The sequence below is a fragment of the Aegilops tauschii genome, chromosome 2 (genome assembly GCF_002575655.3).
Source record: "Aegilops tauschii subsp. strangulata cultivar AL8/78 chromosome 2, Aet v6.0, whole genome shotgun sequence".
NCBI lineage: Eukaryota > Viridiplantae > Streptophyta > Magnoliopsida > Poales > Poaceae > Aegilops > Aegilops tauschii.
Genome location: NC_053036.3, coordinates 536804599 through 536876475, shown reverse-complemented (window position 1 = coordinate 536876475; position 71877 = coordinate 536804599). Strand labels below are relative to the sequence as shown.

The 71877-nt window shown below is 46.1% G+C and overlaps 2 protein-coding genes across 4 annotated transcripts; one reads left to right on the top strand and one right to left on the bottom strand.

Moving 5' to 3' along the window:
• Nucleotides 1-14362: 14362 nt before the first annotated feature.
• On the bottom strand, nt 14363-22998 carry LOC109782917 (uncharacterized). Of its 3 annotated transcripts, none has more exons than XM_020341550.4 (5): nt 22976-22998; nt 20347-20407; nt 20161-20265; nt 18640-18789; nt 14363-15575 (listed from the first exon to the last, which is right to left on the bottom strand). In XM_020341550.4, exons 2-5 carry the CDS (start codon nt 20347-20349, stop codon nt 14772-14774), a joined length of 1062 nt encoding a protein of 353 aa, XP_020197139.1. In that variant the 5' UTR covers nt 20350-20407; nt 22976-22998; the 3' UTR covers nt 14363-14771. The 3 variants fall into 3 exon arrangements, with proteins under 3 accessions (XP_020197139.1, XP_020197138.1, XP_045089177.1); XM_020341549.4 differs by lacking the exon at nt 22976-22998 and adding an exon at nt 21495-21815; XM_045233242.2 differs by lacking the exon at nt 22976-22998 and adding an exon at nt 21617-21639.
• Nucleotides 22999-45223: 22225 nt separating this feature from the next.
• Nucleotides 45224-46489, top strand: LOC141041215 (uncharacterized). Its single transcript, XM_073507336.1, has 2 exons — nt 45224-45471; nt 46069-46489. The coding sequence occupies exons 1-2, from the start codon at nt 45224-45226 to the stop codon at nt 46487-46489; spliced, it is 669 nt and encodes a 222-aa protein (XP_073363437.1).
• Nucleotides 46490-71877: the final 25388 nt, after the last annotated feature.

Below are 71877 nucleotides of genomic sequence, written 5' to 3'. Positions count from 1 at the left end.
GTGTAGGAGAAGTGAGAGGGAGCCACTAGTGTTCTTGGGGCGATTTGGATGGAGTGATCAACCCTCTACCGGATGGGTAGAGGGGTATATATAGTGTGCCAAGAAAACTAGTCGTTTTAGTGTAAGTGGCAGCGCCGAGCCAGACATCCGGGCAATGGCCGGACATCCGGCGGCTGAGAATCACACACACGTATGTGGAAAACACATTACAGGGCCCGGACATCTGGCCGAAGCCCGGACATCTGGCCAAACTTGGGGCCCCGGACATCCGGCCAAGTGCCGGACATCCGGCGTATACAAACAACATTTCGGTAAGGTTTCTGGACATCTACGGCCGGACATCCGGGCCAGGGGCCGGACATCCGACAATTTCACATAAATCAGACGCCCTCTGGATAGCAGTGGCCGGACATCTGGGGAAAAGCCCAAACATCCGGCCAACACAAAAACTGCAGCCGCCCCAAAAGTAAAACATGCATAACTTTCACATCCGGACTCCGATTTTGAAGATCTTGGGCTCGTTTTGAAGCTATGGAAAAGCTCCAGGTCCTCACATAGAGAACCACTCAAGATAAACCAAAAAGGAGGGTGCAAATTATGGAAAGGTAAGATCATATACTTTGGGGAACGTATTTGGCTATGGATTTACTTTGGTAGATGTATAGGCATATTGTATTTGTATTGGATAGGAGTGAAATATGCCTATGTTGAAATATGATGTGAGGAAGTAGAAATAGAAGATGTTGACTTGAGCAAATCTATCACTAACCCCTTTGATCCCCTCTTAATAGTGCGGGATCCCTATAACTCAAGAAACATAAAAGAGCTATACTACATAGCTATCGAGAATCCATTCTTGAGTGTATATTTTTCTTTGGTGGTCATCTCTCCACAACACTAACGCCAAAGGAACTAATACCTTTGACTCAAGCCTTTCACTTGAGCTTGATGTTGATGTTTCTTCTTGGCTCAAGTTGAAGGCAAGACATTGGTGAAGTCTTCAAGTAGCTCCCCCATACACAATATGGGAGGCTTTGCTTTGTATTCATCTTCACTTGTCCATCATGTGATCATCCACAAGCTTCAAGCATGTATCCCTCGGGATGGTTATCTTGAACTTGCCCTTATCAACCATGATCACCAACACTTGATGTCATCCTCTCATAGACACTTGAAATCTCTCTCTCGATGCGAGCCCATGAGAATCACCTAACCCTCAAAAACATAGACAACACATAATATGGGTTAGTACACAGAGTGCAATTAATAATTTCTTATCATACCACAAGATCTTATGTGGTGCATCATTTGCGCTCGTGTGTTGACCATTTAGAGTTCAATCTCCGAGCTTCAACTTGGTCAACCGATATCTCTACTCCATGTTTAATCTTGACGTCATGAAGGGTATATTGAATTCTTCACTTGAATAGCTTGCTCAATCATGACTCAACACATGAGTCCATTATGATCATATCTTTGAGCCACTCCTAGAATTCATCATTCAAATCATCCTTTTAAGATCTTGATCCATTATGGCTCAAACCATAGCTCTAAGCATGGCAACCCTTAAGATACTCCAATGAACTCCATTTTGATCATCTCGATGTAATTGTTGCTTCAAAGGAGTTGTCTTCCATTATTCTTCAATCATTTCCAATGGGACTAATATTCAAATGTATATCTCAATGCAAACATTAGTCCATAAGGATTGTCATTAACTAATTACCAAAACCGCACATGGGGACTACATGTACTTTCAGGTTCCGATAACCCTCCGGCACTCCGACAATTATCCAGTACCTCTCGGAACTCATCCGGTGTCCGAATAACATCGTCCAATATATCAATCTTTATGTCTTGACCATTTTGAGACTCCTCGTCATGTCCGTGATCTCATCCAGGACTCCGAACAATCTTCAGTCATCAAATCACATAACTCATAATACAAATCGTCATCGAACGTTAAGCGTGCGGACCCTACGGGTTCGATAAATATGTAGACATGACCGAGACATTTCTCCGGTCAATAACCAATAGCAGAACCTGGATGCTCATATTGGCTCCTACATATTCTACGAAGATCTTTATCGGTCAACCGCATAACAACATGCGTTGTTCCCTTTGTCATCGGTATGTTACTTGCCCGAGATTCGATCGTCGGTATCCTCATACCTAGTTCAATCTCGTTACCGGCAAGTCTCTTTACTCGTTCCGTAATGCATCATCCCGTAACTAACTCATTAGTCACATTGCTTGCAAGGCTTATAGTGATATGCATTACCGAGAGGGCCCAGAGATACCTCTCCGATACACAGAGTGACAAATCCTAATCTCGATCTATGCCAACTCAACAAACACCATCAGAGACACCTGTAGAGCATCTTTATAATCACCCAGTTATGTTGTGACGTTTGATAGCACATTAAGTGTTCCTCCGGTATTCGGGAGTTGCATAATCTCATAGTAATAGGAACATGTATAAGTCATGAAGAAAGCAATAGTAATAAACTAAACGATCATAGTGCTAAGCTAACGGATGGGTCTTGTCCATCACATCATTCTCTAATGATGTGATCCCGTTCATCAAATGACAACACATGTCCATGGCTAGGAAACTTAACCATCTTTGATTAACGAGCTAGTCAAGTAGAGGCATACTAGGGACACTCTGTTTGTTTATGTATCCACACATGTACTAAGTTTCCGGTTAATACAATTCTAGCATGAATAATAAACATTTATCATGATATAAGGAAATATAAATAACAACTTTATTATTGCCTCTAGGGCATATTTCCTTCAGTCTCCCACTTGCACTAGAGTCAATAATCTAGATTATATAGTAATGATTATAACACCCATGGAGTCTTGGTGCTGATCATGTTTTGCTCGTGAGAGAGGCTTAGTCAACGAGTCTGCAATATTCAGATTCGTATGTATTTTGCAAATTTCTATGTCTCCCTCCTTGACTTGATCACGGATGGAATTGAAGCGTATCTTGATGTGTTTGGTTCTCTTGTGAAATTTGGATTCCTTCGCCAAGACTATTGCTCCAGTATTGTCACAAAAGATTTTCATTGGACCCGATGCACTAGGTATGACACCTAGATCGGATATGAACCCCTTCATCCAGACTCCTTCATTTGCTGCTTTCAAAGCAGCTATGTATTCCGCTTCACACGTAGATCCCGCCACGACGCTTTGCTTGGAACTACACCAATTGACAGCTCCACCATTCAATATAAATACGTATCCGGTTTGCGACTTAGAATCATCCGGATCAGTGTAAGCTTGCATCAACATAACCATTTACGACGAGCTCTTTGTCACCTCCATAAACGAGAAACATATCCTTAGTCCTTTTCAGGTATTTCAGGATGTTCTTGACCGCTGTCCAGTGATCCACTCCTGGATTACTTTGGTACCTCCCTGCTAAACTAATAGCAAGGCACACATCAGGTCTGGTACACAATATTGCATACATGATAGAACCTATGGCTGAAAAATAGGGAACGACTTTCATTTTCTCTCTATCTTCTACAGTGGTCGGGCATTGAGTCTGACTCAACTTCACACCTTGTAACACAGGCAAGAACCCTTTCTTTGCTTGATCCATTTTGAACTTCTTCAAAACTGTATCAAGGTATATGCTTTGTGAAAGTCCAATTAAGCGTCTTGATCTATCTCTATAGATCTTGATGCCCAATATATAAGTAGCTTCACCGAGGTCTTTCATTGAAAAATTCTTATGCAAGTATCCTTTTAAGCTATCCTGAAATTCCGTATCATTTCCGATCAACAATATGTCATCCACATATAATATCAGAAATGCTACAGAGCTCCCACTCACTTTCTTGTAAATACAGGCTTCTCCAAAAGTCTGTGTAAAGCCACATGCCTTGATCACACTATCAAAGCGTATATTCCAACTCCGAGAGGCTTGCACCAGTCCATAAATGGAACGCTGGAGCTTGCACACTTTGTTAGCACCTTTTGGATCGACAAAACCTTCTGGTTGCATCATATACAACTCTTCTTTAAGATATCCATTAAGGAATGCAGTTTTGACATCCATTTGCCAAATTTCATGATCATAAAATGCGGCAATTGCTAACATGATTCTGACAGACTTAAGCATCGCTATGGGTGAGAAGGTCTCATCGTAGTCAACTCATTGAACTTGTCAAAAACCTTTCGCAACAAGTCAAGCTTTGTAGACAGTAATATTACCGTCAGCGTCAGTCTTCTTCTTGAAGATCCATTTATTCTCTATGGCTTGCCGATCATCAGGCAAGTCAACCAAAGTCCACACTTTGTTCTCATACATGGATCCCATTTCAGATTTCATGGCCTCAAGCCATTTCGCGGAATCTGGGATCATCACCGCTTCCTCATAGTTCGTAGGTTCGTCATGGTCAAGTAACATGACCTCCAGAATAGGATTACCGTACCACTCTGGTGCGGATCTTACTCTGGTTGACCTACGAGGTTCAGTAGTAACTTGATCTAAAGTTTCATGATCATTATCATTAGCTTCCTCACAAATTGGTGTAGGAATCACTGGAACTGATTTCTGTGATGAACTACTTTCCAATTCGGGAGCAGGTACAATTACCTCATCAAGTTCTACTTTCCTCCCACTCACTTCTTTCGAGAGAAACTCCTTCTCTAGAAAGGATCCATTCTTAGCAACGAATATCTTGCCTTCGGATCTGTGATAGAAGGTGTACCCAACAGTCTCCTTTGGGTATCCTATGAAGACACATTTCTCCGATTTGGGTTCGAGCTTATCAGGTTGAAGTTTTTTCACATAAGCATCGCAGCCCCAAACTTTAAGAAACGATAACTTGGGTTTCTTGCCAAACCAAAGTTCATATGGTGTCGTCTCAACGGATTTAGATGGTGCCCTATTTAACGTGATTGCAGCCGTCTCTAAAGCATAACCCCAAAACGATAGCGATAAATCGGTAAGAGACATCATAGATCGCACCATATAATAAAGTGCGGTTACGACGTTCGGACACACCATTACGCTGTGGTGTTCCGGGTGGCGTGAGTTGCGAAACTATTCCGCATTGTTTCAAATGAAGACCAAACTCGTAACTCAAATATTCACCTCCACGATTAGATCGTAGAAACTTTATTTTCTTGTTACGATGATTTTCCACTTCACTCTGAAATTCTTTGAACTTTTTCAAATGTTTTCAGACTTATGTTTCATCAAGTAGATATACCCATATCTGCTCAAATCATCTGTGAAGGTCAGAAAATAACGATACCCGCCGTGAGCCTCAACACTCATCAGACCGCATACATCAGTATGTATTATTTCCAACAAGTCGGTTGCTCGCTCCATTGTTCCGGAGAACGAAGTCTTAGTCATCTTGCCCATGAGGCATGGTTCGCAAGCATCAAGTGATTCATAATCAAGTGATTCCAAAAGCCCATCAGCATGGAGTTTCTTCATGCGCTTTACACCAATATGACCTAAACGGCAGTGCCACAAATAAGTTGCACTATCATTATTAAAATTATATCTTTTGGCTTCAATACTATGAATATGTGTGTCACTACTATCGAGATTCAACAAAAATAGACCACTCATCAAGGGTGCATGACCATAAAAGATATTACTCATATAAAGAGAACAACCATTATTTTCTGATTTAAATGAGTGACCGTCTCGCATCAAACAAGATCCAGATATGATGTTCATGCTTAACGCTGGCACCAAATAACTATTATTCGGGTCTAAAACTAATCCCGGCGGTAGATGCTGAGGTAGCGTGCCGACGGCGATCACATCCACTTTGGAACCATTTCCCACGCGCATCGTCACCTTGCCCTTAGCCAATCTTCGCTTAATCCGTAGCCCATGTTTCGAGTTGCAAATATGAGTAACAGAAACAGTATCAAATACCCAGGCACTACTACGAGCATTAGTAAGGTACACATCAATAACATGTATATCGAATATACCTTTCACTTGGCCATCCTTCTTATCCGCCAAATACTTGGGGCAGTTCCGTTTCCAGTGATCAGTCCCTTTGCAGTAGAAGCACTCAGTCTCGGGCTTAGGTCCGGACTTGGGTTTCTTCACTTGAGCAGCAACTTGCTTGCCGTTCTTCTTGAAGTTCCCCTTCTTCCCTTTGCCCTTTTTCTTGAAACTAGTGGTCTTGTTAACCATCAACACTTGATGCTCCTTCTTGATTTCTACCTCCGCAGCCTTTAGCATCGCGAAGAGCTCGGGAATTGTCTTGTCCATCTCTTGCATATTATAGTTCATCACGGAGCTTTTGTAGCTTGGTGGCAGTGATTGAAGAACTATGTCAATGACGAACTGTAGCAACGGTGCATACTCAAGGAGAACACTTGTACCTTGAAATTTAGTGAGAGGTCATCTTATAATGCTACCGCCGTACTAAGCAAAATAAGATGCATAAAGGATAAACATCACATGCAATCAAAAAAGTGATATGATATGGCCATCATCATCTTGTGCCTTTGATCTCCATCTCCAAAGCACTGTCATGATCACCATCGTCACCGGCTTGACACCTTGATCTCTATCGAAGCATCGTTGTTGTCTCGCCAACTATTGCTTCTACGACTATCGCTACCGCTTAGTGATAAAGTAAAGCAATTACATGGTGATTGCATTTCATACAATAAAGCGACAACGATAAGGCTCCTGCCAGTTGTCGATAACTTTTACAAAACATTATCATCTCATACAACAATTTATATATCATCACGTCTTGACCATATCACATCACAGCAAACCCTGCAAAAACAAGTTAGTCATCCTCTACTTTGTTGTTGCAAGTTTTACGTGGCTGCTACGGGCTTCTAGCAAGAACCGCTCTTACCTACGCATCAAAACCACAATGATTTTTCGTCAAGTGTGCTGTTTTAACCTTCAACAAGGACCGGGCGTAGTCAAACTCGATTCAACTAAAGTTGGAGAAAGAGACACCCACTAGCCACCTGTGTGCGAAGCACGTCCATAGAACCAGTCTCATGAACACGGTCATGTAATGTCGGTCTGGGCTGCTTCATCCAACAATACCGCCGAATCAAAGTAAGACGTTGCTGGTAAGCGGTATGACTATTATCGCCCACAACTCTTTGTGTTCTACTCGTGCATATAACATCTACGCATAGACCTGGCTCGGATGCCACTGTTGGTGAACGCAGTATTTCAAAAAATTTACCTACGATCACGCAAGATCTATCTAGGAGATGCATAGCAACGAGCGGGGAGAGTGTGTCCACGTACCCTCGTAGACCGAAAGCGGAAGTGTTAAGTAACGCGGTTGATGTAGTCGGACGTCTTCGTGATCCAACTGATTCAAGTACCGAACGTACGGCACCTCCGCGTTCAGCACACGTTCATCTCGATGACGTCCCTCAAGCTCTTGATCCAGTTGAGGCCGAGGGAGAGTTCCGTCAGCATGACGGCGTGGTGACGGTGATGATGAAGTTACCGGCGCAGGGCTTCGCCTAAGCACTACGACGATATGACCGAGGTGTGTAACTGTGGAGGGGGGCACCGCACACGGCTAAGAGAAACTTGTGTGTTCTAGGGTGCCCCCTGCCCCCATATATAAAGGAGGGGAGGGGGAGGCCGGCCGGCCCCTGTAGGGCGCGCCAGGAGAAGGGAGTCCTACTAGGACTCCAAGTTCTAGTAGGATTCCACCTGGAGGAAGGGGGGAAGAAGGAAGGAAGAGGGGGAAGGGAAGGAAAGGGGGGCGCCGCCCCCTTCCCCTAGTCCAATTCGGACCCAGGGGCGCGGCCAGCCCCTTGTGGCCCTTCCTCTCTTCCCACTAAGTCCCATCAAGGCCCATTAGTTCCCCCGGGGGGTTCCGATAACCCTCCGGCACTCCGATAATTATCCGGTACCTCTCGGAACTCATCCGGTGTCCGAATAACATCGTCCAATATATCAATCTTTGTGTCTCGACCATTTCGAGACTCTTCGTCATGTCCGTGATCTCATCCAGGACTCCGAACAATCTTCGGTCATCAAATCACATAACTCATAATACAAATCGTCATTGAATGTTAAGCGTGCGGACCCTACGGGTTCGAGAACTATGTAGACATGACCGAGACATATCTCCGGTCAATAACCAATAGCGGAACCCGGATGCTCATATTGGCTCCTACATATTCTACGAAGACCTTAATCAGTCAAACCGCATAACAACATACATTGTTCCCTTTGTCATCGGTATGTTACTTGCCCGAGATTCGATCGTCGGTATCCTCATACCTAGTTCAATCTCGTTACCGGTAAGTCTCTTTACTCGTTCCATAATGCATCATCCCGTAACTAACTCATTAGTCACATTGCTTGCAAGGCTTATAGTGATGTGCATTACCGAGAGGGCCCAGAGATACCTCTCCGATACACAAAGTGACAAATCCTAATCTCGATCTATGCCAACTCAACAAACACCATCAGAGACACCTGTAGAGTATATTTATAATCACCCAGTTACGTTGTGACGTTTGATAGCACATTAAGTGTTCCTCCGGTATTCGGGAGTTGCATAATCTCATAGTCATAGGAACATGTATAAGTCATGAAGAAATCAATAGCGATAAACTAAACGATCATAGTGCTAAGCTAACGGATGGGTCTTGTCCATCACATCATTCTCTAATGATGTGATCCCGTTCATCAAATGACAACACATGTCCATGGCTAGGAAACTTAACCATCTTTGATTAACGAGCTAGTCAAGTAGAGGCATACTAGGAACACTCTGTTTGTTTATGTATCCACACATGAACTAAGTTTCCGGTTAATACAATTTTAGCATGAATAATAAACATTTATCATGATATAAGGAAATATAAATAACAAATTTATTATTGCCTCTAGGGCATATTTCCTTCAGAGGAAAGTTAATCCTCGCCCAACTGTCGTAGTACCACACTGTCGCCATGCCATACGTGTGGGCCGCCTGCTCCGTGGTGGTGAATGTGCCAAGCCACCACTTTTCTTGTGTGTCTGAATATCGGATCTTTGTCACCCAAGTGCCCCGCACCGATGCCGCACATCGTGATACTTTAGCGGTGGTCGCTGCGACATGGACCTCGAGGAGGCGTGGGTAGCCAACGCTCGGGATGGTCGTGTGGGCTCGTTTCGGACGAAATGAGGCTCCTCGGGGTCCCTTATCATCAACGATGCATCGATTTAAACGGCGACGACATGCGGCAATCGAATCGAAGTGGGGCATGGGACAGGCGGGGCTACAGGGTGCCCACGAAGGTGCGTGGTGACCGGCGGAGGCAAGAAGGAAGGCGACGATGTGGAGCAGTCCAAGCGGTAGAGTGGAATTTTGCTGAGAAGTTGTTATGTTGGAGAAGTTAACCCAAATGAGAATTCTGATAGGGGTGGAACTCAAGGAGAATCTTTTGAGAAGTTAGCCCTTTCTTAGCAAAAGTCTTATTCTGCTCACGAGCTCATTTGAGCTCGTGATGAATAGTAAAATCATAAAAAATCAGGTTGGGGGAGGTGAAGCTGCTGGCTAAAGCTCGCGCTTCAACTCTGCTCGGAGCTGCTGTCGACGGCGACGCCCATGGGCGGCGCTACCTTGCTGAAGGTGTCGCGAGGAGCAATTCCGCCTCCCCTTCCTAAGGTTTGGGGGAAACCCTTTATCTGGGTCTTACCGAATCGGACAATGGCGGCACTTCGTGTCATGTTCCCTCATGAGGTCATTGTCTTAGAGGCAAAATCCGGCTGTGGGGAGCAATGGATGTGATGGTGGTGCGGGGTGTGCTTCCTTCTTCTCCTGTGGTGTTGGTGTTGTCTCCCGACGAGGTTGGTGGCGTGGTCTCAGTGTGCGAGCTTCTAAGGAGGGGTGGAGAATCCCTTTCGAAGCCGGCTAATGGTGAGTGTGCGGGCCTATGAAGCTTTCCGGGTGTGGACTCGGCTCCGTGATGCCTTTCGATATAGCCGGCGGCACCGCTGCCGTGTTGTAGCCTCGGCGGCGTGTGGCTCTTCGTCCAGGTGTGAACTCGGCTACACGTTGCTCTTCGGCTGCACCGGTAGCCTTGAGGTGTCATGGTTTGGTCTCGGCAGATTGGAGCTTTTTGTCAACAATGGCGGTGCTTCTCGTGCATTGTGCCTCTCGTTGGTTGGTTGACCAAGGAAGTCGAAGGCCCTCCCAAGTACTCCCTCCATAAACTAATATAAGAGCGTTTAGATCACTAAAGTAGTGATCTAAACGCTCTTATATTAGTTTACAGAGGGAGTAGATTGTATCGTTGAGTCTTAGTTTGTCAACCTTTGCTTCTTCTTCTTCTGTTGTTCCTTCTTTGATCATCTTGTCTATGTAATCTCTGTAATTTCCTGGTCTCTGCCAGTTGTCCTTAATTAATGAAACGTAGCGCTGGCTACTGTTCGTCAAAAAAGAAAAGAAAAAAACAGTAGCAGTAGCAGCACGTGACAGCCCTGTCCGTCCACGGCCGTCTGTACCAATTTAGGTAGATCATGTGATTTCTAGTACAGGTACATTGTCTCTGGCATTTGGACAGCAGCTTTGCTCTATTTGTATCGTGCGTGCATGTGTTGTTGCCGTATATACGATACGATCGAGGGTGGTAACAACTGTCCAGCGTCGGCGATTCATTCATTCATGGGCCAACCTATCTCTCCCTCCCTCCCAGTTCATGAGACTACTCCCACTACGTACTACTTTGCATTCATGCTCCCTGCAACTGCAACGGACCACGGCAGTGAATTGATTGATTTCAATGGCATCCATCCATGCATCTGAACAGCAAAACATCTCAGATACTACAGTGGTAGTACTGTGGCGGCAAGTGGGGCAAGTCGGCAAGATCAGCCCCCCTTATCCTAATCAAGCTTCTGAAGTGCAGAGATAATCTGAAGATAGAAACGCAGGATTACTTGTCTGAACAATACAGCGGAGGCCGAAGTAGTAGTTGGGCAGTACTACAAATGAACCTGAAACTGAATATAAACACCGTAGTACAGTACTAGTATAATTTATTCCGTTGAATGGAGAAACGAGTAGCCAATGGCCAATGCCAGTGAGCCGATCCTCCGCCTACCTAGAAGAAGCGGTCACCGACAGGACGACGTACCTGACCCGCTGCCTGCTGGCTGGGTGGATCGATCGACGACCAAAGGCTTGAATTCCAAGTTAGGTTGTCTTTTTTCTACCTATCCAAACAAAGAAAGAAAAGGTTAAAGGCACAACTAATAATGATAATAAGTACACACATTTTCTCACGTACTGGCCGATCCATCCACTACCACTACCACTACCACTACTAGGCAGTGCAGTAGCTTTTTACAGCATTGTGGTTGTAGGCTTTGTCCCACTTATCAATATAGTAGTACGTGTTTTTCTCCTGTAATAACAAGCAAGCATGCAATAATTCGACCTGGAGCCCGGGCTCCGATGAGCCCGGTGAATAGTACGTCGATTTAAAATTGAAATTAGAGTCCGGAAAATTCCAAATTTCTTTGTGGAGAAAGATGCTCCTGTGCGTGAACTGCGTGCAAAATTTTGTAAAGTCTGGACATTCGAGTAGCTCGTGGCAAAAAACAAAAATTTCAGATGTCTAAAAAACTTTTGAAAGTCGCACTGTTTATGCCTGATTTTTTTTTTGCCACGAGCTCCTCGATTGTCCAAACTTTTTGGTTGCATCTTCGTTGTGTCACCACCTGCACTGCGTCTGCATGCATGCCTTTTGCGGTTGGAGCCTTGCGCCTCACTCATCAAGGCAACAGCTAGCAGGGCAGACCGATCCAAAACCCAGCCCGTGGTGTGATCATGAACGAGCGAACGAACCGGTTTGGTGGCGCGTCGACGGCCGGTCGACGAGACGTATGACCATGCGATGCATCCACCGATCGTCGATCGGCTGACAAGGACGTGGCTAGTCTTGGTTTCTGTCAGCCTGCTGCTGCTGGTCGGTATTAGTAGATGTATACAATCATATGTGCAGTGCGGCCGCGTGCAGCAACCAACCGGCCGGCCGGCCCGGCTGCAGTGGTCAGTCAGTGCGCTGCTGCCGGTGCTGCAGTGGTCAGTGCATGGCAGGATGAGGCGTAAGCCTGACACGGGTGTGCGCGGTGCGGTGGTCAGCCTGGAAAACAAAAGTTGGGCCGGCGTTGCCACGGTAGGCTTGCCCGGCGAGCACGCAAAGCACAGGAGAAAATTCAGAGAAAATGATGCGCACCTCATGGTTTTCTTTTCTTTCATCAAGGATATATAGAGGGAGAAGCGTGTACTCCAGCTTCTGAAACAGCGACTGCAGTCGCAAAGCCACTGAATAGACTCGGTGTATGAATCGATATATGCTTCCTTCTTCTTCTTCTTCTTTTATATAAGCGGAGCGTGCTGCACACGAATGCACGAAAAAGCGAATTAGCAAGAACGGAGAAACGAAGAGCGGTTAACACCTAATTATATGATGCTTTCTCGTTACAAACCTCTCACGCCCTCTTGTGTGTAGCCCATATTGAAATCTCTAGAAAGACTTTTATTTAGAAACGGAAGAAGTATTTCTTTTTTCGAACCATGCAGGAGGGCTGCACTGCATGTGATCGCTCGGAGGGAGTAGAAAGTAATGTTTCTCGAACACAGTATGTAAGGACAACCTCTGAAGAAATGGTTCCAACTTCCAATAGGTTATCCATGAACGACAGTCGGCGACCGTTTCTTAATTCGTTTTGGTAATGGACTGACTGGGCTGGGAAACACCAAACATGTGTCGGCCTTATCAACGAACGATACGGTAGTAGTAGGTGTTGGTTTCTTTTCTCTCCTCTGCTTACGGCCAGCAGCAGCAGCTTTAGCCTTTAGCGCTGCGACTGCATGCACTCATTCACAGGTCTCGAGTCGCTCTCATGAAAGCTAAGCCTCTACCTGCGCCGGAACCCGACGTCCAAACCGCAATACATATTCTTTTGCAATCAAGTTTATTCTTTTCACGAAGAAGAAACTGAGTTGATAATATGGGTAGACGGACACTAAGCAAGCCTTGAGCAATAACGCCGAATATTTCTCCAAGCGATGCAAGAAAATGTTGATTAGGTTCCTCAGGTTTTATCTTGTTATATAAGCATTTGAACAAGAATCTTTTTCCTATTGCCCGCATGAACTTCCACAAGAGGTTTTCTAAAGGTTAATTTTGACAAGATCGGATGTTTTCCCGCAAATTATTATTTTTTTGACAAGAGTTATAGGAGCCGGCTTTCCTGGATCTCTGCTGGTGCCTGGTGGTGATAAATCGGCACACTTTCTGGCCTCAATGCTGTGAATCGGGGACACTGTAAACGAGCAGTTCCACAAGTGAAGAAAAATAGGTCTTTCACCAAACAAAAATGTCAATAAATGCTCCATCATCGGTGTTACTTGAAAGTCAGGGAAACATTTTCTTACCAACAAGGAAAACAATAAGAAATTTACGACGAAATCTCGACAAGCAAGGAACAAAGAAAGGGAATGCCCAGTTGCTAGCAGAAAAATCTTCTGGATTCGGGAATGCACCTTGTAGCCTTGTAGACACGTACTACCATATACTAATATGCAGAGAATATGCTTGTTGAGAAAGAGGATGTGTGAGTGTGAGCCTGCTTAGTGCTGTTGATTAGCGCATTATTCTGTTAAAAAGCTGCGTCCTATCATGAGATGATGGCACGAGATATTGTGATCATATAGTAACTGGCAGGATCTCTAGCCTTATTATGGCAGCTACAACTTGGGTGAGCAGCTAGCTAGCAATCATGGACTCATTTTAACCCTACACATACTCCATTGGGAAGCCTCGGCAGCTTTGTTTGCACCATCTACTCCACAAATGAGCTTTTAAGCAGACAGGGTGCCTGTGCTGATGACAATGTGCCAGCAGACAGTTCTGCATCATTACAAGATCATGCCCAATGAAAGATTTTCAGCACATCAAATACAATTTGCAATGTAAACTTTGACTTGGTAGCCTCACAATGCAGGTTAGTGTGCAGTGCAGTGTGGTGTGTGGACCTCTCACAGCAGCAAACACTTTAGCTATCTGATTACTTGTGTGGGAGTAGTTCAAGGACCACAGTGCACATAGGATTAGACCAGTGACCTGTACTTCCATGGCATCCAATGCATCAACTTCCCAACAACTGTTGCAGGAAGGAGGCACCACCAATTATTATTACCCAACCACACAGTGTACATGCCAGACCAAACTGAGAAACACAACACAACACAAGATGAGATGCCACTGCCAGCCACCCTAACCTAAAGTACTCCAAGAATCAATGGAAGAGTGGTACATCACAACAACATTTGTTACCACCGCATCATGCACAAGGACACTAATCACAGAAGCCCAAATCCACCCATAACTTAGTCCAGTTAACATAAATGTCTTACAAGCATTCGTGGTTAAGCTGAAAGGGGCTTTTCGCAGACAAGAGTGAAAACCCCAGCCATGAAAATCAGGGGGTTTTCTCTGTACTGTCGGCACATCTATCCGCTAACCGCAAAGCAAAAGAGTTACTACTGAGTCAACTTACTAGACAAATTCAAAAGTTCTCTCAAGTCTAGCATATGATGGGTAATATTAGCGATGGATCATCTACTGCGGTTACAACAAGACACAGTCTTTATTAAAACATGCATCCTTGTCGAGGTACCCTAACGATGAGCGCTACGAGGCTTATGTAAGACCTGAACTAAGGATTCCTTCTTATTTGCACTTTGGGCAGTTGTTGCTTATTTCCCAGATGGAGTTCACTGGGGAGGGAACCAGCCACTGCTGTAGAGCTTATCTGATGGCTTTGGCATTGGCATTGGCAGCCTGACACGGTCGACTTGGCCATGGTTCTTCCTAGCGCCATCATAAGTGGAAGACGGACAATTGGGCGGCACGGTCCCTTTGTTCGAGTCCTGTGGTGGAAGGAAGTAGTTTGCAACGGCTAGGTTGTTGTCAAGGACAGGGATATCACCTGTAAGAGTCCTGAATGCAAACTCCAGGCATGGGTCTGACCAGATACTTCGAAACAGCGACGACAGGGAATATCCGGGCATAGCATCAGCTGTTCCGACAAGTCCGTTCTGTTGCGGCGGAGCATGCGCATTCTGGCGTCCAACGTCTGTTAACGAGCATGCAGCAGATGCTCCTAGTATTTGTTCAGGAGCTGAAGGATACTTGTCTTCAGCATTTCCAGAAGTACTTGGGGCATGTGCTCCATCTTTATTCTGAATTACTGAAGAGGAAAGCGCCTTCGATTTAGGATTTTTGACTTGCTTTGCTGGTTGTAACTGATCATTGGTATCTGTCGCGCCGACAAGTGCATGCACATCATTCGCTTCCTGATCCCTTTTCAGTGCAGTCAAACGAGGTGACCATCGAACAGGTGCAGCAATCTGTTTCACAGGTTCAGTTTTTGCCTTCTTCCCCTTGGGCTCCACATTTGCTTCTTCTCTAGCAGATTCATGCTTCAGAGGCTGATCTTTCTCTCTTGCCGTCTGAAGCTTCAATTCAGCCAGCCTCCCTTTGGAGACACCCTTGGGCTCTGATGATGTCCGTCCAGACTGTATATTTCAAAATAAAGGCTATTAGATGGTGCAGTAATAGTTAGGTTGACAATGAAAACATGGGTAGCAACAAAGATTCTTTGTGATTCACTCACTGTAAGTACAATAGAAACCTGAGGGCATCGGCAGTTTAGCACCACTTTCAGGTATATGACTAACAGTCCAAGGCATTTAATATTCATCGAGAACATTAATGCTGATGTTTAGGTCAATATGGGGAATTTAACAGGCTGCGAAAGTGTGGCATACGCTGTAGGATACTATTCCGTCCGTTCCTAAATATTTGTCTTTTTAGAGATTTCAAATGGACTACCACATACGGTTGTATATAGACATATTTTAGAGTATAGATTCACTCATTTTGCTCCGTATGTAGTCACTTGTTGAAATCTCTAGAAAAACAAATATTTAGGAACGGAGGGAGTAGAAAATTGGTAATTCACAGATGCATACCCAGTGCTGAAAGCTCCCACACAAAGGTGGGGTCTGGGGAAGGGAATTTCTAGACAGCCTTTCCCTTGCATAATAATTCTGCAAGGAGGCTGGTTCGAACCCAGGACCTCCAGCCCACAAGTGGAGAGACTCTACTACTGGCCTGCCCTTCTATATTGCAACCAGTAAGATGTTACTTATTTGTAATTTAGGAGAGAAGGGGCGGGCGACTGCAACCCATTATGTGCATATATCATATTGTTGAGACATTCACAAGCATGAAATATTTTCATTTTAAAAGAATAATTTGACCATCCAGATTTGACAATCCAACCATCCAAACTTTGTTTCAAAATTAGTTCAGCAATTAGGACTTTTCACACCCCTTCTCTCTTATATTTCAGAAAAGTTGACATAGAATTAATCGATGTATCCCTTTAGTTTGCTGCTAATGTGGATTGGCAACTGGCCTAAAATTTTGTACATTCCTTACCTTTAATGCAAATGCAGAGAGCTCCTGCCATTTCGGGTAAATACAATGGGCACGGCATGTTTTAGCAAAACTATTAGAATTTTGTAGGCGTGTCAGGAAATTATAGGTTATGAACCAAATTTTGCTGAACAGGGAGGCCCGCTCCCGCGACTCGCTCCCACCCCCGAAACCCTCGCCGCCGCCACCTCCCCTACCCGTCTCCGGCGGGATCCGGCCGCCCTCGCCGGCGCGCGGCCCGAATCCGCCCCCCCCCCCCCCCCCGCCCTTCCTTCCGCCCTCGCGCCGCCTCCCCGGGAGGCGGCCGGGGCGGCCCCTGCGTCTCTCGCCTCGGCTTCGCATCCTCTTCCTCTCCCCTGCCGTCGCCGGCGGGCGCCCCCGGCTCCGGCCCGGGGGGTGCCGGCGGCGGCAGGATCTCCTCTCCCCGCGCGCGCGTCCTCCTGGCCCGGGGCAGGGGGGCAGCGGCGGTGTCGCTCGGTTTGGCGGCGGTCCGGTGACCCGGCGGGGTGGCCGGCGGCGGACGTGGTGGCGGCGCTGCTCCTTGGCGGCGGGGCGGTGCGGGGTGGCCGATGTCGCGCTCCCGGCCCAGATCTAGGCCCGGCGGGCCCCATCTGGGTCCTAGCGGGCCGGCCCCCGGCGTGGCCTCGTTGTCTGCGGCGCGGTGAGGAGGAGGAGCGGCTCGGATATGGGGTGTCGGCGCCGATGGCGTGCCGGCAGCAACGCGAAGGCGGGAGCTTTACGGGCCCACGAGGGCTCGGCCGGGCCTGTGGGCCCACGGGCCTGGTGTGCTCCTGCTATTGCGTCCAGACGACTACCGTCGCTGACGGTGGAGGTGGGGCCCTCCCGCGTGCTGATGGTGCTGATGCCCTAGTCCCGGCTCAGATTCTTCGCCGCGCTGTCCTCACTTCGCGGTGCCGTGGTGAGACGGCGTGGGGGCCTCATGACCGCGTTGGCGCATGGTGGTGGTTGGTTTGGTGGCTGGATCCGGAGCGCCCGAGGTGCGGGTTGGGGTCGGGGGAAACCCCTGTTGGCGTGGCCGACACCGGCGCGGTGGCGCCTGTGGGTGCCACCTGACCTTCCGGGAGGGCGTCGGGGGCTACCCTTCCTCTCGCCTCGTCGTGTACCGGGGGAAACCCTTGGCAGCAGCGTCGTCATCGTCGCAATCCTTCTTGGAGGTGTTGATAGGTGCCGACGCTTCGGAGACTTGGAGCCTAGTGGAAGATCCCGGTGGGCGCAGCGATCGCCAGGCTTCTTCGTTTTTGTTGATCCACCGTTGTCGGCATTTCTTTCTTTTGCTTTTTCTCTGTCGTTTCTTTTGGGCGTGACTGTGCTGCTTCCGCCCCCGCACCTATCTCTGTATGGTTCGGTTGGTTGCTTTGTATACAAAGCGGGGGGAAACCCTTTTTCGGTAATTATAGGTTATCTAGTGTACATTAGCAAACAGAACATTTTTGCGCTATCCTAGAAATAGTTTAATATTACCTAAATATGAATTTTAAATTTCACAAAAAACATACATATGCATGATGATATAACATGAATACCTGAAAATTTTCATGCAAAAATACGAGAAAGTTTGTCCTGTACAAAAAAAGATAAGTGGTTGCTATTACACAGTTCAAACAACAAGTCAAACATTTTGTCTTTTTCGTGCAGGGTGCATTTGGTCTATATTTCTGTATGGTATTTCATAGGCGCTTGTGTTATAACATGATCCACATGTACTACCTCCGTCCCAAAATACTTGTCAAAGAGATGGATAAAACTGGATGTATCCATAACTAAAATACATCTAGATTCATCCATTTCCCCGACAAGTATTTCCGGACGGAGGGAGTATAAGCCCTTTTAGAGATTTCAATACGGACTACATACGGATGTATATAGACATATTTTAGAGTGTAGATTCACTCATTTTTCTCCGTATGCAAAAACTGAGGGAGTATGATTTTCTTTAGATGCATAATTAGGTAAACCCAAACTCTAGCAACCACCCTTGTATCTGCAGCATCCCTCAAAAAGAAAACACCTTTTTATTTCACAACGTTTTTACCTTATCAATTGAATAACTAGCTGACAGAAGATGTTTAATATGTAGACAAAATTCAAATAAGAAATGCCATAAGAGAGGGAACATACATGTTGAGTTTGGTTCCCTGAAACCTGCAGATCCTCAATTTTTCTCTTGTTTGGCGTCACAACACGATCATTGGTATCTTGGGATTCGAGATAGTGGTGAACTTCTTTGAGAGAACGAAATTCGTAGCTATTTGTAGGATCAATGTAGAACTGTATATATCAAATGATTAGATTAACCATAACTACAAAAAAGAGGGTTAAGTAGACAATAAACAGAATGATGTCAAAGTCAAATATAAATTGGTCATACCATCTTGTGGAAAAACGCCTAAAAGCTATTCTAAGAAATAACTCAAGTAGGAGTAGTTACAATCGATTATTTGATTTCTAGGTCGAACATAATTACTTACAGCTCATTAAGGATTCATTTCGTTAAAAAGCCATGTACTCCCTCCGTAAAGAAATATAAGAGCGTTTAGATCACTAAAGTAGTGATCTAAACGCTCTTATATTTCTTTACAGAGGGAGTATCTTCTTGTACTATATAAGGTTCAAAGACAGGCAAGAGGTTAGCTTCTTTCAACTTTCATGTTTCATATCATGACAAGAACAAGGTTCAATGAATTTTTGTGTTGAAGTCGTAGAAATATTCAAGATTCACCGCATTGCTCATGCATACAGTTGTTGGCAAACAACAATGCAATATACAACCTAGATCACCAGCATATTTAGTTGAACTAAGTTGACCAGAGGATTGCTAATGAAAAGGGAAGTTTTTTTATAGCGTGAAAAGGGAAAGGTTAGTAGTAGTCTAAGCTCCACTAAAGAAAACTGCACACAGATCCAACTGCAGGTGAGAATTTGTTTCCTATCAAATCATCACCAAAACTTCTTTTTTTAGGATCTTTGTACCTTTTCTGTTGGAACCAAGACTGTGCAACAGGCATCAGAGTGATAAACACAGCAAATTAAATTATTTGAGTTAATTCCACTTTCACCCCCCCCCCCCCCCCCTCCTCCAGTTACGACTTTGTGACAATTTTACCCTATTTAAACAATCTTACCACAATTACTCCTTAGTTATCATCTTGTGATGTTTTTTTTACCCCATTTTATTTTCTTCCCTCAAATTGACAAGGTGGACCCATGTGTCATGATGAAGTGGAAGCTGACTAGTCCAAAACTCAGGCCGTATTTGCGATATGGCGAAGGAGCAGCACGGTGCAGCTAGCCGAAACCTATTCGCGAAAGTTGACAATATTCCATGGAGCTTAACTGAATTGGAGGGATTTCAACATAATTTGGTATGCCCCCAGCGAGTATGTGTCCTAGTTGTCTATGCAGTAAGCTATCATGTCATCCTAACAAGTTTGAAGTTTCCATAGCATGTCCTAGGGATCTAACTCGTCCGTTTGATACAATAATAAAAGAAATGGGGTAAAAGTTGTCGCAATGTCACAACTAAGGGGGTAAAATGTGGCAGGATTTAACAGGGCTCACAGGATCACAACTGAAAAATAAAAAAAATATGGAATTTACTCCAAATATTTCCACAATTTAACCAAAGGAAACACACTGCACCTTGTCCCTCCTGGCCCTAGTTCCATGCCGAGCCTTTCTAGGCCTGTACTCTTTCAACCAACCATCAGGCAACCCCTCTCCGGCAGGCTCGCGTTTGGTCTCAACCTAGGCAGGTAGGCAACCAGTGTGAATTAAGCAACTTGCCAAATGTTATTGAACTATAGAAAGAGATTGAAGTATCCATACCATGATCCCGTTTGGGAAGTGCAAGCCAGTAAGCCACAGGATCCTGTCTGCCTAAAACATCCTGAATCATGCAAGGAAATGGTAAGCATCTAAATGAAGCACATAAACACATGGAGCTTACTGTGAAATAATCATGCAGTCAAGCATTCATGTACTTTGCTGAAATAACAATACCCTGCCGGTCTGAAGCCATATGCAAGGAAAGCTGCTGATGGGACAAGGCTTTTATGGGGGCACTACAGAAAAGGTGTTTGCGCAACATGAACTGAACCTGTTCAAATCCACTCCTGAATCCTGATACCTCAGTTGAGCTACTAATAGAACTTGCTAACCCCAGCTCCTTGACAAAAGGGTGTAGCCGCAGCACAAACTCAAGAGTGTAGCAGCTAAAAAGGTAGGAGCAGTATCCTTGTTTTAACCAGGAGTACTTGTCGAATTTCGTAAGATGCCGAGTATGGTGATCTGTGGATTGCGCCCCATGTCCCAGGTCCAATTGCTGCTACTACTTTTGTTGATTAAAATCTCTCTTAGTTTCGCAAAAAAAAAAAGCAGAATAAAATCCATTTTTGACCACACATGCGCCGGAGATAGCTCAGGCCTCAAGCTCCTCAAACCCACCTAGGAACTCTTGTTTGGGAAACTAGCAGCTCAAGGTTGCAGCGCAAAGCTCTGACCACGAGAAAACTAGGCAGGGAGGGATGGGGGGAGCAAAGAGCTGAGCAATACTAGCACTACTAGTTATTATTTTATTTTACTTTGCACTGGAAAGGATGGCGTTTATGTGGATTCTTTAACGAGAGAAGCAAACGATTTACTGATCATAATCACACACAATAACGCCGAGGATATTGCGGGGTCTTGGAATCCAGATCCGAAACCTCGCACAAATTACTACTAGTATTACCAAGCCAAGCAGCAAGCACCGAAAATCTTGGCGTGTTCGCATGCTACCTTGAACAAGAGCATGAGCATGCGCATGCTCTTGGCACACAATCGTGGTCGAAACGCTAGCCTCCCTCCCCGTAGAACACGGAAATCCATTGGGGAAAGCAAACTACTACTACTATCGAACAAACTCGGCAAGAAAGAAAAAGGAGTGGTTGCGCTCGGCAAGAGACGAGGAGGCTGAGCAGAGCAGGAGCACTGACCTTATTACGGCGCGGTGGCCATGGATGGAGTCCGCGCACGCAGAGGCCAGGTGGTTGGGGGAGAGGAGGAGGAGGAGACCCGGGAGGGAGGGAGGGAGAATGACAGGGAGGAAGAGACGCACGCGAGGAAGGCCAGGAGCACGACGCACTGGGAGTAGTAGGAGTCGGAGGAGGACAGCAAAGGCTTCCCCTTTCTTTCTCTCTTTGTTTTACCGGCCCGATCTGACAGACGATTCCGTGAAGCGGTGAAGGCGACACTCGCTGCCTCGCTCGCTCCTCGCTCATGCGTGGACTGTGACAGTGTCGTCCAACTGTCCCTCCCTCCCTCTCTCGGGCTGCTCGGTGTGGGTAATGATGATGGCGTCCATTCCTCGCGGCGCGCCACTGGACAAGCGAAGGCCGGGAAGGGAAGCCAAGTCGTCGTCTGAACTGTGGCGGCTGATGGAACGGAGGTGATGGAGGTGGAGCCATTTCTTCCTTTCTTTGCTCGCTTTGCCCATGCCTGCCTCTGCTCACTCACTGTCTTTCACTGACTGGCTGGGCGGTTTTACTGCTTGCGTAAATGAGGCAACAGCTCTCCTTGCCTCGATGCAGAAGGTGTCTATCGTTCCTGCTTCTTTTTAATTGTGATGACGCATGTGCCTTTTGTCTGAATAAACGTCAGAGTAATCTCTGCTTGTTGTAGCTCACTTTCTTTCTTTCTTTCTTTCTTTCTTTTTAATGCTGCATGTGCATGGCATTGGCATGGCTTCAGCGTTGGCATTTACTAAGAATCAGTACACCGCTTGGCTTTAAAGAATCAAGGTCTATGGCGTCTGCCTAGCTGACCGACTAGCCTAGCCCCAGCGAGTTTTGTCCTAGCCCTACCCTGCGCGTGAGGAGGGAGGTAGACTTTGATCCCCTCCCTCTCAATTATTGGGCTCTCTCATCTGAATCCTCACATTACCAAGATGAGATGACACCTGCATTCTCATCCATGGACACGGATAAAAAAGGATCATCATCACAAGAATCCCTGAATCTGGCCGGACGAATGAGATGCTCTTCCTTGACTCGGAGCCTGAGCCACCGAAAGGATCCAAGAGATAAGATGGGTAGCAGCAGGAACGAATCCAATTCCCTACCCTCACCAGTAAAATGTAATCTAAGCTAGCTGCATCGATCACATTCAGATACAGTGATACGGTTGATGGGAAACCACATTAGCAGGTGCGTATTTAACCTTTATCAATTACCACTAGCGAACCAGACCAGGACCACGTACTACTACTTGTACCCCTTTCCCTGTGCGTCGAGTGCCTCGAGAAACGTGGACTGGACCGCTAGGCCGGTTGGTGCTGCAGCGGATTCAACTCTCAAGGGGAAGGCAGGGCAGGAAGAAAAAAAGATCCGATTCAGAAAACTGCATGCAGCGTCTCCCTCCCAAATCCCAATCTCCTCGTCCGTCTCGGTGAATGAATAGGCAGAACACGGCGCCGTACCTCTCGCTGCAGCCGAGTCGACGGTGACCTCCTCCCTCCGGCTGCACGCACGCCTCCTCCGCGGCCGGCGTCGTCCCGGGCTACGCGCTTATGCCGGCGACGAAAACGGCGCCGTCGACGGGCAACATCAATGGCAGGAGCGATTAGGAATAATAGTACCAAGGAATGGATGCCAACTGTTCTCTTCTGGTGAGTGATCGATCTGATCTCACCACTACAAGGGGGAGATGAGAAGAGGGCGTCGCTCGTGAGTGGCGCGTCTCCGTTTCCCTCGCCTCTCCGAACGCCAGATCTGTTGACTGTTTCGGATCACTGCCTTTTTTTTCGAGATAAGGATTATATACCGCCTGTCTCTGCTGCTACCTCGCCCATGAGGCCCGATAGCCCATACAAGGTCTGTCGGCTGCCTGTTTCCGGCCTTTATGTACTGCGTGTCTACTGTCTGGCCCATGCGGCCCAATGACGCGTGTGTCTTTTCGGGGAGCAACTAGTTAACTTGGAGCGCTTCCGGAGCACTCCGCGCGTGACAAGTGTCGCACGCGGAGCGCTCCCGTGAGGGAAAACCAGTTGACGCGGTTGGTTCCCGGTTTTCCCTTTCCGGTTTGTGGTTTCGTGTGTTTTACAGTTTGACCCTCGAACTACCAGAATTTTCCGTTTTTCCTTTCCGCGCGAAAACACAAAGAAAATACCAGTTCGCGCGGTTGGTTCCCTGTTTCCCTTTCTCGTTTCCTTTTTTGTTCCCATTATATTTCCGGGTAATGAAGATTTATGGGGTAGTTACGGGCGGGGACTACCAACACTATCAAATGTGACCTTTCAAGTAAAGAAAAAAGCAACTTTTTAACGTAAAAAGGCAGTCTTCAGAATCGTTCAATCGTGTGACTTCTTTATAGGCACAGCTGAACACTAGGAGAGGCACGGGTGTATAACTTTACTAAATTGAAGAAAAGCGCCTCCGGCTCGCCTTCGGCTCGTTTAATTTTCATAAACATCTTAAGGGGGGGGCATAGGTCGAAGTGTGTGTTGGTCGTGCGGTGTGCTGGTTCGTGCAGCGCGTTGTACCTCGTGGTGTGACACGGCGCCTCCGGCGCGAGGGAACCTGCTTGTTTAATTTTTATATAGCAGGTCGTGCAAAAGGCAAGCTGCTTTGTTTCGAAAGGCACGGGTTTGAAGCATGTGCAGTCACGTCTGCTTAAGAGCTAGGCTTTTGTTGAGGATATATAGGTTTGTGCGTGCATTCACATGTGTGCATACTACGAAGGCATTGGTATGTTGCCTCCGGAGGCACGGGTTTGAAGCATGTGAAGTCACGTGAAGTCATTGGTATGTTGCCTCCAGAGGCACGGGTTTGAAGCATGTGAAGTCACGTGTGCGTAGGAGCTAGCCACGGTTGAGGCGTTCTTGGTATTTGTGTGTGTGGATATTGCCCGGATGCATGGTGACCCAGGTTTTGGTGGCACAAGGCCATGTCACCTTTGGAGGCACGAGAGGTTGGTCTCCAGAGTCACGCGTAAGGGTATGTGTGTGTGGATATTGCCCGGAGGCATGGTGACCCAGGCTTTGGTGGCACAAGGCCATGTCGCCTCTGGAGGCACGGGAGAGTGGTCTCCACAGTCACGCATAAGGGTTCGTTCTGGGAGTCACTGCTGTCGTACTATTAAAAAGAGAAATTGTTGTTTATAGTTTACTGGCACTCTCTGATGATGTAAGAGGCACTGTTGTCGAAATAGTTCTCTTTTCAATATGAACACGCAATTTCTAACTACATCACATAGAAATGTGAGTTATTGATAAACTGTTTTCTCACGTCTAGATAGAATTAGCCTCGCGGGCTAAATCAAAAGTTTTAGTCTTCATTTTTGCTGAAGATCTTGCTAATCTCGTCACCCATTTCATTAGCTTTGACCTGATTCATCTCGCTACTTAAGAGAATGTACATTGCCTCTGCCCTCCAGTCTTCGACCTCATCATGTGAAATTTTGCCGAGAAGAGAAGTATATTATTAGAGTTTGTGCATATAAGTTGTTTATAAGTAAATATATATAAACTTACTGTCAAATCTTCCAGGTCTTCGACAAACTTTTCACCATTGTAGATGAATGCAAGCTTTAAAACAGCAAATGTTGATTCTCCCTTTTCTACCAATGGAACATCTTGCACGGTATGAATCTGCCATCTTGTTTTGTTTGGATTCATTGTTTGTTCAAGTATGGTGTTGAAGACTTCTTTAAACCTAGGTACCTGGGAATATTGCATTTTGTAAGTAATTGCTTTAATATTGCAACTAGTAAAACTGAAAAAATTGTTATGTATAAATGCTTATGATTGCCGACTTATGAACATGATATTTATGAAACTGTCTTTCTCTTTCTTTTTTAGCATCTTCATTTTCCTGAAGAACTCGAGGTGCTTCTTTTAGATCCAATTTATCCATGTCTATCTTTTCTTTCTCAAATTCCTCTGGAGTCGTTTCTCGAGGATCAATAATGTGAACTTTGTGTTTGTATTTGTCCAGCACATATAGTACATAGCGGTCATGCTTCTCCATTGGAATGAATATCTGCGTACAAAATACTTGTTGCTTAGATGACAGTTTAATATAAAGTAATTTAATAGAACACATATTTTGTGATTTTGTCATGGAGGAAAGGGTTGTTATCATGTTTGCTGTTGAGAGCTTTTTGCGTTGATTTTCCTTGAGATACATGGGAACCAGCTGATTCTTTGTTTTTCGTAATTCATTTTTAAATTTTGTAATACTAGTTTTGTGTTTCTTTAAATCCAATATATGCTGCAAACAATATTTATGATGAAAAAAACTGTTAGAAAAAAGAGCTGTGTAACAATATAAAAAGAGTAGGTTTTGCAATATAGACAAGATTTTGCTTTTTAAAAGTTTACTTCTGCAAAGTTTGGGCCTAATATTACTCTGTCACTCTGTTTTGAATCTTGTCTGCTTTCCCAGATTTCTGCTATGTCATCGAGGACCCTCTTTTCCATATGATGTGGTATGTTCGTCTGTGCTGGTCTTGGACCAAATACTGCCTTCAGTTGGGCTCCAGTAAGTTGCGTGCTTTCACTGTCCCTGTGGATGCGCCTAAATATAGTTTTGCCGCGACAAGGAGATAGAATAATTTTGGAGGTCACGGTCAGTGAGAAACAGATTTTTACATTATTTTTGGCCTCTGTCCAACTATTTTGAGGTGCAATAGAAAACAACTCACTTTTTGTATTCCTCCTGCCAGCTGTCGCTCATGACTAGATGAAAGAGGTCGGACGCTTCCTTTGTGTGTTGGAAGCAATGAGAATGTTTTGGGTATGGACTGGTGCTTTGTCTTTTTTTCCTTTTTGTTTCATCTGTTTCTGTCAGCCGAAGCAGATATGTAATATGTAAGCTTTCGTGATACGAAAGACATTGGTGAACCGTGGGATGGGTAGGTTATTACAAAAAAAAGATAAGTGGAAATGATTTTCTTACCTTTGTTGGTGGAAAAGAACTTTGAAGTTTCTGGTTTGAATTCTTTGATTCTTCCAGGTAGATCCTCGCACTTTACTTGGTTTGTTTCACCAAATATGGCCGTAAAAAGGAACTCTGGTTTCCACTCGGCATCTACGTTGCTTTGCTGCATGGAGGTCATTGGATATTTTTTTATTTTTCTTTCATGAGATAATTGAAGTATTCAAGTAGTGTTGCTTGTAAAAATTAAAATTGTTGCTCTCGTACTATTCACTTACATCAAAATCCTCATCATCTTTTATGAGATCAATGCCATTCCAGTATTTTGCAAATTGAACCATGAAGTGTCCGCATTGGCCCTGCTGTTTTGGCACGCAAACTCTGTCAGGTGTTTCTGCTATCCTCGACCAGTTCGGTTTGCTGTTGGCTCGTAGCTCCGCTTCGCCGTAATGCTTCTTCATGAGTGCGTGCATCCTTTTAATCTGTGATTACGGTTTGGTGTTATTGTTGGGTTTTGGCATTAAACAAGGGAATGCAGGAATTGGAAAACCAATTAGAAAACAAGGTTGAATTGACGTACCGGTTCTGGGTGATCCTTATGGTGTGTTTTCCATGTAGTTTTTCCGTCTCCGTGTCTGTAATTCAGTGAGTCAAGTATGTCGATGGAGCTCGTGTACTTGTTGAGCACGTACAGTGTGTAGTGTTTAGCTGTGTTGTGAGGTATCATAATCTGCGGTGTTTGGAGATAGAGTGAGTTAAAGTTCATTTTTGTCAGGAGAATTAAATGACATGTAAATGTGCAATCTGTAGGAAAAGTGAATTATGTTTGTATATTTCTATTAACTTACCAGCTTTTTCTTTAAAAGTTCCTTCCCTGTTAGAAGGGGTGCAAACTGTTTCAATGCTTCGTCCTCATTGAATTCTGCTAATCCTCCTTTTTCTCCAAGTTTAACACCGAGGACGATCTGTGACCAAAAAGTTTTCTACTTTTTAGCTCAATCTTTGTAATCACTGAAATGATGCAAGTGTTTTGTCAAATTGGACTCCATACGTTTGCAAATTCTGCGGGAAGTATGGCTATATCGGTTGTGTTGTATTGTTGTTGCACTGTCCATTCTTCGAACAATGCGTTTGTGATGGAGCCCTCCATCTGTCCATCATCTCCTTTTTGTAGATGTCCCATTATTTGTTTTCCTGTAATCCAATCGGGTCGCTTCGAGCTAATATATACGTTTAGACTGCAAGCAGAAAAAGTTTATACATTAGTTAGGTTGGTTAAAAAAGGGGCAACATTTCTTTGATTTTTTGTTGTGACAAGAGAAAGTACTTACTCTCCGCATTCGTCCTGTCCTTCTTTGCTGAATAGGTATTCATGAAGTGCTCTGGCTTTGTTCATAAATTTGAAATCTCCTGGGACAAAAGTAGGAATCATGATTTTTCCATGGAGCCTTCTTGAAGGCTTTACCGGTCTCTTCTTGACCGAGATTTTCTTGTCTGAGCTGTTCTCAGATGATTGAGGCATTGAATGTTCTCCTGATTCTTGCTGCAAGATTGTCAGATACGGCTTGGCATCTTTGTCGAATTCATAGCTTTCATGGTCATTCAGCCATGTTTTGATTACATCGAATTCAACGCCCATCTTTAGATGCTCGTTGTATTCATCTAGTTGGAGCGGGTTAAGGCTTGAAAGAAATTCATGAACTTCTTCTTGTTTTTCCATTGTTTTGGGTTTTAGGAAGTCTAGAGAGATGGTGCTGGAGGTGCCTTGCTGATTGCTTGCCGAGCCTGTTTCTTTTTGAAGAAGAACATGCTGTTTCTTCTGCCCAGAAACCTGTTTATGTGTATTTGGTACGTCATTGCTTCTGACATCCTCTTTTAAATCAGTGCCTGTTAGTTGCTCTGTGCTCGGGATATTGCTGTTGATATGTTGCTCGTCCGTTTCCTCTTCAGCATGGTGTGGTATCTTGTCGTCTGGTGGTGGTTGATCTGGTTCTATTGGTGGATCCTTTTCTTCGTGGTCTGTGCAAGATTCTTGGGTGACGGCGTGGCTGCTGACATCCATAACCTCTTTGTGTTTACTGGATACATCAATAACTTCATGCTCTTTTCTGGTTGTCGCATGCATTTTATGTTCTTTTGGCTCGGGATTTGGTAGAAACTCTTCTAGTACGTAACATTCTGTCTGTTGCATTTCTTTGTCTCCCATATCGACTTCATACTTCAACATATCTGCTAGAATCAAAAATAATAATTAAAAAAAATATTACTTCTAGTGTGAAAAAATTGTAAGGTTTAGTTTCTGAAAAGACTAACCTGTTGTACACTTGATTAATGGCAGTTTGGTATTCCCTCTGTGTTGACTGATTAGTTGATATAGAATTTTTTTCCTCAACTCTGGTACTTGTTCTGGCTCTAAGGTTGCTGCTGTTCCATCATTGGAGTAGTGCTTAAGGTTCATGTACATATAGAATGCGCAGTCCATTCTGCATGTAGAGGAATGGTACTAGTAAGATTGTTGCATTCAAGAATCAGAAAAAAGAGAAGTGTTGGAGCAATGGTAGTGGTAATTGTTGCATTGAAAAGACGAAACAACATAATTATTTCAGTAATTGTAGTAGTGAAACTTGCATTAAAAAAGAAAGAAGTGAAATGTTGGAAGTGCTTACGTGTCTTCTCCTTGAAGTGGCACCTGCAATTTGACCCTTTTGAAATGGTCGATGCTTTTTTGTGAAAGCTGTAGCTCTGTGCTTACGTGCTTCCATATTTTCATTAATTTGCTGGTTACATTGTTGAAGAATTCTATTGTGCCTGGATATGCAGTTGAAGAGTCAAGTAGTTCAAAGCGCTGTTTTTGCATGTTAACTGTAATGGTGAAGTAATGACTTGTATTTTCGTCTTGCTCAAACCCGCGCAACGAACATGGTAGAAGGAACTGCAAAACAAAAAATAAAAAGAAAATATTTGGAAATCTTCTTATATTTAGAAACATAAAATAAAAAGAGAACTTTTGCATAACATATACGCAAGCTGATCTGCTTACCATGTTATAATCTTGCAGTTTTTCTTCTTCTTGCATGTTGAAAAATGATGTAAGCCTGGCAGGTAGTAATTTTTTTCTAATGTGTTCTTGATCATTATTTCTGTAGCACATTGGATCTTCGTCGTCGGCTTCCTTTATTGCGTGCTACTTGTTTTGTCACAGGTACACAAAGGGAATTTGTCAGTTCAGTTATAGGGGAAGTTTATCTATTTATAAAGTCATATATATTGTTTTAAACGTGATTTTTTGCCGTGATCTTTACTTACAATGTTGCTTAACGACATAATCTTTCTCCCTGTGCCATTTAGTTGTTTTCTCAAGATTGTTAGCATGGGCTCAATTGCTTCAGTGCGTACTGATTTACCGACCTTGAAACTTTCGGCGACATGGCCTAGATTGACATCAAACTTGTTCGTTGTAATGAAAAGCTCATCCTTGCAAAGTATATTTAGAAAAATGTTTTAGTTTACCCATGATACAGTCAAAATGATCGTGTGTAATAATGTGTTTTGTGTTAGTTGCATGAACTTACATTTCTCTCTGTGTCCATGGCTTGCATACAGCGTTGTACAGGTCTTCGATGGCTTGTTGACGGAATCACTATCTTTGTCCCCTTTCTCCATTGTGCCTGCGATGACTTTGAATTTAATGTAAATAATTCCAAGTCACAAGATCACATGATAGCAATTAAGTTTCTATTGTCTTGCCTGCTTCGATGCTAGAAGATATGTCCTGTCCAGTGTTGTTCCTTTCTTGTTCTCCTTCTGCTTCTTGCGGTATGTTATGTTCTTCTTTTTGCGTTGTACCCTTTTGTTCAGTTTCTGCTCCATTCTCATTTGAGTCGTTTGTGTCTTTCTTAGCATCATGTTTTTCCTTGTCAACCGCCGTGTCTTGCTGGTGGTCTTTTCCGTCTTGTTTTTCAGTCTCGACCTGGTTGGCACTGACCTCTCTGCCAGGGGAATTGGCATCGTACGACGGTGTAGGGTTTTCTTTGATGGTTTCTGCTTCTTTCTCTGGAACAATGTGTGTGTGTCTGCTTCATTGCTTGTATCTCCGTGGTCGCCTTCTTCGTGTTTCTGCGTTATCATTGAAAAAGCATTGAAATATAATTTAACTTGCTACTTTATTTTAATTATAGCAGTTGTTATGGGAAAATAGCGAAGCGTTCGGTGCGTTGTTTGAGCTATTTTGATTGTGATTAAGTCGTAATTTTGTGGAAACATTTTGTGCAACTTCACCTGTTGAGCTGTCGTTCGTGATGCTGACTGTTCCACTCGTTCTTCGTTGAGTGTAGTTTCTTGGGTATCCTCCTGTTCTTTGTTTTGGTGTTCATCGTCACTGTCATGGTTTTTGTCTTGCAGCTGTTCAATCATAAATTTGAGTTCTCATGGAACTACCTTATATTTTCGTAGAATCAGCTTATGTAACTTTACCTCCTCAATCGTTGCTGCTTCTATTGTCTCTGCTACTGTTCTCGTTGGTGCTGCTGAATATTGTGCTTGTTCTTCGTTGAGTGGAGGTTTTTGGGCATCTTCTTCTTCTTCTTCTTTCTTTTGTAGTTCATCGCCGCTGCCGTCGTGTTTGTCTTGAAGCTTTTGAAACACACAGGTGGCCAAGTGGCAGTGCATTTGAGGTTCCACATAGCTATTTTATACTTTGGTAGGATCAACGTATGTAACTTTACCTTTTCAGTCGTTGTCGCTGCTGCCGTCTCTGCTGCGTGTTTTTCGGTGAGTGAATATTTTGGGGCTTGGTCTTCTGTTACGTTGATGTCTGCCTTTTGAAGAACATGTTGCCCTTCTTCAGTGCCCTCCTTTTGCTCATTGGTCTCCTCTCTCTGCGATGCAGGAAAGTAGTGAAATGTCAAATGCGTGTTCTTGAACTATAAGTTCATGAAGAGGTATTATGTGTTTTCACCTCTGTATTTGTTGTTGTTACTGCTGATTCTTCGTTCAGTGGTGGTTTTGGGTCCTTCTCTTGCTCTTTATTTTGCTGTTCATCGTCACTGACCTTGTTTTTTCTTGCAGTTGTTCAAACATAGAGGTGGCAAAGTGAGAGTCCATTGGAGTGAATACAAATGTGGTAGGTTGGAGTTTATTTGATTGTGCACGCAACAATTTTATAATTTCATAGTTGCAGGTTTCGTAAGTTTACCTTTTCAGTCGTTGACGCTGCCGCTGTCTCTGGTACCTGTTGTTTGGTGAGTGAATTTTTTGTGGCTTGGTCTTCAGTGGCATTATTGTCTATCGTTTGAAGAACATGTTCGGGTTGTTCATTGGGCTCCTCTGGTTGTGTTTGATGGTCTTGATTGTTGATGGTTTCTTGAGCTTCTTGTGCCTGCACCAACACAAAAAATATTTAAGAAATGGGTGCATTTCTGAGTGTTCAGTTACAATTTTTTTATAAGACCTCTATCTCTAGAGTTGTAGGACTGTCTACTGCTTGTACTACGGCTTTTCCTTGTCTCGTGTTGTCCTCTAGTTTTTCTTGTTGAATGTCTATGCCAGTGCTTTTGCTTGCTTCCTCTTCCTGTTTAATAAAAATTGAAATTATAGATTGAACTTCATTTGTGTCTGAACTTTGTAACCTCACCTCTTCAGATGTTGTTGTTTGAAGTTCTTGATCTTCGAGATCAGCGTACTCGTTTGTTTCCTGCATTTGTTCAAAGAAAAGGGTGAGACATCCCTTATAATCTTTGTATTGCCGTGGCGGGGTGTATTAGGTAGTTCAGACATCATAAATATTTTGAAAAGTGGTTGTTGTTGTTGAATTTTTACCTTCGTGTTGATGACTAGGTTATTCGTGCCTGGATCTACTGTTTCTTTGTCAGGTATAACAGTCTCTTGTTTCTCATCGGCTGGGATGTCTTGGGCTTTCTCCTTTGTACTCGTGATGGTGATCTACAATGTTGTGGCGCTGGAAATCTCTTGTACACAAAGTTCCTGTTCTGTGACGCCTTCGTCTGTTTGAGGTTCACTATGGGGTTCAATTTCAACACGGGTTGTCTCTTGGTCTTGCAGTGCTTGTGATACCTGGAGATCAAACAATATGAGTTTGCGGTTTACTTTCTTTCCTGCCATTTATGAGTTTTCGGTGTGGGTAATAGTGGGCTATGGAAGTTTACCTCCTCTTTGTTGTTTTCTTCTTCTTTGTCGTTTGTTATGCTAACGGTTGATTGTGGGTTAGCCTCTTGCATTTGGTTGGCGGGACTGCTGACTTGATTGTTCTTCAGCTGAGCCTATATTTTGTTGGAGGTTTGTCAGTTAACTTATAACTCTATCCAGTTTTGAAAGGAAAAATGGATGTTCATACTGACCTCTTCATAGGTTCTGACGTCGATCGTATCTTGTGCTTGTGTTGGGGTAGTTGTTGTTGTAGCATTGTCTGTTGTGAGGTTGCTTTGATTGTTCCATTCATTCGTGTTTTTGGGGTTGTTGACACCATCCTGCTGTTGGAGTTCATCTTGGCCTGGCGTGCTATTGGTACGTTCCTGAAAGCATTGAGGCAGTTCTTTTCAGTTGAGGTATGAAAACATGGGTTTGCTTTGGGGTGCGTATGGCACCATGCATTACTATTTATTTACCTGTTTTTGCCGCTTTATCTTGTTCTTGTCAATGCCTATGTCCCTTGATTTTGTTCTTCTCTTCCTCTCTTCGTCTTCTTCTTCTTTCTTTTTTTCTCCTTTCTCTTGGTTCTGTTGTGGCTATGATTTCATTCGTGCGGTTGGCATCGACTAGTCTACTTGAGGCTGCTGGATCTGCTTGCTCTAGTGTCTACAGGGTCGCGTTGTCTGTCAAGTACCTTGTGCAAATTATGTCCTGAAATTGTCTGAGTTGTTCTAATGAATCCATCAGGGCAATTGTTTGTTGCACGACTAGGTTCTTGTTTTTTTCATCCAATATCTTTTCCTTTTCGTTGCATTGGTGTTCAGCCCTGGTGGTTACTGCGGGTATCTGTTCTGCTTCATGGAGTACTTTTTCCAACAATTTGTTTATCCTTTGGAATCTTTCTTCTGCTGCTGTGCTGATGCTTTTGTTTGGTTCCCTGCTTCCACTGGTGCCGACACGTGGTTCGCGCCGGCGTTTGGGTGGAGGTGGTAGCAGTTTGGTTGTGTTCTGGTGTTGCTGTTGTTTGCGATGTTCTCCTGCTATCTGGTGAATTGAAGACGAAGTTGATGCTGTGTTGGCATAGAAGATCCTCTCTGCTGTTCCTTTCCATGTCTGCATCATTTTGGTGGATGTAGTTGATTAGAGTGGAAACCGTTTTCAGAAAGGGAAGGACTGATTTATGTACAATATAGCTATACCTGTATTTTGCCAAATTCATAGTCATCTGGTCATGCTTTTCCATCCCTTTTCATGTCTGCTCTAGCTATTTTCGCTAGGTCACTCTCTTTGAGATGGTTTGCTCGTGGTAATGAGGTCTTGTCCATTGTCTTTCCAATCTTCCGCATTTCTTTTGTGTCGGTTGGCAGCAGCAGGGAGTCGAGGTACATGATTACTGGCCCCTGTGCCAAACCATTGACATGCTTTTTGTTCTTTTCTTGCTGAGGCAAATTTCTGTGTTTCTGCCATATCTTGGCTCCTTCCTTAATACATTCGACGATTACCTCGCAGAAATCCATCTTTGCCATCTCTGGATAGTCCATGTCCTCTACCATTATAGCTTGTCGGGCGAAGATAGCGGCGCTTGACCCGCAGACAACGTTGTGGAAAAAAATAAGGAAAAATATTTTAACTGATTTCCTGTTTGACTGTTCGTCATCTAGTTCCACCAATTTTTTTAGCTCCATGAACAGTTCTTTTGGCTTGAAATCTGTATGTTTGAAGCCAAGGTCTGACATCAGTTCTTTCATTGAAGTTGGGCTCTTCGCTGGCCTTGGTGCTGACTTTTCCGTGCCGTTTGGGTATCCAAACACCTTGTGTATAGCTTCCTTGGTAATCTTGATTTTCTTGTCTTCGGTACCATCACCGAAGGTTATTTTCATGCTTTCTGTGTCCAGGTTGTCGTAGATGTGTGCTGCAAGTGGTCTGCAGATGGAGCCCGTTATTTTGCAGTTCTCTATGCTGCCAAATCCTGCCGTCCTAATATCTTGCTTGTGACGGTCTTTAAGTAAATTCCATGCTTTCTTGACATGAGCGAATGCTGCCCCTGCCTTGATTTGGCATTTCTCTTCGTTTGTTTCTTGCTGTTCTTCATCAACTGTTGGTGCTGCCAATTCTTTTCCGCCTGTCTTTCTCCTCTTTCTGTCCTTCTGTCCTGATTTGTTCTGTTTCAGAAGACAAAAAGAAAGGGTTTCATTAGAAAGGAACGTTAGATCCTGAGTGCTAAATAGTGGTATTCAAAATTAGTACATAAGTGTGTTTTTACATCATCGTCATGTTCTGCGTCGCTGTCATGCTCTTCGGCATCATCGCCGTCTGTAGGAACGAAATCTGCATCATATTCCCTGTCATCGTCGTCATCATTGGTATATGAACCTTTGCTGTTGGTATCGTCTTGTTCTTTTTCTACCCTTTGTCATTTGTTTTTCTTCTTGCGTTCACCTTGTTTCTTCGTGGCGGTTGGTGCTGTTGGCGGGAGTACCATTAGAGGTAATGGCTGATGCTGCAAGGTACTAGTGTCGGCGATGTTTTCAGCATTGTCCTTTTGCTTTTGCCTTTTTGCTCCAGGAGTAAAAACAGTGCTTGTATCTGATTTTTTTTTGCTTGTTGCTAGATGTTTAATCCTGTTGAGCCTGGTGTAAGTTATCATTTCTTCCGCAGGTGGTTTGTTCCTCATGTTTTGTTCTGTGTCCTTTTCTGATGAATGAGGAGACATGCTGCCCGTTTCTGCGCTTTGAATATCACCATCTTCGTGTCCTGTATAATGACCAGGTAACAAAAAAGGATGTTCTTTTTGTCCGAAAATAATTGATACACATTTAAAATATATATCTTCCATGATTATGCATAAGGAATGTGAAACTCCCAAAGGGGATTTTTAGTTTTCTTTTCTTGGGTTAAGATAGGTTATTACTATTGTTACCGATTGAGCTAATCAGGGGATGGAAGAAAATATTAATTATGGTTATGAGTGCAGCTGGGGAAGTGAAGTTAGGGTGAAGCATTTTCTGAGACAAAAATGCACTCTGCAGGTGATATTTCATAATGGGAGGAATATCATCAATGATAGTTGAAGATTTATTGGTAAGTTAAACTGTTTTTGAATTAAAAATAAGATAGTGTGCAAACATTTTTAATGTTTTCTATAAAGAAATATATAAAAAGTGGCAGGTAGTTTTATTTGTAGACATAGTTAAGTTATTGTTGTCAAGGATAGCAGTTAAGTTATTAATATCTCAGTATAGTTTTTTGTAGATGGACAGTGGAGACTTTTGCTCAAACCTTTGACAGGAGTTTGCTGGATTGCATGCTCTTCAGCAGGGTCTTCATCAGTATTTTGCTGGGTTTTAGCTTCTTCGTGAGGATTTGTCATTGCTGCATAAAAAATGGGTAGGTGTTAGAAGCAAAGTCGAGTGTCACAGGAAAAAACCCTGCATGGTGTGAAAACAAATTTGCATGGATAGAGAGGCACGGGTTGTTTTACCCTAGAAGCACAGGGTACACCTATTCTTTGTTTACGGTATTTCACACCAGAGGCACTTAATTTGAAAAACGGTTACATTGACGGGACAAGGGATGTAGAAAATCTCGTACGGTTATCAGTTTTGGCCTCTCAGGATGCTTGCGGGGTTTGGATCTATTGACGTATTCTAGTTACTGATGTTTCAGGTTTTTTACCTTTGAGCACAAATCGTATGGCGAAAATCCTAGGGCGGAGAGCAGTAGCATTTCTATTAAATCTCATCTCTGCGCTAGTTCAATTTGTTAGGCAAATTGATTTAGGTTATTGGAAAACTCCTTGGTAGCGGTGGCTAGGGTTGTTGTTCCTGGAAGTGGAAAAAATCACTACGATCTATCCGGTGGAATGGAGTGGGATAGAATGATAATTACCTTCAATTACTTGTGCGGTGTTCTTCGCTTCCATCCGCTTATTGTGTCGTTGCTCCTTTTTTGTTGCGATTTCCGCCGCCGCTGTTGAAGTCCTCGCCGTCGGTCACCGCAGCCGGCGGGATTATTGGTGTTGTTGCGGCCAGAGTGTGGCTGTTTGTATGTCGGATTTGAGTGTGGTTGGCGAACGCGGTGGCGGTTGTCCGGTTATGCAAACTCGATTTCGAGTTTGTGTTTGTGTGTAGAAGGAAGGAGGAGAGCGTGCGGGGGTGATGAAGGTTTCGAGATTTACTTTGCGGAAGGGGAAGCAAGCTAGTAGAAGAGGGAGGGAGAGATGGAAACCATCGAACCGTCTCTAATCTTCAACTGTCCGTTTGAGCATCAAGATTCGTTATGCTTGGCTTGGGTTTTTTTGTGTGCTACAGTATTATTATTTTTTAGTGTTGAGACTGTTAGTGCTGAAGTGGAGCCTCTCTATAGGCATGTGGATGCAGGCAGATGAGGCACATAAGTGCAGGTTCTACAGGCACGTGGATGCAGGCACAGGAGGCATGGAAGTGCAGGTTCTACAGGCACGTAGAGGGAAGCACAGGAGGCACGGAAGTGTGGGTTCTACAGGCAGTTAGAGAACCACGGGACAAGCCAGTGTCGCGTGAGGCACGTGGATGTAAGCACCGGAGGCACGGAAATGCAGCTATTACTGGCACGGACATGCTGCTTCTCGAGGCACGGGTATCAACCTTGTGGATGTAGTACAAGAGTGCGTTGGGAGAGGCATGTGTTAGAATGCTCGGTTAAAGAGGCATGGTTGTGAAGTCTCGGGAGCGACGCGGGCGTGGCAGTGGGACCATGTAAGAGTCACGGCGCGTGTTTCATTAGGCACGTCAGGCACGTTGGTTCAGACACGGAAGGCAGAAAAGGTGAACCCACAACAGGCACGTACGTGTGTTTTCTCAAGTCACGGGTGTGCACTCTCTGGATGCACAAACGTGTGGCGGCAGAGCCATGGGTCCGACTACTCGGTTACAGAACCACGTTCGTGAAGTCACGTGAGGTGTGGCATTACGGGGCACGTAAGAGTCTGGGCGAGTGACACGTGAGGCACGTGGGTGCAGGTACATGTAGGTACAGAAATGAAGGCACCACGTTTGTGAATTCACGTGGTAGTGCTGAAGTGGAGCCTCTCTACAGGCATGTGGATGCAGGCACACGAGGCACGGAAGTGCAGGTTCTACAGGCACATTGACGCAGGCACAGGAGGCTAGTGTCGCGTGAGGCACGTGGATGTAAGCACCGGAGGCACGGAAATGCAGCTATCACTGGCACGGACATGCTGCTTCTCGAGGCACGGGTATCAACCTTGTGGATGTAGTACAAGAGTGCGTTGGGAGAGGCATGTGTTAGAATGCTCGGTTAAAGAGGCATGGTTGTGAAGTCTCGGGAGCGACGCGGGCGTGGTAGTGGGACCATGTAAGAGTCCGGCGCATGTTTCGTTAGGCACGTGAGGCACGTTGGTTCAGGCACGGAAGGCAGAAAAGGTGAATCCACAACAGGCATGTACGTGTGTTTTCTCAAGTCACGGGTGTGCACTCTCTGGATGCACAAACGTGTGGCGGCAGAGGCATGGGTCCGACTACTCGGTTACAGAACCACGTTCGTGAAGTCACGTCAGGTGTGGCATTACGGGGCACGTAAGAGTCTGGGCGAGTGACACGTGAGGCACGTGGGTGCAGGTATGTGTAGGCACAGAAATGAATTCATCACGTTTGTGAAGTCACGTGGTAGTGCTGAAGTGGAGCCTCTCTACAGGCATGTGGATGCAGGCACACGAGGCACGGAAGTGCAGGTTCTACAGGCATGTGGATGTAAGCATCGGAGGCACGGAAATGAAGCCAACACTGGCACAGACATGCTGCTTCTCGAGGCACGGGTATCAACCTTGTGGATGTAGTACAAGAGTGTGTTGGGAGAGGCATGTGTTAGAATGCTCGGTTAAAGAGGCAAGATTGTGAAGTCTCGGGAGCAACGCGGGCGTGGCAGTGGGACCATGTAAGAGTCACGGCACATGTTTCGTTAGGCACGTGAGGCACGTTGGTTCAGGCACGGAAGGCAGAAAAGGTGATTCCACAACAGGCACGTACGTGTGTTTTCTCAAGTCACGGGTGTGCACTCTATGGATGCACAAAAGTGTGTCGGCAGAGGCATGGGTCCGACTACTCGGTTACAGAACCACGTTCATGAAGTCACGTGAGGTGTGGCATTACGGGGCACGTAAGAGTCTGGGCGAGTGACACGTGAGGCACGTGGGTGCAGGTACGTGTAGGCACAGAAATGAAGGCACCACGTTTGTGAAGTCACGTGGTAGTGCTGAAGTGGAGCCTCTCTACAGGCATGTGGATGCAGGCACACGAGGCACGGAAGTGCAGGTTCTACAGGCACGTTGACGCAGGCACAGGAGGCCAGTGTCGCGTGAGGCACGTGGATGTAAGCATCGGAGGCACGGAAATGAAGCCAACACAGGCACAGACATGCTGCTTCTCAAGGCACGGGTATGAACCTTGTAGGTGTAGTACAAGAGTTCGTTGGGAGAGGCATGTGTTAGAATGCTCGGTTAAAGAGGCATGGTTGTGAAGTCTCGGGAGCGACGCGGGCGTGGCACTGGGACCATGTAAGAGTCACGGTGCATGTTTCATTAGGCACGTGAGGCATGTTGGTTCAGGCACGGAAGGCAGAAAAGGTGAATCCACAATAGGCACGTACGTGTGTTTTCTCAAGTCACGGGTTTGCACTCTCTGGATGCACAAACGTGTGGCGGCAGAGGCATGTGTCCGACTACTCGGTTACAGAACCACGTTCATGAAGTCACGTGGGTGTGGCATTACGGGGCACGTAAGAGTCTGGGCGAGTGACACGTGAGGCACATGGGTGCAGGTACGTGTAGGGACAGAAATGAATTCATTATGTTTGTGAAGTCACGTGGTAGTGCTGAAGTGGAGCCTCTCTACAGGCATGTGGATGCAGGCACACAAGGCACGGAAGTGCAGGTTCTACAGGCATGTGGATGTAAGCATCGGAGGCACGGAAATGAAGCCAACACAGGCACGGACATGCTGCTTCTCGAGGCACGGGTATCAACCCTGTGGATGTAGTACAAGAGTGCGTTGGGAGAGGCATGTGTTAGAATGCTCGGTTAAAGAGGCATGGTTGTGAAGTCTTGGGAGTGACGCGGGCGTGGCAGTGGGACCATGTAAGAGTCACGGTGCATGTTTCGTTAGGCACGTGAGGCACGTTGGTTCAGTCACGGAAGGCAGAAAAGGTGAATCCACAACAGGCACGTACGTGTGTTTTCTCAAGTCACGAGTGTGCACTCTATGGATGCACAAAAGTGTGTCGGCAGAGGCATGGGTCCGACTACTCGGTTAGAGAACCACAGTTGTGAAGTGACGTGGGTGTGGCACGACGGTCCCCGTAGGAGTCACGGCAAGTGTTATGCAAGGCACGTGGATGTACGCACATGAGGCAGGGCTTTGAATGTACAAGAGGCACGGATTCTGGTATAGGAGGCACTGAAGTAAAAACACTGCAGTGATGGACACACTACTGGAATTTGCTTATTTGCCGTCTGCCTATTCTTTGCCGTCTGCTGGCGGACGACAAAGAAGGTCTTTGCCGTCAGCTTGCAAAAAACGGACGACAAAGAACTGGCTGATGGCAAAGAATGTCTTTGCCATCAGCCAATTCTTTGCCGTCTGCTAGCGGACGGCAAAGAATATTTGCCGTCAGCTGGCGGACGGCAAAGAGAGAGGTGGGCCCCACTAACGAGCTGCTTAGAAAAAACCTAACGGCCCCCCTCTTTGCCGTACGACAAAGAGCAAAAAAGCGGACGACAAAGAGATAACCTAACTAACGGCCGTCCCCGCCCCGCTCCCTGCCTCTCTTTCTGTCCTCCCCACCCCGACGACCACCGCCACCCGCCGCCGCCCCCGCCACCAGCCACCCGCCGCCACCCCACCACCCGCCGCCGCCACCCGCCCACCCACCGCCTCTCGCCCCGTCGCCCCGACCACCCGCCGCCCCCCTTGCCCCGTCGCCCCACCACCCGCCGCCGCCCCCTCGCCCCGTCGCCCCGCACCCCTCCCCAGCGGCGCCCCTTCCACGCCGGCCAGCCACCCCCTCCCTTCCCCTGCGTGGCCGTCCCCGCCCCGTCCCGCCGCGGCCTCCCCCTCCACCGGGCCGCCGCCGCCCCACCCGCCGCGGCCTCCCCCTCCACCAGGCCGCCGCCGCCCCACCCGCCGCCCCACCCGCCGCCGCCCCACCCGCCGCGGCCTCCCCCTCCACCAGGCCGCCGCGGCCTCCCCCTCCACCGGGCCGCCGCCGCCCCCACTCGCCGCGGCCTCCCCCTCCACCGGGCCGCCGCCTCCCCCTCCACCGGCGATCCCCCTGCGCAGGTGAGTGATCTTCCCCCCTTTTTTTAGTTTAGTTTCTTTTAGTTACTTTTAGTTAATTTAGTTTCTGTTTTAGTTATAGTTTTACTTTAGTTTTAGTTTTAGTTTAGTTTTAGTTTAGTTTTAGTTTTATTTTTAGTTTAGTTTATTTTAGATTAGTTTTAGTTTTAGTTTAGAAGAATAAGAAGAGTAGAAGGAGGAGGAGGAGGGAGGAAGAGGTGGAGGGAGAAGAAGAAAGAAAAGAAGAAGAAGAAAGAAGAAGAAGAAGATGAAGAAGAAGAAGAAGAAGAAGAGGAAGAAAGAAGAGGAAGAGGAAGAGGAGGAGGGAGGAAGAGGAGGAGAAGAAGAAGAAGAAGAAAAGAAGAAGAAGAGGAAAAAGGAGAAGAGGAAGCAGCAGAAGAAGAAGAAACGAAGAAGAAGAGAAGAAGAAGAAAAGGAAAAAACAGGAAAAAAGAAGAAGAAGAAGAATAAAAAGATACCCTGACACCCCGACCCCAACACCCTGACACCCCGACCCCGACACCCCGACAGCCTGACACCACACCCCGACCCACACCCCGACGCCGACCCCGACACCCTGACACCCCGACCCCGACACGCCACCCCGACACGACACCCCGACCCCCGACCCCCGACACCCTGACACCACACCCCGACCCCGACCACCCCGACACCCGGACCCCGACACGGTACCCCGACCCCGATACGACACCCACGACACCAGAGGCCGACGGGGTCATATATTTGTGAATTATGAGTTAGGTCATATATTTTTCGATTTTGTTATGAAAAACATCATATATAATTGTGTTGATCGGGTAGATTTAAATGTGCAGTTGTTTCATCGCTGCGAGGTTGGGTGTTCGACGACCTCCCCGTGCGTTTGACGAGCTCTGCCCCTTCGTTCGTGGGTGAGCACAAATGACATGTCCTCCTCCCCCCTTAATTATTTGCTCTGTTCCGGTGTTCATGCCGATGAAACTTGATAGCTAGCTATATATCTGTCTTGAATCATCAGTATGCGTAACCAATACGTGTCTCCCGTTTGAAAGCGTTATAGTTATAAATATGCATGCATTTGCATATTTATAACCGTGATTCTTTCGAATTGTCCAACACTATCCATGGACAGCCCGAGTATGTATAGATTGGGTTTGTTTTCCCATATGCTTTGCTCAGGATCCGACGCATAAATTTCGTCAGTGCCTCCCCTGTTGTTCTCCGGGTACACATCCTCTCTATTTATTGCAGAGACATGTATCAGGAGAACAACGGGGAGGTGCTGCCGAAATTTTGCGTCGGATCCGGAGCATAGCATGGGAAAATGAACCCAATCTACACATACTCGGGTGGGATTAGGACCTATCATTACCTATTAGAGTGTAGGTTGCATGGACGTAATAAAATTGACAAAGTAGATCAACTGATGAATATATACATGGTGAATTATATATATATATATATTTGTTGTGTGTCCAGTAGCTCTGAAAGTCAAGATGAGTGATCGTGCGTGGATGTACACCGGTCACACTGGTCAGAACAAATGGAGCACTGAATGGTTCACAAAAACCAAGGGGTTTGTGCAAGCCGCATTTGCAAATGGCCAGAGGAAAACCTGGTGCCCCTGTTTACGGTGCGGCAATTGGGAAAAGAGGACAGAGGCTGAAATGGGCAAACACCTATAGAAGAGTGGTTTTACGCCCGATTATACGGTGTGGACATATCATGGTGAGTCTGCCCAACGTGACCGAGCTGAGGTGGATCGTCGTCACACCGACGAGCATGGTACCGGGATGGAAAACATGGTGCAAGACTTCGATGATGCTCGGGATTCGGACGAGGAGATGGAGGAACCTGCAAAGGCCTTCAATGAAATGTTGGAGTCTTCAAAACGTCCGCTCCACGAGCACACTGAGCTTTGTCAGTTGGATGCCATCTCACAAGTAATGGCTCTGAAGGCTCAGTTCAACTTGGGCAGAGAATGCTATGACACAATGATGACAGTATTTGGACGCTTTCTACCCAAAGGCCATGTAATGCCTGCAAACCTGTACCAGTCGGACAAAATCCTCCGTGCACTGAAGATGCCCTATGAGAAGATACATGCCTGTGAGAAAGGATGTGTCTTATTTAGGCTTGACTATGCGGACTTGAACTATTGTCCCATTTGCAAGTCTTCCAGGTATGTTGTGGTAGACAATGGTATGGGTGAGAAGACACAGACCAAAATCCCCGTTAGTGTTCTTCGGTATATGCCAATCGTACCAAGACTTCAACGTCTTTTCATGGTCGAAGAGACGGCCAGACAGATGACATGGCACAAAACGGGCAAAAGAACCGAACTAGATGCAGATGGGAATCTGATGATCGTACACACATCGGATGGTGTTGCGTGGAAAAAGTTTGATGAATTACATGCTGACAAAGCGGCAGATCCGAGGCATCCTCGAGTCGGCATCAGCACGGATGGGTTCAGTGTGTTTGGTCTGACGGCAGCCCAATACAATTGTTGGCCCGTATTTGTCTTTCCACTCAATCTCCCCCCGGACAGATTATGCAAAGAAAGAACATTTGCCTACAGCAGCAGACGGCAAAGGCTTGTCCTGCAGTGACGTCCAGCTGACGTCATTCGACGGACGACAAAGGCCGGATGCTCTTTGCCGTCAGCAGCGGACGGCAAAGGCTGCCGTTAGCCGCCTAACGGACTAACAACGCATTTATTGCCGTCGGCTTTCTTTGCCGTCAGCCACCGATGGCAAAGGCCCCTTTGCCGTCCGCTTCAAAAAGCAGACGGTAAAGAAGCTCTTTACCGAAGCCTACTTTGCCGGAGCCTTTTGCCGTCCGCAGCAGACGGCAAAGGCCTTTGCCGTCTGCCGTGGCAGACGGCAAAGTAGCTGATTCCAGTAGTGACATGAGGCACTTAACTTGAAAATAGTTACAATCAAGGGACAACGGGCAGAGAAAATCTGGTGTAATTACCAAGTTTGAGCTCTCAGTATGCTTGTAGTATTTGAATCGTTTGAGGTATTATAGTTAGTGATGTGGAAGGTGTAGTACTTTTAAGCACATATCATGTGGTGAAAATTCCGTAGCGGGAAGCAGTAGCGTTTCTATTAAATGTCGTGTGTACGGTACTTCAATTTTTTAGACAAGTTGATTTTGGATAGTGCAAAACTCGCCTTTTTGTGGTGGCTAGGGTTGTTGTCCCTGGAAATGGACAAATCACTACGATCTACCTCGGGGAATGCAATGGGATAGATTGTTATTTACATTCGATTGCTTGTGTTCGACTTCTTGCTTCCATTGGTCTATTCTGTCTGTTCGTCTTTTTTTGTTGTGATCTCCGCCGGCGGTGTTGAAGTCCTTGCTTCGTCGCCGTCGGGTGGGTACTTTGTGTTGTTGGGTGCACCGTTTGACGGTGTGTATCTCGAAGTGGGAGGGTGATTGGCGAAGCATGGTGGCGGTTGTTTTGCGAGGGGAACTCTACTTGGAATTTGGGCCCGTGTACTGAACCTAGGAGGAGACCTTGTGTGAGTGTGGAATGTTTCGTGATTTTGCTATGGAAGAGAGGAAGGAAGAGAGTAGTGGATGTGGGAGAGATGGAAATGATGGAACCGTTTGTAACTTTCGACGGTCTGATTTTAGTATCAAGATTCGTGTCGCCTGGCTTTTTTTTGTTTGCTATAGCATCTTAATAGACGTGTGAGGCACGGAACACCAGGCTCTACAGGCACCGACGTTGGAATTATAGAGGCACTGGTATCAACTCTGTGGATGCACAAATGTGTGGTGGCAGGGGCATGCATCTAAAGACGTACTCAGAGAGTCACGGTTGTGAAGTCTTTAGAGTTACGAGCGTGTGTCACCACGGGCACGTGAGAGTGATGCGTCGGGAAGTTTGGTAGTAGAGGCATTGGTGCGAATAGTACTCAGATAGTATCGGTTGCGGGTCCACATGTGTGAAGTTTGTGCAGCATTGGTCGTGTGGTAGTAGCGGCGTGCGTCGGGAAAGGTGCGAGCAATAACATTTGTTACGTGCTTAATCGGACGATTTGACGGTTGCTTTTTCCCGGCAACCGCGAGCACTACCACTCGGCGGTTGTCTCGACGCACAGCAACGACGAACGCATGTCTTCCGCCCTCACTACCATGATGAGGCCGCGTCCAACCGCCTCCTCCACGACCCATACCTTGGCACAAAAGGGCAACTGCGCTTCCATAGCCGCTCAATTTCGAAAACACTATTGCCGTTCCATCTCAAATAGCATCTCCTCACAATCTCTGTGTCAAGGCGGCCATCGCTGGAGGAGCGTAATGTTGGAGGAACCATCTGCCAAGCGTCCCCGTGGTGAGACGTCCGACCAGAGCACCGAGGTCGACGACGTTCAGGTCCCCGGTCAGAAGTACGACTACAAAGTGCACCTTAAGGAGGTTGACATCCACGGCAAGGAAAAGCTGGATGTCGTATGCACCAGCAATCCTGAGGAAGCCGACAAGATGATCAGCAGGATCCTGAAGAGGGTCTGCGGCTTGTACCCTCAGTACATCGGCGTTGATGTCGAGTATACCAGGGAGGACGAACCTCCGCAGAGGGCAGCGGTTCTACAGTTATGCGTGGAGGAACTCTGTTTGGTATATCACATCACCGCGACAACAAAATGGTGAACCATCATACAGTTTCAACCTCTCCATGCTTCTATTTAATTAGCTTTTCACCCTGACATTTTATTAAATTGGTTTATTGACTTGATGTATCAGTGAAGTTTTTGAAGTAGATGCAGCAGAATAGATTTTGAACTTGACTCACCACATCAGTTTATGTATTTGATGCACTAGATTAATTTATGGATTTGATGTATGAGATTATTTTCTGAACTTGATGTTCTAGTGTACTTTCTGTTCTAGTGTAGTTTCTATATTTCATGTTCTAGTGTAGTTCAGTTTCTTGAATTGATGTGTTAACGTGGCTAAGAAGTAGATAGGTAATTGATTCAAGTGTAAATACGAAAAATAAAAATAACATGTTGTGCTTGTATTTTATTTTTGAACTCTGCATAGCAGTTTCTGAAATTTTTTCTTCCATGAATTATACGTACTATATAAGCATGTACTTGATCGATACTTGATGGATCCACCTTAAATGTGTCATCCCCCTGCAGGCCCAAGAGCCTGCGCCCGTTCCTGAAGGAGGACAGGTTCTACACCTTTGCCGGCTTCAGTATTGATGGTGACAAAGAGATGCTGCGAAGTTCTGGTTTGGAGATCAACCCCGACAAGTACATCGACATCCAGCGCAAATGGAGAGTTCCGTTCAAGGGAAGAAAGAGGTACCACTCTTTGGTTGATGTTGCAGGGAGCGTGATCCACCCATTCTACAAACAGATGAAGGATAAGATTGATAGGGTTGAAGACCATAAACTGTGGGGGATCAGCCCACTGCCAAATTACCTCATTGAGTATGCAGCGATAGATGCGTATGCCACCTACGAGTCGTGGAAGAGAATTGAAAACATCAGAGAAGGTCTGGAGAGTGCAAAAGAGGCAGAGAAGAATTATGACGATCCTTACTACGGATACTAGTGATGACGAAAACATAGAAAACTGGTCGTGGAGTTGCTTGTGTTTATGCTTGTCCTTTCTATTGTATCAGGTTCGTAGTTTACTTCTGTTAGAACGAAGCAGTTTCTAATGTCATCTGTATCAGGTTAAACAAGTTCCCTTATGTCAAGTTGTAGTTTGTTTATGTGATTGAGCAAGTTATTTAGCTTGCTAAGTACTATGTTTATTCAACAATCATGTGGTTTTGAAGTAGTAATGTTGCTTTTTACTCTAAAAACAACAAAATACAAAGCAGTATTTTTACGCTTAGTACAGTTTAGTTGTGCACACAAGCGTGGCTTCTTGAGGAGTGGCAGGAGTGGCATGGGTCAGAATACGCAGTTAGAGAGGCACAGGTTTGTAGTCTCTAGAGCCACCGGCGTGTGTTACTACAGGGGCCGGAGGCATGGAATGGAAGTCTCTACAGAAATGAAGGCATCACAAGCATCTAGAGGCACGTGGACGGAGTAGCAGAGTTGAGCTCCGACTACATAGTTATAGGGTCACTGTTTGGAAGTGTGCAGAGTCAAGGTTGTGCGACACCATGGGGCATGTAAGAGTCATGACAAGTGTCATGTGAGAGAGGCACCTGGATCCAGGTACGCAAGGCACGGGATTGCGACTTCTCGATGCACGGGTATCAACGTTGTGGGTGCACAATAGTGTGGTCTCAGAGGCATGTGTTGGAATGCTCGGTTAGAGATGCACTGTTGTGACGTTTGTGAAGAGACATGGGCGTGGTACCGCGACCATGTAAGAGTCGCGGGGCGTGACATGTTAGGCACGTGGATGCAGTTACGGAAGGCACGGAGGTGAAGACCCAAGAGGCACAGAAGTGGGTTTTTTGTTGTTGCGAACAGCTATCAATCCTGTGGATGTTCAAAAGTGTGATACCAGAGGCATGCTTCCGAATACGCAGTTAGGGAGTCACGGTTGTGAAGCCTCTAGAGAGTCACGCGTGTCTGGCATCACGGGCATGGAGTGGTGTGGGGCTTTGAGAGGCATCACTGGCCCTTAACCCTCTGGATGCATGGTGGTGTGGTAGGAGAGGCTTGCTTGCTAATACTGAGGTAGGAAGGCACCATTGTGGATGCACAGGTGGGAGGTCTCTAACGGCGCGAGTGGGTGGCACCACATGCATTTGTTTGAATACTTATTTAGAGAGTCACGTTTGTACTCACGCCAGATTCATGCGGTAGGTTGGTGGCATTCGGCAGCACACGGTTGCAGAGAGGGGGAATGTTTGTGAAACATGAAATTCACCGGCGGTCAGGCGTGAGTAGTATGTAGAGTCACGGCGTGTCGACGTGACACACGTATGTCTAGGGACGGACTTGGAGCTTTATGGGGCATGGTCATCAACCGCCTGGATTGATAGTTGTGAAGTGTCTAGGGGCACCAGCTTGTGTTCGAATGCTTGGTTACTGAAGAATCAAGGAACTACATGAATAAAAAGAGTCTGTTGCTTCATTATTACAGTATGATGTGCGGTTAAACCGTCTTCTGATGTTTCGATGGAGCTAGGCTCGTTCGCTTATCAACAACTTTTTATTCCGTGATGTCATCCTAGATCTTTCTAATCTCATCGCCCATTTCGCTGGGTTCGATTGTATTCTGATTGCTAAATAGTAGCCTGCACAGTTGTTGTGCTTTCCATTGTTCCGTGCCATCCTATAAAAAGTTCAGTGAAAAAAAGGAGAAAAAACACATCAGTATTAGGTCATGCAGTTGTATGATATCTAGCAGATTTATTGCGAGTTTTAAGCGAAAACTTACGTCGAAATTATCTATCTCTTCGACGAAGTGGTTGCCATCAAAGAGATGCGCGAACCTTAGAACAGCAAACGGGGTTTCACCTTTGCTCACCTTTGGAACGCCCTGTAAAAATTGAACATCCCATCTAGTCTTTTCCTTTTTGAATTTTTCACCCAGTAATATTTTGTATACTTCTTTAAACCTGGGAACCTGGGAATTGCATTTTGTTTTTGTTTTAGAGAGACATGTAGTGTAATTTGTAAAACTGAAAGATGGCGTTGTTTACAATTCTTACCAGTTTGTCTTTATGGTTGTGGTATTTTTTATGCTCCTTTTCTTTGATGGCTTCGTTGATTTCCATGCTAGCAATCTGCTTAATTAGTTTGCCATCATGCACGTGTCGATCACGTTGAATTTTCAGGTATTCTTGCCTCTTCAATTCTTCAAGAGAGGTTTCTTCAGGTTCGATGATTTGAAGCTTCCTTCTATATCTGTCGAGCATGAATAGTGTGTATCGGTCTTCCTTTTCAAATGGCATGAATACCTGTGGTACAAAAGTTTTATTGTTAGAGGAGAGTTTAGAATATAGTATTCTGTTTGAAATGCTTATTTTTATTTTGTTGTATGGAAAATGCTATTACCATTTTTTGCTGTTTTGAGCTTCTCTGATTGACATTTCTTAAGGAACAAAGGAACCAAGGCATCCTTTTCTCGTGTGAAATCATCTCTGAAGTTCTTCATAGATTTTCTTTTATCCTTTAAACCCAGAATATGCTGCAGGCAACAAATAAAAAACGATAAAAACGAGTTAGAAAAAATAGATCGGTACCAAGAGCTTAAACAATAGTTGGAAAAAGATGAGTTTATATGATCACTGTGATTTTTTTTAAATTTACCTCTGCAAAGCTTGGGCCTAATAATAGTCTATGTCTTTTGTGTATAGTTTGGTTGCTGCTTTCCCATGCTTCTGCTAACTCATCGAGAACCTTCTTTTCCATTCCTTGACATTTTTTCTTGTTTGCAGGCCCAAATATTTCCTTTAGCTTTGATCCAGTAAGAGTTGTGCTTTTGCTCTGTGGTTGATCTCTCGAGAATACTACTTTTCTGCTTACATACAGGGCAGTAGAAGAAAGTTTTGTTGAGAAAGTCATTAACTAAGTAAGCTGATAAACAGGAATTTAAGGTTCTTTCCAGTTTCCTTTCTTATTTGTGTGATTGCTGCCTAACTTTAACTAATTTGAGGTGTAAAAGGAACCAAGTTACCTTTTGAATTCATCCTGCCATGTGTCACTCATGACTATGTTGTAGAGCTCGTTTGCCTTATCCACGTGTAGAAACGAATGCCGGTGTTGCGGGTATTTCTTGCTGCTCTCTGATTGATGCTGGTTTTTTTCGTCTCGCTCTGCCAAAGCAGATAAAAAATTATGGCTGTTGTTTCTAAAAGAAATATTTGAAGCTCTAGTAATGTTGACTGATGGTAAAAATGAAAATAGTTATATTACCTTTCATGGGTGAAAAAAGGTTTGTAGTCTCTGGTTTGTAATCTTTGAGTTTTCCAGGAAGTTGATGGCCCTTTATTTGGTTGGTTTTACTGAATATGAGTGTGTATACGTACTACGGTTTCCATTCGGCATCGACCTTGCTGGGCTGCAGGCATGTGAAAATGTATGGTTTATAGTTACGTGTTGTTCACAATTGTTAATAAACTAATTACGGTAATAAAGAAATCAAGTTATTTGACGTGTATGTACTGGTAACTTACATGAAAATCCTCTCTGTCCTTGACCAGTTCTTTCCCATTATAGTATTTCGCAAATTGGATCGTGAAGTGACCGCATTGTGTTCCTTCTTGCTTTGGTGTGCAGACCCTGTGAGGCCTTTCTGCTATCCTTTCCCAGTGTGGTTCGTTCTTGTGTTTTAGTTTGTGGTGCTTGTTCATCAGTACGGACATCCTTCTCATCTGTTATTGCATTATGGTTTTGTTGTTTGGGTGCGGCATTGAGAAAAGTAAGAGTATCATACTATCATGAGGAAAAGAGCAAATCAATGTACAAAAAGTACGTACCAGTTCTTCTCGATGCACGTGGTGTTGACTCCAAGACAAATCGGCGTAGTTTACGTAGTTCGGTGAGTCAAGGATGTCGATGCTATCTCTGTACTTGTTCAGTACATAGAGCGTGTAGTGGTTGTTTGTGTGATGAGGTATCATTATCTATGTTGAGAGAGGAGATCATTGTTGATGTAAAAATTGAATTTCATTTTATAGTTGAAGCTCAAAGAGAATAGGTCATGTGCTAAGTAATAATACTGAACTTACCATCTTCGAATGGAGGATGTCTTTACCTTCCACGAGGAGTTCAAATCCTTTTAGTGCATCGTCCTCGTTGAATTCTGATAGCTCTCTGTTATCATAATTGAGACCGAGCACCAGCTTCAAGAAAGAGAGTGTGTGGTTTTAGTTAAATATTCTATCGTAGTGATGGCGGTGGTGTTTTTGTGGGTGAGGTATGCATACATTTGCGAAACCTGCAGGGAGTACAGTTGTGTCGTCTGGGTTGAATTGTTCTTGTTCTGTCCATTCCTCCAGTAACGCGTTTAGCATGGATCCCTCCATCTGTGTTTCTTCTTTTCCTGCTAGTTCCATGAAGGATTTTGCTGAAATGCAGTCTTCTCGGTTTGAGCTTTTATATTTATATAGCACTTGTCTGCAAGGAGGGTTTGGAGGTAGGTGAGTGAATTGTTAGTTGGATGTTAGAGAATCTGTAGCTCTCTGTAATTGTTTCCATGGAACTAGGAGAATCTGCTTACCCTGCGCATTCTCTCTGTCCTTGTCGGCTCATCAGATATCTATAGAGTTGTATGGCCTTTTCTCTGTAAATGAAATCTCCTGGAACAAGTGATGCAACCTTGAATTTCCCAGGTTCCTTGCTTGGTCGTTTGAATGGCCTCTTAATTGAGATTATGTTTGCTGAGCTGATCTCTGATGATTGAATCGTTGAGGGTTTTGGGGAACTTGTCTATACTCTTGTAAGATGCCTTGCCTTTTTCTTGTCGCGACTAACTGCGCCTGCTCGTTAGGCTGCCTAGGTGTTGGTGTTTCCTTTTGTGTGCTGTTGTTTTTGATGCTCGGTTCTACTGAGACTGTAGCATCGCGTTTCCTCTGTTCAAGTATCTTTTCTGTTAAACCCTTCTCTTTCTGCTTTTTTTCTTCTTGTGCATGTTTCACCTCGGGTGATGTTCCTGGTTTGCGATCTTCGTCAACAGGGTTCTTGTTCTGTTTGGAAAGTTCTTGTTGGCGAGTTGGTACGCTCTTTGTCCTGTTATCACCTTCTAAAGGAGAGCCTGTTATGTCTTCTGTCTTTTTATCTGGGGGTGGTCTGTCTGGTTCTATCGGTGGATCTTTCCGTTCGTCTTCCTTTTGTAAATCAGTGTCTGGCTGCGCGTGTTGTTCCCTCTATAAACCAGCATCTGTCTGGGCTTGTTCTTCCGTGAGTGCTTCTTCAGACGCCTTGGTGGTATCCTTGCTGCTCACATGCTAATCTTGTTTCTCCTCATCGCTGCTTGTGTCTTTAATGTCAATAACTTGTATCTCTTGAGCGCTCGTCCCAATGTGCTCGGGAGTTGGAGGAATCTCTTCTTGAATTATGTCACAATGTATTCGTTGCATTTCACTGTCTTCCATATCGACCTCAGAGTTCAGCATATCTGTTAAAATAAAAAATAAAAACTTATTGGTGTGTCTCTGAAAATTATATAAGCAGAATTTTACTTTGTTGTCTTCAGAAAGAGAAACCTTTGGTGTAGTTGATTAATGACAGTGCAGCCGTATCTCTGTATTGGCTGATTATTTGATAGAGAATATTTTTCCTCAACTCCGGGACTTGTTCTTCTGTTAGGTACACTGTTTCTCCACCGTCGGTGTAGTGCTTTGCGTTCATGAACATATAGAACGCACAGTCGAGTCTGCAGGTAGAAGGATGATTGGTTATTGTCATTGTCCAAAGATGGTTGGGCAGTTTAGGTGAATTTGTCCTAACGTCCTATGTTTTTTATGGATTGCATTAATAATTTAATTGTTACATTGAGTAAGGAAAAGGAGAAAGGTTTGTAGTGCTTACGTTCCTCCCTGAAGTGGCACCTGCATTTTGACCTTTTCGAAATGGTCAATACTACTTGGAGACAGCTGGAGCAATTTGCTTATTTGCTTCCATATCCTCTTTACTCTGCTTGTTACTATGTTGAATTAATCCATTGTGCCTTGATATTCAACTGGTAAAGAGTCAAGGAGTTCAAAGCGCTCTTTTTTCATGTTTATTGTAACAACGAAGTAGTGGCCCACAACTCCTTCTCGAACAGGCCCGCCTATGCAAACTGGTAGAAAGAACAGCAAAATGCAAAATAAATAAATAAGGGATCCTTCTTGGATTTAGTCATGATTTGTTGATCGTTAGACGGAATTGTAGTGCCGAGATTGTATTTCTTATCTGTAACATGAGATGTGCTTACTATGTCGAAATCTTGTAGCTGCTCTCCTTCTTCCAGATCAAGGAATCTTTTAAGCCTTTTAGGCATTGTCTTGTCTCTAACATGTGCTTCGTCTTTATTTTTGAACTCCAATGGATCTTCGTGGTTGGCCATGCGTATTGATGCCTGCTTTTTTTGTCACATGTGCGTAAAAGAGATTTATAAATTCAATTGTACAGAAAGGTTGATTGATCGATAGAGTGATATTCATTGTTGAAACTTGAGGTTTACTTACGTTGTTGTATGTTGATAGAATCTTTCTCTTTGTGCCCCTGAATTGCTTTTTCAACATCTGTAGCATGACTGCCATGGTTTCACTGCGCACTGCCTTTCCAGTCTCGAAGCTTTCTGCCATGAGGCTGACCGTTACTGTTGACGTCTCTGTATTTATAAAAATCTCGTGCCTGCAATATATATATATATATATATATATATATATATATATATATATATTTACAGGTATACATGTAATAAGGGAGGAAATCATTGGAAGAATATAATTCTTTGGTGGTAACATGAACTTACCCTTTGTCCTTATTCGCTGTCATGACGTTGTTGTACAGGCGTTCGATCCCTTCATCTTTTGTGCCTTCTTCGATGGCCAGGTTTTGTATGATCAATGGTTCATGTTCTGTTTGAGTGCCGTCCTGGCTTACCGCCGTGTTTATGGTAACATCTTTTACAACACAATGTTTCTTGTCTGATGGTGCGGCCTTTTTCTTGTTGTTGTTTGACTCTCTCTGGAATGTTTGTTGCATGGTTTTCCAATGCATCGTGGCCCTTTGCTTCTTTGCTTGTGTCTGCGTGCGTGTCTTGTTGAGGTTTCTGCGTTATCGTGCAAAAGCGTGGTTAAAAAATAATTAAATATGCTCGTTATTTTCATTGTAGTTTAGTGTCCGTTCCCTAAGAAAAATACTCAAATGTTTAGTGTGTCTTTGAACGTTTTTTTGTAGCTTCACCTTTTCAGTCATTTCCGCCGGTGCTGCTGATACGTCTCCAACGTATCTATAATTTTTGATTGTTCCATGCTATTATATTATCTTTTTTGGATGTTTATGGGCTTTATTTTACACTTTTATATTATTTTTGGGACTAACCTATTGACCCAGAGCCCAGTGCTAGTTCCTGTTTTTCCCTTGTTTCAGTGTTTCGAAGAAAAGGAATATCAAACGGAGTCGAAACGGAATGAAACCTTCTAGAGAAGTTATTTTTGGAAGGAAAGCAACCAGATAGACTTGGAGTGCACGTCAGGAAAGAAACGAGGGAGCCACGAGGTAGGGGGCGCGCCCTCCACCCTCGTGGGCCCCTCGTGGCTCCCCTGACGCACTTCTTCCTCCTATATATACCCATATACCCTAAAACCTTCGGAGAACAGAATAGATCTAGAGTTCCGCCGCTGCAAGCCTCTGTAGCCACCAAAAACATCTTGGGACCCTATTCCGGCACCCTGCCGGAGGGGGGAACCCTCATCGGTGGCCATCTTCATCATCCCGGCGCTCTCCATGACGAGGAGGGAGTAGTTCACCCTCGGGGCTGAGGGTATGTACCAGTAGCTATGTGTTTGATCTCTCTCTCTCTCTCTCTCTCTCTCTCTCTCTCTCTCTCTCTCTTTCTCTCTCTCTCGTGTTCTTGATTTGGCACGATCTTGATGTATCGCGAGCTTTGCTATTATAGTTGGATCTTATGTTGCTTCTCCCCCTCTACTCTCTTGTAATGGATTGAGTTTTCCCTTTGAAGTAATCTTATCGGATTGAGTCTTTAATGATTTGAGAACACTTGATGTATGTCTTGCCGTGCATATCTGTGGTGACAATGGGATATCACGTGACTCACTTGATGTATGTTTTGGTGATCAACTTGCGGGTTCTGCCCATGAACTTATGCATAGGGGTTGGCACACGTTTTCGTCTTGACTCTCCGGTAGAAACTTTGGGGCACTCTTTGAGGTTCTATGTGTTGGTTGAATAGATGAATCTGAGATTGTGTGATGCATATCGTATAATCATACCCACGGATACTTGAGGTGACATTGGAGTATCTAGGTGACATTAGGGTTTTGGTTGATTTGTGTCTTAAGGTGTTATTCTAGTACGAACTCTAGGGCTATTTCTGACACTTATAGGAATCACTACAAAAAAAAGACACATCCGTGACATTTTGGGTCGAACGAATTTTTTTTCTGTCATACATATGACACTTCTATGACGATAATTGTGACAAAACCCGGTATCATCATAGATGTGGTGGGCTCCTACTTCTATGGCAAAAAATCATGACAGAAAATGGGCTTTTCGTCCTGGGCGGGCCGGAGACGCAGCTGCATGACATTCTTTGGGCCGTCCTTGACGGAAAAAACCGTGGTAGAAGCGAGGGCGAGGAAAAATTCGGCGAGTTCCCGGTTACGGTGGGAGGTCGGGGGCCGAGCAATGCGCGTTTCTCTCGTACACGTACATGCGTGTGTGCGAGGCGTTGGCTCTAACCGAACCCGAGCGAGGCGTTGGGCTCTAACTGAACCCAAGCGATTGCACTGCAGGCTACGCGTTACTGAAACCGAGCGATCGATCGATGGCTGTTAACTGAACCCGATTGAGCGATTCCTTCGCTACTGCTGCTAACTGAAGCCGATCGATGCTTCCTTTGGGATGAACAGTGAGTGTTGCGGGGGGGTTTGGATGAACAGTGAGCGGTGGCGTTGCCTCTGGATGAACAGGACCCCGTGGTGTGGTGGAGGGCTGGATGAACAGTAGACGGTGGAGGGGTGCCCGTGGAGGGGTGGTTGAACAGGACCCCGTGGTGTGGAGGGCTGGACGAACAGTAGACGATGGAGGGGTGGTTGAACAGTAGCCGGTGGAGTAGCACGCGGTGGAGGCTGGATGAACAGGAGCCCGTGGAGGCTGGAGGAGGTCGACGGTAGCTCGTGGAGGCTGGAGGAGGTTGACGGTGGAGATGAACTGTATCCCGTGGAGTCCCGTTTTGCGGTACGCCACACCCCTCCCGATGAACAGGACCCCCGTTTCGACCGTAGGAGGTCCGTTTCGTCCGTTTTGCGGTACACCACACCTCTCCCGATCAACAGGACCCCCGTTTCGACCGTAGGAGGTCCGTTTCCTCCGTTTTGCGGTACGCCAGACCCCTCCCGATCAACAGGACCCCGTACCGAACATAGGAGGTCCGTTTCCTCCGTTGTGCGGTACGCCAGGCCTCGTTTCCATCGCCTGTTCCGTCCAAGCCCTCGCGATGAACACGACCACGCATTCCGTTCCGACCCAGCCGGTTGGCCCCCACGCGTTCCGTTGCCTCCCGATGAACACGACGCATTCCGTTGCCTCCCCATGAACACGACGCATTCTGTTGCCTCCCCATGAACACGACGACGACGCTGTTTCTCCGTTCCGAGCCAGCCATGTACACGAGCCCTGGCCGTACGTATGCGCGAGTAGGCGTTCGAGACCCCACCCGTATGTACACATACGTGGCCGTATTTTCTTTCTTGCACCCTGGCCGCTGTACGTACGTGTACATGCTACGTGCGCACCTCTACTACGACACGTACACGCCTCTACTACGACACGTGCGCGCCTCTACATCCATCAGTATATATGTACGTACACGTTCGCGACTAGAATGACAACGCTACATACGCTTCGACCAGGTGGGTCCCGACTGTCAGGCACTTCCTTGCCTGCGAAGATGTAGCTAGTGGGTCCCAGCAGTCAGGGGGGTGAATCGTTTTTTTTTGCCCGGACGCACTTCCTTGCGTGCGAAGATGTAGCTGGTGGGTCCCAGCAGTCAGGGGCAAACGTTTTTTTTCGCGAAATACGGTGGCCCATCCGGTGGGTCCCCGCTGTCAGGTGGAGGAATAATTATTTTGCACGTAATAAGGAGGCACTTCCTTGCTGCGGCCGTGGACCCAGCTGTCAGCCTCTCCACGTACAGTCCACGTCCGATGGAAGCCGTTCCTTGACCACGTTGACCACGCCGTGCCGAGAGCACCAGGGCGGTGGACGACGACGAGGCCTAGGAAGGGGACGACGCGGAGCCGGGGAAGACGCGGCAGTGGATGCCCATGCGTAGAGGAGTACGAGGGTTCACTGGTTCGCTGCGGTGTGAGGCTGCCGTCGCCGCAGAATAACAGGGGGTGTGGGTGAGTAGAGGGATGGTCTGGCCAGCGGTGGGAGTAGTAGGGGGCGGTGAGGCCTCTGCCGCATCGCAGCCGGCCACGGGAGGCAGGAGCACGAGGCACGACCGGCGCTGGTTTGGGCGGCTGGAGCAAGAAGACCAGAGGTTGAAGAAGCACTACGGCCGTTGGATGGACATCGTACGGTCACTGGAGCTAGAATCGTGCATATTGACTAAGTTGACAAAGCCCTCCGTCCCCGTCAACTTAGTAGGCCCACAAGTCAGCCTGCCACTATACTATGTCCCAGCTAACAGGGGGAGTATTCATTTTTTTGTGCGTAATAAGGAGGCACTTCCTTGCGTGCGAAGATATAGCTGGTGGGTCCGAGCTGTCAGCGGCGGTAACGTTTTTTTTCGTGAAATACAGAGGCCCTTTCGGTGGGTCCCTGATGTCAGGTGGAGGAATCATTATTTTGCGCGTAATAAGGAGGCATTTCCTTGCGTGCGGCCGTGGACCCAGCTGTCGGCCTCTCCACGTACAGTCCACTTCAGATGCATGTCGGTCGTTGACCATGTTGACCAGGCCGCGCCGAGAGCACCAGGGCGGTGGACGACGGCGAGGCCTAGGAAGGGAACGACACGGAGGCAGGGAAGACTCGGCAGTTGTTTCCCACGCGGAGGGGAGTACGACTGTACGAGGGTTTACTAGTTCGTCTGCCGTCGCTGGAGAATAACAGCAGGTGTGGGTGAGTAGAGGGATGGCTAGGCCAGCGATGGGAGTACGGTGGGGCGGTGAGGCCTACGCGGCAGCACAGCCGGCCGCGGGGAGGAGGGAGCAGGCAGTCCCGCCGGCGCTTGTTTGAGTGGCTGGAGCAGGAAGAGCAGAGATTGAAGAAGCACGACGGCCGTTCGATGGACATCCAACAGTCACTGCTTGTGCGTCAACCTTTTTGTAGGAAAGCCTCAAATCTGTGGAAAACAACATACATCCCATCTGCCATTATTTCTAATAATTTACAGCCCATTTGCTAATTCTTAAGATTTTTTTGGAGCCCATATTCTTTTTGTTAGCATTACAGCCCATATTGTGGCCACGGTTAAAAAATTATACGAAATTTTGCATATTTCGGTGCGGTCCGAACTGTTTTTAATCCCGAAATTTTGACTCACATTCAAACTGATTTTAAAAATAAATGTATATAAATATAAAATCCAACAAATTCTCCACGCATAAAAATTAATGTAATTTAAAATCTTGAAATGAAAAAAGATATTTGAAACTAATTGCCGGTTTGATGTGTTTTAAAAATGTACAACCCATTTCTCATTACTGATAGGCCATTTTCTCGGCCAACCAAATGAAGCTCTCCTCGTCTTGAAAGATTTGCAGCCCAACAGGCCTGACAAAGCGACTTACTTGGCAAATCACAAAAAAACTGGGCTGTGGCCGTGGACCCAGCTGTCAGCCTCTCCACGTACAGTACTCTTCCGATGGAAGTCGGTCGTTGACCACATTGACCACGCCGTGCCGAGAGCACCAAGGCGGTGGACGACGGCGAGGCCTAGGAAGGGGACAACACGGAGCCGGGGAAGACGCGGTAGTGGATGCCCACGCGGAGAGGAGTACGAGGGTTCACTGGTTCAGCTGCGGCGTGAGGCTGCCGTCGCCGCAGAATAACAAGGGGTGTGGGTGAGTAGAGGGATACCCTGGGCCAGCGGTGGGAGTAGTAGGGGGCGGTGAGGCCTCCACGGCATCACAGCCGGCCACGAGAGGCAGGAGCACGCGGCACGACCGGCGCTGCTTTGGGCGGCTGGAGCAAGAAGACCAGAGGTTGAAGAAGCACTATGGCCGTTGGATGGACATCGTACGGTCATTGGAGCTAGAATCGTTCATATTGACTAAGTTGACAAAGCCCTCCATCCTCGTCAACTTAGTAGGCCCACAAGTCAGCCACCCACTATGGTGGGTCCCAGCTAGCAGGGGTATTCATTTTTTGGTGCGTAATAAGGAGGCACTTCCTTGCGTGCAAAGATATAGCTGGTGGGTCCGACCTGTCAGCGGGGGGAACGTTTTTTTCACGAAATACAGAAGCCCTTCCCATGTACAGTGCACGTATAGTGCGTAATAAGGAGGAACTTACCTTGCGTGCGACCATGGACCTCGTGGGTCCCAGCCGTCAGGCTCTCCACGTACAGTCCTCTTCCGATGACTCTCGTATGTTGACCACGCCGCGCCGAGCGCACCGAGGCGGTGGACGACGGCGAGGCCCCAGACTGGAACGACCCGGAGATGGGGAAGACGCGGCAGTGGAGTCACAGACGGAGAGGAGTGGGAAACTTGACTGGTTCGGGTGCTGGGTGGGCCTACACTCGGCAGAGAATAACAGGAGGTGCGGAGTGGAGGGATGGCCTGGCCGTCGGCGGGGTAGCGTTTCGCCGAGGAGCGCAAAACAACGCCGCTGGACGCCGAAGGCTGGATCAGGCGGTTCCGGCAGCGCTGGGGGAAGAAGACGAGAGATTGAAGAAGAATGCCGGCCGTTGGATGTAAATCCAACGCCTTCTTAGGCTTCGACCTACTGGCCCACATGTCAGCCAGTCCATTTGTTTTTTAGTCCATTTGGTGGGCTGGGTGAAACAATGATGTAGCATCTATGCAGCCCGTTTAAATCCCATTTGCATTTTTCTCGAAATCCGCGGACTTGCTGGGCTGGGTGAAAATATCATGTGGGCTAGACGGAGAAATGTTATAAAAACATAAACACATGATTGCACGTCAGTAAAATCTTTGCAAGCTTATGTACGCAATCACTAGGAGTTAACTTGCCAAGTTATATATATAAAAAATTATTATTATTATTTTGTAAGAACTTTCAACTTACGAAATAAAATATCATTTTAATTTGATGAGTTAATAGTACGTGGGTATTATTATTTTTTAGGCTAGACATGGGACAGTTGAGTTGGTTCTAGGGGAAAGTACTGGGAGAAAACTCAGTTTACATCGAAAAAGAAAGTGGGAGAAAATTCAGAGACCTGCTGGGTCCACCTGAGGAGGGGAATATGTTGGGAGGAAGGAGATTCAAAGCACGGCAGCCGAGTGAACTAGTTTGTTTACGGACAAGTGAACTAGTTTACATACATAAGCAAATAGCCACTAAAAAAGCAATCAGGTTAATGGGTTCTTAAAAGAAATATTTCAGACAAAACAGATAATTACGACACATAGGCTAATGCATGAAACTCTCAGATGATAAAGGTGCTTATAAACAGATAAAGTACAATATCTAGACCTTCCTGGCACGCTTGATCATGATGCTGCGGCTGTCCGTGTACTCGTCGGTTACGGGAAGCAGGCACACCCTCATGTCCAAGATCTGCCTGTACATGTCGTAGCATGCGTATGCGTCCTTGGCCGCGTAGGCTATGTATGCTAGATTCAGAGGTACCTCCCACATGTTCAGGTCGTCTTCTTTCATGTTGGCGTATCAGGGGTCGATGATGGTCTCAGCTAGGTCAACCACGGAGTCCTTCTCCTGCCCGTTGCTGATGATCTTGTATTGCTTCTGGATGTCGACAAGCTTGTTGCACCAGATGGCCGAATCATCGCGTTCTTCCTTCTCTCCACCATAGCGAAGGTGCAGTCGGCGCTGCTGATGAAACGGGCGAATGCTCCAGAACCTGGTGCAGCCATAGGACTGAGGCGAGGCAGAGCTTCACCGAGTCCGTATCGTTGGTGTACATCACATTCAACTTGGTGCAGCCATAGGACTGAATGGCGAACTCAAAGGGGAACTCCTTGCTGAAGTCCATATCCAGAAGGCTCACACCTCGGATCGCCATTGGAGTCTCTTCGAGTGAACGAGTGTGTAGGCGGCAGCAGCAGTTCGTTTTTCAGCTCTTGGGGAACTGGATTCAACAGTAAGCTGAGTGTGTACAGGCGACAACAGTTACTACCCCTCCGTTGTCCGCTGCACGCCCGACAGAAGGTGCACCCTCGGCCACACGTCGGTTCACGAGCGGGTCTGTATTGGTACTGTAATAACAGGAGTTAGTGGTCACTTTACTTAAATTTAATTAGCTTTAATAGAAATTTATACTTAAAACAAGCAATGCATTCGCTCGTTCTATCAGTGCCACAGGATCAACATGCACAACAATTAGAATTATTATTCTCAGGACGCACACGATCAGCACATTTGTCGCACTTTCACAAAGATAATACTACCAAGTTTGAACTGTTTGTTATGGTTGTTATCCTCTGCATCATCATGCCGTGTTTCCCAGCTTGCAAGATTCAGAACCAACAAATAAGATCCAAATAATAAGTACAACAAAGATGCCTACACATCTCATTAATTCCCAGCTTGCAAGATTCAGAACCAACAAATAAGATCCAAATAATAAGTACAACAAAGATGCCTACACATCTCATTGATTCCCAGCTTGCAAGATTCAGAACCAACAAATAAGATTCAAATAATAAGTACAACAAAGATGCCTACACATCTAACTGATTCCCAGCTTGCAAAATTCAGAACCAACCCATTAGAGCCTTTTGATAAAGTGAATATCGGGATTATATCCATCTTGGCTAGCCATGTCATACAATCGAAGAACTTGGCGAATGCTCTTGACCGTCACAACATCTGTAGTTGAGTATTCCTGTTTGCACAGTGCATATAATAAAGAGCATGATTACTATAATACTGGCACTAGTGGAAGTCAACCTGCAGCTCCACTCGATGATTCAATTCATGCCACTTTTTCTGCAGTTCACCTGAAATGAAGCAAAGATTGCATCATTCAGCTCCGACTCATCTTGCAAAGGCTAATACAATGTTGCACGAGATTACCAGCAGAATTTGACGGAGATTTTGGAAAATCCAATCACCATTTTGTGCAGTTCTACCAAAATTGAGAGATGTTGCCCATGTGACATTTTAGTTGAACTGCACAAGACACTCATTCCAAAAAAGTGTTTGTGCAATTCACCAAAAGGTCACAATAGCAACAAGGTGAAATGGATATCCCTATCTGCACAAAAAGATAGAAAGTAAACAGTTGCTGGTCAATAAGAATATATGAAACATATACAAAATGAAAAGAAGCATCTTAATTATGTTCATGGCAATCAGGCAAGGACAATAGAAATTTTAAAACGTCAGCAATGCTTCATGTTACCAGAAGCATTACGATCAACAATGAGATTCCTCAAATATGGGATTACTTTAATGGTGGCATTGCTTGTTTACCAGACACAGTAAATCAACATCACCTAAAGAGTTGGTTTAAGGGCATGGGACCGTGGGGACACCAGGACACTCAGTAGCGTAAAGGAGCAACTTACTTATCATACTGGGGAAAACAGTAGGAGTGCCATTTGTAACACAGTTTAATTGCATCTTATCACTGGAGGCATTCGATTAACAATAACACTGATTAGACATGTCCCTAAGGTAACAGTGTGATCGCTTCATTTTACATGCGCCCTTACATTAACAACAGCAAAAGGTTGGTATAAGGCCATGCGACAGTGGACGCATCAGCACAATGTACCTACAAGGAGGCATAAAGTGGTGATGTCGAGTTTGTTCATGCTATGTGAGGGCAGCAAACCTAATCCTGGGGACCTTGTACTATGTGAGGGCAGCAAATCTAATCCTGGAGACCTTTTACTATGTGAGGGCAGCAAATCTAATCCTGGAGACCTTTTACTATGTGAGGGCAGCAAATCTAATCCTGGAGACCTTTTACTATGTGAGGGCAGCAAATCTAATCCTGAGACCTTTTACTATTTGAGGGCAGCAAATCTAATCCTGGAGACCTTTTACTATGTGATGGCAGCAAATCTAATCCTGGACATACTCTGTTGACTTGTCCACCAGCCGCCACTTTCTATCCTTTTTTCAACCAATAATAGATCTGTTCCTTATCCAGTTTGTACTGCGTTTTCCCATTATTTCCCTTTTCAACCAAGAGATCGGTTGGGTATCCGGTGTCTACTACTTTCACCATATTATTTCCTCTTTGAATCAAGTCCTAGATTCATGCTACAACTTTCCCCCTTTCTTCGTTGTTTGAACAAAGCCCTAGATTCGAATGCATGAAGTAGCTTTACCTCTAATAATACTAAAAATTTAGGTGGCTTTGGAAGAGCTGATGGGAGTAGAAAAAGATGCACATGCAGACACGTGGGGAGCTGGGGCAGTAGAGCAAGGCCGCTTTCGAAGAACTTATACCTGAGGGTTGCCGGGATGTCGGCGGCGGCAGGTCGGATTTGCGGACAATACGACAGGGAGGAAGAAGGGTCGGAGGACCTCCCGAGCCGGCGCTGTGACGGAGAGAACGGCACGGGCAGAGGATCGGGCCCCTCCGGCAGCTGTGGGTTTCCTCCCTCGGCGGCGATGACCGCATGAACGATGCACCTTTTAGTCCTCTACACACACCGGCCGAAGGGATCCGGCCGGATCTGTGACCAGCGATGAGAAGAGAGAAAATGTCTCTACCGCTGCCTTGTTTATATCTGGAGAGGATGAGAGAATGAAGAGAGCAACCCTAGTAAAGCAAGCGCTCAGGCCCCTGCGTCCATATATAGTGGAGTGATTATCTTTTTTCTCTCCACAACAAGCGTTTCAATTTGTGTACGTGGCATTAAAGAAAAGAAACTCTCTATTTAAGGTGACTACTGTATGACTCCTACTTACTACTAGTAGTACTACAGTATTGTTCACTTGTGCTCCCCGCCCCTCCATTCATTGAACAACCCCACGGGTGAATAAACATACAGTAAGTACTGTATTTATATAGAATGAACAAGCTCGAACTATTTTCGCGTAGTTAAAAGTTGAGGGCGGGCTTTTCCCGGGCAGTACGCGCGACAGTTTTCGGGTAGGCGGTTTGACAGAGAGGCGAGGAGGGTGAGCGAGTGGGGCTGTGCGATTTGACGGCGCGTTACTGCTGGAAAGACTTATGATATGACCACTCACTATAGTCATGAATTACTAGCGCTCCGACCGGGGTGATGCCCCCCTTCCATTCCGCGCTCTAATCTGGTGCATGACACGTCGACCCGGATGCTGGCTCTCCCACATGTCGGAGTAGTAAGAAGGAGCAAAGAATGATGCGGTTTATACTAGTACTATACTACTCCCTCCGTTCCTAAATATAAGTCTTTGGAGAGATTTCACTATGGACCACATACGGAGAAAAATGAGTGAATCTACACATAAAATGCATCTATATACATCCGTATGTGGTCCACAGTGAAATATCTACAAAGAATTATATTTAGGAACGGAGGGAGTACTACTCAGGTCGGAGGAGTGCAAACCACGACAGCCCAGTGAACCAGCAGTGCGAACCACAGTATGTTGGGGAACGTAGCAGAAATTCAAAATTTTCTACGCATCACCAAGATCAATCTATGGAGTAATCTAGCAACGAGGGGAAGGGGAGTGCATCTACATACCATTGTAGATCGCGATGTAGAAGCGTTGCAAGAACGCAGATGAGGGAGTCGTACTCGTAGCGATTCAGATCGCGGTTGATTCCGATCTAAGCGCCGAACCACGGCGCCTCCGCGTTCAACACACGTGCAGCCCGGTGACGTCTCCCACGCCTTGATCCAGCAAGGAGAGAGGGAGAGGTTGGGGAAGACTCCGTCCAGCAGCAGCACGACGGCGTGGTGGTGGTGGAGGAGCGTGGCAATCCTGCAGGGCTTCGCCAAGCACCGCGGGAGAGGAGGAGGAAGAGGGGTAGGGCTGCGCCATGAGGGAGGTGTTCTCTCGTGTGTATGGCAGCCCCAAACCCCCACTATATATTGGGGAAAGGGAGGGGCTGCTCCCCCATCTAGGGTTCCCCCCCAAGGGGTGCGGCCAGCCCTAGATGGGGCTTGGGGGGCGGCCAAGGGGGGGGGAGAGAGGGGGGCGCCCCACTAGATGGGCCTTAGGCCCATCTGAGCCTAGGGTTTCCCCTTTCCCCCCTTCCTGCGCCCTGGGCCTCTTGTTGGGGGGCGCACCAGCCCACCTGGGGCTGGTCCCCTCCCACACTTGGCCCATGCAGCCCTCTGGGGCCGGTGGCCCCACCTGGTGGACCCCCGGGACCCTCCCGGTGGTCCCGGTACATTACCGATAGCACCCGAAACTTTTCCGGTGACCAAAACAGGACTTCCCATATATAAATCTTTACCTCCGGACCATTCCGGAACTCCTCGTGACGTCCGGGATCTCATCCGGGACTCCGAACAACATTCGGTAACCACATACAAACTTCCTTTATAACCCTAGCGTCATCGAACCTTAAGTGTGTAGACCCTACGGGTTCGGGAACCATGCAGACATGACCGAGACGTTCTCCGGCCAACAACCAACAGCGGGATCTGGATACCCATGTTGGCTCCCACATGTTCCACGATGATCTCATCGGATGAACCACGATGTCGGGGATTTAATCAATCCCATATTCAATTCCCTTTGTCTATCGGTATGTTACTTGCCCGAGATTCGATCGTCGGTATCCTGATACCTTGTTCAATCTCGTTACCGGCAAGTCTCTTTACTCGTTCCGTAACTCACATCATCCCGTGATCAAATCCTTGGTCACATTGTGCACATTATGATGATGTCCTACCGAGTGGGCCCAGAGATACCTCTCCATTTACACGGAGTGACAAATCCGAGTCTCGATTCGTGCCAACCCAACAGACACTTCCGGAGATACCTGTAGTGCACCTTTATAGCCACCCAGTTACGTTGTGATGTTTGGTACACCCAAAGCATTCCTACGGTATCCGGGAGTTGCACAATCTCATGGTCTAAGGAAATGATACTTGACATTAGAAAAGCTCTGAGCAAACGAACTACACGATCTTGTGCTAGGCTTAGGATTGGGTCTTGTCCATCACATCATTCTCCTAATGATGTGATCCCGTTATCAATGACATCCAATGTCCATGGTCAGGAAACCGTAACCATCTATTGATCAACGAGCTAGTCAACTAGAGGCTTACTAGGGACATGGTGTTGTCTATGTATCCACACATGTATCTGAGTTTCCTATCAATACAATTCTAGCATGGATAATAAACGATTATCATGAACAAGGAAATATAATAATAACCAATTTATTATTGCCTCTAGGGCATATTTCCAACACGGTAGCCCAGTGAACCAGCAGTAGAAAACAATGTGGTGATATGGCCATAAAAACAATGTGCTACGGTCCACACTGTAGCATGCACAGTAACACTCCTCTTTGTTTGGATCCCTGAGTTAGAGCTAGTTTGGGTTGAAATAGCCTCAAATTATCGAAACAAGAGGGGTTAGTTTGAGCTAGTTTGCTCTAACCCAGCTAAAAAAACTAGCCTGGTGGAGAGGTTCTAATTGGGTTAGTTATCCTCAGGGCCACTAAAAGAGAACTAAAAAAATCTCCCCTGCCCGCACCAGATCACTCCCCCGCTCTCGCACGACTCCTCTTTGTTCCCCATAGGGCCGCTCGCCCTCTCTCTCCTCCGGCCGCCCTCTCCTTCTGGCCTCCGCCGCCCTACTCCGGCCGCCCTCTCCCTCCGGCCTTCGAAGGTCGCCCCGCTCCCCCTTCACCAGTCGTTTTTCTCCCTCTGTCGTGCGCAGCGGCGGCGCATCTACCAGGGAGGTCGCGAGAGGGGTGAGTTTGTTCGTTCCTTCTCTGTCTCACGGCCATATCATTGATCTTGCTTGCTCTAGCGCTAATTCTGATTTGGAAAAGTAGATCTTGATCAAACTTGGTATAGATTTGTGGTGCACACATGGAATTGTTTGATGCTGCTTGAGGAGGTAATAAATCTTTCTAGAGGCCCAAAGATTCACGTCACCTTTCTAGGTATTTCAATTTCAGGCTTGCATTATTTCTAGAGGCCCAAAGATTCAGTTCAGCTTTCTAGGTATTTCAATTTCAAGCTTGCATTATTTCTAGAGGCCCAAAGATTTAGTTCACCTTTCTAGGTATTTCAGTTTCAGGCTTGCATTATTTCTAGAGGCCCAAAGATTCAGTTCACCTTTCTAGGTATTTCACTTTCAGGCTTGCATTATTTCTAGAGGCCCAAAGATTCAGTTCACCTTTCTAGGTATTTCAGTTTCAGGCTTGCATTATTTCTAGAGGCCCAAAGATTCAGTTCACCTTTCTAGGTATTTTAGTTACAGGCTTGCATTATTTCTAGAGGCCCAAAGATTAAGTTCCCAGTCGGCGGCAAGCGGCCCTGCTACCCATGCCGGTGTCGACCTCAACTCGCAAGGGCCGACATCGGAGGGGTTCCCGGGGCTTGGGCTCTACAGAGCCTTCCTCCAGAGCGACGATGGCGAGCTCCTCCCTCGGTGCGTGAGGGGCTCCGGGCTCCCTCCCTATCGTGAATGACTTCCGTGATGAGTTAGCTCATTCTTTGTTTCATGAAGTGTTTTTTTTTATTTTGTGAAGCTTGATTGACGACTTGTATGTTTAAGTGGGATATCTCATTTGTATGGAGAAAGTAAAAATTATCATGTTTTGCATGCTTGATTTGTATAGATGGTTCGTTTATGTCAATTGTGAGCGGGAGGAGGCCACTGAAGAGCCGGCCACACCAAGAGGGTGCTTGGATCCATGGGACTTATTTTAGTCTGACTAAAAATAGTCTCTTTAAGAGGCTAAAGTTCCAAGCACCCTTGACTAAAGAGGGGCTAAAACTAGTCTTGAGACTAAATTTTTTTAGTCAGGGGTACCCCTACTAAAATGTGGATTAGTCCTCTCTCTCCTCATTTAACTCCTCTCCTTTAACACAGGCGAGTTCTGGATTGGAGGGTTTGGAGGATAATGAATGCTCATTAACTTGATTTTAGTCTCTTTAGTATTTGGATCCAAGCATGGGTGAGGCTAGCAAGTTTTAGTCCCACTACTTTTAGTCATGGAACTAAAACGTATCCAAGCACCCTCCAAATCCAGCAGGAAATAGGGTCCAAAGTAGTCAAATGATTGAGATAGAGCATTTATTGTCAATCTAACCCTGCCATCCATACACCTCTTTGGTTTAGAGTTAGTTCAGGGTTAGAATCTAACTCTAACCTCTAACTGAGTTAGAGTTCTCCTCGTCTCGGTTCATCGCCATCATACTTTCCCCATTCCTGTGTTTTCAGTATCCTGCGATTCAAAGAGGCCCTTTTTTTGCGGGAAAAATCAAAGAGGCCCTTAGCCTGGTTTCACTCCGGTCATTTTTTATAAACGTGTTATGTCCAAAATTTAATGAACGTGCTCCGGTTTCATGTAGTAATTCATTCATTTATTTATTCTTCTGCGGGGGGTTTGCATGTAATTCGTGAGGTCTGAAATGTAAAGTACCCCGGCATATGCTCCGAGTCGTGCATGCACTACGACCCAGATGCTCTATGTCCCACATGTCGGCGAATGGGAGCACGTGGAAATAGCCTAGGAGTACATATAGGAGGATAAATGCGTGAAATAATATGTACTGTGAAGCGTAGCCGTGGTTCAAAAATGAGACCTAAAGTGATGACAGCTATAGATCACACGCACCCAACTAGTGGTACTAGACATACGACTAATTTTTCCCTCAAAAAAAAGAGGCATGAGTGCTCAGTACTCCTATTCTATAAACACGAGTCCCATCTGACAACAACGTCCGTGCTACAGCTAGCTCTCCTCCCTCGTTTCTCTCTTCTAATTCTAAACTCGGCCGACGCCCGGTGGGCGGGGTGGGTTTGCTCAACTGCGGCCCCACCTCACAGTGAAAACGTTACGACTGGAATAAAAATGCCATATACTCCCTCCGTTCATAAATATAAGCCTTTTTAGATACTATTTCAAATGGAATACAACATACAAATGTATGTAGACATAGTTTAGAGTGTAGATTCACTCATTTTGCTCCGTATGTAGTAGTCACTTGCTGGAATCTTTAGAAAGACTTATATTTGGGAACGGAGGGAGTACTATACTAATAAAACATTAAGGCCACGAGGCGATGCAGTGCTGGTTACAGGAGGCAAGAAGAGTTCGTCACCATGGAGGCCGATGAGGGTGGCAGGCAATGAGGAGCCTGGGCGCGCGGGCTGGAGCAGTACGGCAAGGTCGTCCGCGCGCTTCTTGACGGCGGTGAACTTGCGGATGGAGTTGACCATCATGTCGTCCATGCGAGAGGCGAAGCCGGCATCGGCGAGGGCTACGATGCCTGCGGCCGCCAGCACCGTCTGGAAACGCTGCGCGGTGCGGGGCCGTAGGCCGGCGCCTTGGATGATTTGGCACAACCGACTGCCGCTCACGTCCATCGCCTCCATAGGTGCTTGTGGCTTCTGGTCACTTGGTCTTGGATTGGAGTGAGCAGTGTTGCGCAGAGACTTGGGAGTAGATGGATTGGAGTGGTGGGGCGCCTTTATTATATGAGAGTCCAAACTCTGTTGCATTCACATCGTGCTGGCTCTATTCTGCTTCTCCAATTAATTCCCTCTGCATGTAATTGAGGATGCATCATTGACCGTTCAACGTCTCGGGAACCGCTACCCTCTCCCTCCTTGGCATTCAAGCACCTATGGACCCGTCGACGACGAGGTGCCTATGGTGACTTCGTAAATTTCAAGATGATAGTGCCGTGCGTGTGTGCGTTCATAGGGGTGAGTGTATGCGCGTGTATATGAGCGCTTGCGTCTGTACTGTGTAAAAAAAAACATAAATGCGTGTCAGAAAGAGACTAGTCAGTATACTCAATATTGTGCACCTCGGAGAGGAAAACGATAGAACTAGTACGTATTTATTTACGGTGCAGATTCACTCATTTTGCTCCATATGTACTCCGTCTCGGTGTAGTCTAGTCACTTGTTGAAATCTCTAGAAGGGCAAATACTCCTTTCTGGTTTACAGGGCTATACTAGCAAGTAGTTGTACGTACTAGTACAATAGTGGGCTCACATAGCAATTTTGTCTCATGCAAGAGCCTGACTATATGCGTGCTCCAATGTTCGCAACTGCAACGTTCGGTTTGCGCTTGGCTCTTCGCCTCTTCGAGAAGACGAACAATGATGTTACTACTACTGCTTCTACAGTGTCGAATCCATTGCTGCATGTACGTCCACCGCGAGCGGGACGGATAGCTTATTGTAGAAGTACTACTAAGCAAAAGCCTGTCCTCGTTTGCGAGCAACCGCGCGCATGGGTGAGGGAGAAGGCGTGTAGTAAAATCAAGCTTCTCCTCGTTGTACGAGTTGATGCGACACATCATAGCACTGGCCCCACATGCTTGCCTCTAAACTTGGCTGAAAGACCCGCAGTGTACAATATATTTGCTGCAACCTCTAACATTTACCCACCACAAATTAAAATATATGTGGCCGTATGCATCGTTCTGATGCAGAGGCCGGGGAGTCCCCCCTTTTCGAAAAAAACAAATTAAAATATATATTCCTGTCTTGACCAGATGAGCGTGCAAACTACAATCACCAGGGTGTCAGGTAGGGCCAGAAGACTATTTTAATTTTTTCTAAAAACTTCGAGACGGCCACATAGCATGGAGCCGACCCCAACGATTTTAAGCTTACAGGCACGGTACACGCTATCCTAGACTACTCTACACATGAGTCTGCCACACGAGCGTCCGGGCTGCGCTTGGCTCTTCGCCTCTTCGGGAAGTCGAACAATGATGGAGTACTACTGCACTGGAGGAGTACTACAGTACGCTTCTGGCCATCTGACACCGATTGAACTGCTGCATGTCCACCGCATGCGGGAGGGAGAGCGTGTAGCGAAAGCTTCTCCTAGTCTTGCCAGCCACCACGCTCATGGGCGAGGGAGGGACGCTCCTGCCTTTGCGTGTATGACAGGTGGGCCCGACAGGTGTGTGGCCAACCTGTCATACAGCCAAAGGCAGGTGCAGTTAAGTCCGCGAGGGAGAGGATAATCAAACTTCTCGTCGATGTACGAGTTGACACGACACATCAAAGCACTGCACTCGATATATTTCAATAATTTGCGTTTATCGATGCATTAATTACAACGCATGCATGCATGCCGTGACTCTCCTTTTGATACTTGCATGTGTTGATTTATTGCACCTTGAAGTAGTATAAAATATGTGACGGTAAAGCTTTGTAATACCCCGACCCAAGTCGAGAGATGGTTGTGCACGATGAGGGCGAGATCATGCAGACCGAACAGGACCCGACGATGGAGCTCCCTAAGGTCTCGATGGACCTCACCGTGCTCCACTGCCCCTTGTGCCTCCGCCCCTTGACGCCTCCAGTGTATGAGGTTCGATGGAGGTCAAAGGGCTCTCCTCCCGATAAGCACGCGCAGGGGTCAGATCGCACGCCAGATTTTCCTTTTTCTCTCTTAAATCTCAGTCAAGTGAGACATAGCCACGCCATTAAACAGAGGCTCGGGCGCCATTAATGGAGACCTTGGGAGAGAGGTGGACGGCAGATGGAGGTCAAAGGGCTCTCCTCCCGATAAGCACGCGCAGGGGTCTGATCGCACGCCTCTCGTACTCAAATAGCTACCCTGCATGGCGCCTCCTAGCTAATAAAAAATGGGGATGCGTGGCAGCACGTAAATGGTACTAGTAAGTAGAACGCCCACGGTTTCAATGATACTTGTGTTTCCCATTGTAACGTGACAACACTTGTTCCAAAATGACTTTGCTGATTGTTAATGTGTGCGCCTTCGCAAATCGGACTGCAAATTTACCACAGCATGTTGGTGCCATGTCATGGCACCAAGCCAAGTTTCATTATTTTCATGCGTGTTTTGGATTTACAGGAATTAAAAAACTAAGTTTCTCAATGTTTCCACCCAACCACGACGCCCAGAATTTTGAATTTCATTCCCATTTCTTGCATGGAACCTAGAAATTTAGCTGAGGACACACATGTGATTTTTCAACCAACTTTGGTGCACTGGAACATGTGCTTGTATTTCAAATTTGAATTATGCACACAAAGGTGACACGTTCACTCCCAGAA

Coding starts and splice junctions, on each gene's coding strand:
- LOC109782917 (XM_020341550.4), bottom strand. Junction 18,790..20,160: donor CTAGGGCCAGGAGGGACAAG/GTGCAGTGTGTT, acceptor TGATATATACAG/TTCTACATTGATCCTACAAA. Junction 15,576..18,639: donor CAGGGAACCAAACTCAACAT/GTATGTTCCCTC, acceptor TGAAATATACAG/TCTGGACGGACATCATCAGA.
- LOC141041215 (XM_073507336.1), top strand. CDS start 45,224: ATGTTGGAGGAACCATCTGCCAAGCGTCCCCGTGGTGAGACGTCCGAC. Junction 45,472..46,068: donor TACATCGGCGTTGATGTCGA/GTATACCAGGGA, acceptor ATCCCCCTGCAG/GCCCAAGAGCCTGCGCCCGT.